Here is a 72,089-nt window from a genome sequence, read left to right as displayed (position 1 = left end):
GTTCTATCCTTATGAATCTTGAGTTAATCTTCCGATATCTATCTGTCTTTGTGAATTCAGGGGACTATGTCGGTCACGGAGTATCGTGATCGCTTTCTGCAGCTTGCTCGCTACGCCCCTGCCGAGGTTGCGGATGACCGCAAGAAGCAGGAGCACTTCATGGAGGGTCTTGAGGACTACCTCCAGTACGCGCTGCTCAACCTCCGCTTCGACGACTTCAACCATTTGGTTGACAGTGCGCTCAACACTGAGCGTAAGCACTTGGAGATGGAGGACAAGAAGAGGAAGGTTGTCCCCGTTGCTTCCGGCAGCAACACTCGTCCACGACTCCAGCAGCCCCAGCAGTACCAGCCTCAGTACCGGCCTCCTCAGCAGTACCAGCAGAGGCCACCGCAGCTGTACCCGCCTCGACAGCAGCAGGCAGGTCAGGGCCCGAGGTTACCAGCACCTCCGGCTCGTGCTCCACCAGCTCCACCGGCACCGCAGGCTCCACGTCCGGCAGCTCCTACCGGACAGCAGGCTCAGGGACCTCCTCGCACCTGCTTTCACTGCGGCCAGCCGGGGCACTACGCCAACGCTTGCCCCCGGAAGGCGCAGGCGGGACAGCAGGGACGCCCAGCTCAGCCCAGGGCGCCAGCACAGGGCAGGGTGAACCACGTGACGGCCGAGTCAGCGGCCGAGGCTCCCAACGTGGTTATTGGTACGTTCATGGTTAATTCATATCCAGCTACAGTGCTTTTTGATACTGGTGCTACGCATTCCTTCATTACTCAGTCTTTTGTCGAGCATCATGGTATTCATACTAGCACATTAAAGAGGTGCCTGTTAGTATCTTCACCGGGAGGACAGTTGAGGTCTCACACTTACTGCCCGAGAGTCAGTGTTTCTTTGAGGGGAGTAGAGTTCTGTACTGATTTGATGGTGCTAGACACCAAGGGCATTGATGTCATTCTGGGAATGGAGACTCTGGCCAAATGGGGAGTTCGTATAGATTGTGCTCAGAGGACAGTCTTGTTATCAGCTTCCAGTGGCCAAGAGGTTGTTATCAGTGCAGTAGAGCCTTCTGGATTTCTTCATCAGATGGAGGCTAGACCCACGGACGGTATTCGCGTGGTGTCTGAATTCCCGGATGTTTTTCCGGATGATCTGCCAGGTATGCCGCCTGAACGCGCCATTGAGTTTTGTATTGATCTCTTGCCTGGCACAGCTCCTATTGCAAAGCGGCCCTACCGTATGGCACCTATAGAGCATGAAGAAGTTAAGAAGACTATTGATGAGTTGCTAGCCAAGGGCTATATCCGTCGCAGCTTCTCTCCTTGGGCTTTTCCATTATTGCTGGTAGATAAGAAGGATGGCTCGAAGAGGATGTGTGTGGATTATCGGGAGCTGAATGCAGTCACTATCAAGAACAAGCATCCACTGCCCCGTATTGAGGATCTCTTCGATTTGCTTCGAGGTGCTCGTATATTCTCGAAGATTGATCTTCGTTCGGGTTATTTTCAGCTGAGGATCCGTCCTGGGGATATTCCGAAGACGGCATTCACCTGCAAGTACGGGCTATATGAGTATACGGTCATGTCCTTCGGCTTGACTAATGCTCCGGCTTTCTTCATGCACCTGATGAACATGGTTTTCATGGACTATCTGGATGTCTTCGTGGTGATTTTCATTGATGATATTCTGATCTTCTCCAAGACAGAGGAAGAGCATGAAGAGCATCTGAGGCTCGTGTTGCAGAGATTGAGAGAGCATCAGCTGTATGCCAAGTTCAGCAAGTGCGAGTTCTGGATTGACGAGGTTCCATTCCTCGGTCATGTTATCTCTCAGGGAGGCATTGCTGTTGATCCGAGCAAGGTGAAGGATGTGCTTGAGTGGGAGACACCGCAGACAGTGAAGGAAGTCAGATCTTTCTTGGGCTTAGCTGGATATTATCGGAGGTTCATTGAGAATTTCTCCAAAATCGCGAAGCCTTTGACTTCTTTGCTAGAGAAGAATGTGGCTTTCGTATGGACTGATGAGCGTCAGATGGCCTTTGATGAGCTGAAGAAAAGGTTGACTACGGCGCCAGTCCTGACTCTGCCGGACCAGACGAAGAGGTTCACCGTATATTGTGATGCTTCGAAGGATGGTCTTGGGTGTGTTCTGATGCAGGAGGGCAGAGTGATAGCTTATGCTTCACGGCAGCTACGCCGGCATGAGCTGAATTATCCTACTCATGATCTTGAGTTAGCCGCAGTTGTGCATGCTCTGAAAATTTGGAGGCATTACTTGTATGGGCAGCGGTGTGATATCTACACTGATCACAAGAGCCTCAAGTACATTTTCACGCAGAATGAGCTGAACATGCGGCAGAGAAGATGGCTAGAGTTGGTCAAGGACTATGATCTGGAGATTCACTATCATCCGGGCAAGGCCAATGTTGTAGCAGATGCTCTGAGCAGAAGGAGTTATGTCAACATGGCCGTGGCTTTCCAGATGCCTCCAGAGTTATGCGAGGAGTTCGAGCAGCTGAGTCTGGGTTTCTTGCATCATACCTCTAGTGCAGCTTTTGAGGCAGTACCGACTCTAGAGTCAGAGATCAGGCAGTATCAGAAAGATGATGAGAAGCTGCAGGAGATTCGTGAGTTGCTCAAGAAGGGCAAGGCTCCTCATTTCAGAGAGGATGATCAGGGTACCTTGTGGTACAAGAACCGGATCTGTGTGCCAGATGTGCATGATCTTCGGAAGTTGATTCTGAGTGAGGCCCATGATACAGCTTACTCTATTCATCCGGGCAGCACGAAGATGTACTATGATCTGAAGGAACGTTTCTGGTGGTATGGGATGAAGCGTTCAGTGGCAGAGTACGTGGCTATTTGTGACACTTGTCAGCGTGTCAAGGCTGAGCATCAGAGGCCAGCAGGTCTATTGCAGCCTTTGAAGATTCCGGAGTGGAAATGGGAGGAAATCACTATGGACTTCATTGTTGGATTGCCTCGTACTCAGAAAGGGTACAACTCTATTTGGGTAGTAGTGGATCGCCTGACGAAGGTTGCTCACTTCATTCCAGTGAACACTACTTACTCCGGTGCTAGACTTGCAGAGTTGTACATCTCTCGGATTGTCTGCTTACATGGTGTGCCCAAGAAGATCATATCTGACAGAGGGTCTCAGTTCACTTCTCGGTTCTGGGAGCAGCTCCATGACTCGTTGGATACGAAGCTGCGTTTCAGTACAGCTTATCACCCTCAGACGGATGGGCAGACAGAGAGAACCAACCAAGTGTTGGAGGATATGCTGAGAGCTTGTGCCATTCAGTACGGCACTAGTTGGGATAAGTGCCTGTCTTATGCTGAGTTTTCATATAACAACAGCTATCAGGCCAGTCTGAAGAAGTCACCCTTTGAGGCATTGTATGGCAGAAAGTGTAGAACTCCTCTCTATTGGGATCAGATTGGTGAAAAGCAGCTCTTCGGTCCTGAGATCATAGATGATGCAGAGCAGATGGTTCAGGCTGTGCGAGAGAATCTAAGGGTTGCACAGAGTAGACAGAAGAGCTATGCTGATGGCAAACGGAGAGACCTGACTTTCAGTGTCGGTGATTATGTGTATCTGAAGGTGTCTCCGATGAGAGGAATCCGCAGATTTAATGTCAAAGGGAAGTTAGCACCTCGTTATGTGGGGCCATTCAAGGTGCTAGAGCGGAAAGGCGAAGTTGCTTATCGCCTGGAGTTACCTCTCAGTCTCTCGGGAGTTCATGATGTCTTCCATATATCTCAGCTGAAGAGGTGTCTGCGAGTACCCGAGGAGCAGGCACCCCTGGATGGAGTAGATGTCCAGGAGGACCTGACTTATACCGAGCATCCGGTGAAGATTCTGGAGACATCAGAGAGGGTTACTCGGAACAAGCGCATCAAGATGTGCAGAGTTCAGTGGAGTCACCACAGTGAAGCTGAGGCTACATGGGAGCGAGAAGATGAGTTGAAGAAGGCGTATCCAGATCTCTTTGCTAGCCAGCCCAGCTAAATCTCGGGACGAGATTTCTTTAAGGGGGTAGGGTATGTAACACCCTAATTTTAAATTTCAGTATTTATTAATAAATTAATTGGCTTTAGTAAATTTTCTAAGGTTTATTGTGTTTAGTTGGCATTTAATCTAATTTTTGTTTCATAAGTATTAAAATTTTGCCATAGGTTTAAATTTTTGTTGCATTCATGCTGGTGCATAATTTTATTTGAGTGTGGTTTGAATTCAAATTCAAATTTGAATTCAAACTTTGTTTGAATTAGATTTAGGAAAGTAAGAGAAATAGAAAGGAAAACCCAAACCCAACCCAGCAAGGCCTAGCCCAAACAGCCCTGAAACCCAACCCAAATCCCACGCGGGCCCAGTTTCCCCTCTCCTCTCTCCCAGGCCTGCGGCCCATTTCCTCACCCGGGCCCAACCCAACTCCTGCTCGCGCCGGCCTGCTCCCGCAGCTCCCGCTCCCACTCCCGCGCGCTCAGCCCACTCAACCGCCTCTGACGCGCCGGGCCCGCCTGGCAGCTCTTTCCCCTCCGCGGCGCAACGGACTCGCCAGCTCGGCCGAGATCCCCGGCCACAAATCCCGCCGGCCTTCCATCCCGGGTGCGCACGCCAAGAAACTCCCGCCGCTCTATAAGTACGGCCGCGACCCCCTCTGCTCCCCATCCTCGCTCCTGCAGCCGCCGCAAACCCTAGCAGCGCCGCCCTCCAAGCTCAGAGCGGAGCAGAGCCCTGCGCCGCCACGACCCGTCTGCTCCACCGCACTTCCATCGCCGCAAGTAGCTGAGGTTGATCGCCTCGGGTTCAAGTTTCACGCCGGCCACATCTTCGGCCCCTGCACCGCGCCTTCTTCCCAAATTTCGCCAAAGACCCGTCGCCGGTGAGTGAGTTTCTCACCGCAATTCCGCACCACCGTGGGTTTCTTGGCCTCCCTGACCATCTCTCTGGGACCACAGTAGACCCGCGCACCCGCTCGAGGGAGTTGGAAGCCGGAGCACCCCTGCATAGAACCTTCCCCAAGCTCCGCCCGTGCGCCGCCGCCGGACATCGACGGCAGCCACCCCTGCACGGCCTCTCCGACTAAACTCAAACCCCGGTGAGCACCCGCGCCCTCTCCTGGTTCTTTTGCGCTAACTTTTAGGACTTGTAGCGCACCCTAGGTGCTGGAACGCCGGTCATCGGCGCTCCGCCGCCGCGCGGGTCCGCCCCTTGCCGTGGCTAGCCCCGTCCGAGCCCCAATCGGCCATCCCGTGCCCTCCAGTGGTTTAATCGCGTCGCACTTGTTCTTTTTCACTAGATAGCGGCCCCAACGACCATCTGTAGCGCCCGGACCGCTCCTCCGGCGCAGCGCCGCCGTGGGAGCCCGTCTCCGGTGACTCGCGCCGCCGCCCCGCGCGCCTAACCGCCCTTTGGCCGTCCGATCGCAGATCAACGGTCCGGATTAGATCGGCCCGGAGTCAAACAGAGAAGTACCGGTCAGCGCCTGCATGTTTTACAAAAGAGACCCCGGAGTTCCCCGAAATCAACCCGCAGTCCTTACTAGTGTAAAAGTATTTCCAAATCCGCCCCTGATTTTATGTTTTAGCCCCTGAGCTTTGTAGATTTTGTACCCTCCATCCAGTTAGGGTCTTTTTGCGCGTTGGCCCTCGGATCTTTCTGGTTTTTACGTTTAGGCCCTCGGTTTTAGCAGAAAAGCCCCTGAAACTCCAGTTTTCTTACAAATAAGCCCCTAGAACTAGTTTTAGCCTAGAATATGCGTTTTAGCTCCGATTTTAGCGTTCTTTATGTCCACGCGATCGTTGTAACGTGTAGAATAGTTCTAGAATAGTTTTGTGCGCTGTTTTCATGTGTTGTTGTATTGTTTCTTAGTTTTTGTTAGTGTTTGCTTGTATGCTTATTATTGTGCATTGTTTTGGCCATGTGTTCGTGAGTAGACGCTGAGCTACCTGAGGAGCCCCAGTACCAGTACCAGGAGCAGCCTTCTTCCGATCAGTTCGAGCAGCAGCAGGAGCAGTACGAGGAAGGCAAGTATAACATGAACAACCTATCACTTTAATTACAATTTCATACTGCATTTTAATACTGTACGCCTTTAAGGATTTCCTAGCCAGTTTATATCCTTTAAATATACCTTTGGGTTGCATTTTGGTTAGTTGTGCTAGGTTGCTGCGCTATAACACACTCTGGTCCTTTTTAATTAATTTGATTAATGGTTTACTTGAACTTAATTCTGAGAGTGGCACTCTGTGTGGCTTGAGTGGCTCACTTCTCGTTAAAAGATGTTTTTTTTAGAAACATGGTTTAGGGGGCCAGCACGGTGCTTACTGCCTGGTTGGCCACTCTCCATAAGGACCGGTTCATAGAGCGACAACCTGGGACAACAGCGCTACCACAAGGCTAGAATGGGATAGACTTGGCGTAATAACTAGATCTTTTTGGTTTGGAGTAACTTACCTGCGGGGCAAGAGTAGTAAGCTTCAATGGTCCCTGCTCCTCCGGCTTGGTCTGTGCTTGGATTGCGCTCCTGTGCTTGTACCCCCGGAGGTGGGCCCCATCGTCGCCGACCTAACTCTCGCGGTTACGCCTTACCAACGAGATTCTTTTTAAAGGCCTCGTAGTGAGTCGCTGGCCATCTCACCTAAGGAAGTGTGATGAACAACTGGCGTAGCTCACGACTTGTGGGTAAAGATGTGCAACCTCTGCAGAGTGTAAAACTGGTATACTAGCCGTGCTCACGGTTATGAGCGGCCCAGATCCTCCTTTTGATTAGTGAAGTTATCTCCTTCCGACGAGGGAGGTGCTTCTCGGGGTTTTCTTTGGTGGCTTGGTTTTGGTTTGGTCCTCAGTAGTAGTATAATTAATTCTGATTAATTACTATGTAACTGGGTCAATGGTAATTCATCAACTAGTAGTAAATAGCTTAAATAAAATCTGCCAACACTTAAAAGCTAATGCAGTTGAGTCAGCCAGCCTAGAGCCTCATAGTTTGTGTTATACTTGTTGAGTACAAGTTGTGTACTCACTCTGGCCTCTTCTCTACTTTTTCCTCTTGGCTACGCTACTGCTGCTCAGTTCCTGCCGACACGAGGGAGTTCGTCCAGCGCTACCAGGACTACGAGGACTTCTAGGTGCTTCGTCTCCCAGTCGACGTCCCTGTGGCGCCCTGCTTCAGTTTCAGAGAGCTTTATCGTATTTTGTACTTCGCTTCCGCTGTATCAGACATTTTGTCATTATTGTAATAAATAACATTCGTATTCGCTTTATTATGCCTTTTTACGTGATATGTGCTATGATATACTGTTCATTCTGTTGTATATACGTGTGACTTGATCCTGGCACGTATATGATTGCTCAGTTTATGTTCTTTTATAAACCGGGTGTTACAAAGCCGACAATAAGACTGTCCTCTGAGCATAATCTATCCGGACTCCCCACTTAGAGAGAGTCTCCATCCCCAGAATGACATCGATGCCCTTGGTGTCTAGCACCATCAGATCTGTACTGAACTCTACTCCCCTCAAGGATACACTAACCTTGGGGCAGAAAGTATGAGATCTCAACTGTCCTCCCGGTGAAGATACTAACAGGCACCTCTTTAATGTGCTAGTACGAATACCATGATGCTCGACAAAAGACTGTGTAATGAAGGAATGCGTAGCACCAGTATCGAAAAGCACTATAGCTGGATATAAATTGAACATGAACGTACCAAAGACCACATTGGGAGCCTCGGCCGCTGACTCGACCGTCACGTGGTTCACTCTCCCCTGAAGTGGCGCCCTGGGCTGAGTTGGGCACCCCTGCTGTCCCGTCTGTGCCTTCCGGGGGCAAGAGTTGGCGTAGTGACCCGGCTAGCCACAGTGATAGCAGGTGCGAGGGGGTCCCTGAGCCTACTGTCCGGCCGGAGGAGCTGCCTGCCATGGAGCCTGAGGTGCTGGCGGAGCTGGTGGAACAGTACGAGCCGGAGGTGCCGGTAACCTCGGGCCCTGACCTGCCTGCTGCTGCTGTCGAGGCGGGTACTACTGCGGCCTCTGCTGGTACAGCTGGGGAGGCCGGTACTGCTGTTGCTAGTACTGCTGAGGCGGCTGGAGGCGAGGACGGGTGTTGCTGCCAGAAGCAACGGGGACAATCTTCCTCTTCTTGTCCTCCATCTCCAGGTGCTTGCGCTCCGTGTAGAGCGCGCTATCAACCAGATGGTTGAAGTCATCGAAGCGGAGGTTGAGCAGCGCGTACTGGTGGTAGTCCTCAAGACCCTCCATGAAGTGCTCCTGCTTCTTGCGGTCATCCGCAACCTCGACAGGGGCGTAGCGAGCAAGCTGCAGAAAACAATCACGATACTCCGTGACCGTCATAGTCCCCTGAAGTGAAAAAGACAGATATATATATTGAAGGATTAATTCATGACTCAGAAAGATAGAACAAGGGGGTATTAGCTCAAAAGGAAATATTGAATGATTATATCTGAGATTACCTGCTTCAGTGCAAGGAACTCCTTCTGCTTCATCTTCATAACGCCTGCGGGGATGTTGTGGCTGCAGAACCACTCCCGGAACTGGAGCCAGGTGAGAGCCTTGCGGTCCTGAACTGGGTGGGACTCCCACCAGTCCAAAGCTGCCCCTCGCAGCTGTCCTGCTGCGTACAAGACTCGCTCCCGATCATCGCACTGGGCGATGTCCAGCTGGCGCTCCACTGCACGGAGCCAGTCGTCTGCCTGAAGTGGGTCAGACGTGTGAGAGAACGTCAACGGGTGACCCCTCAGAAACACAGCACGCCTGTCGCGGGTCTGCGGCGGTGGGGGAGGCGGAGGCTGAGTGTGAGCCTGCTGAAGTGCCTGAACAGTGTTGTTCAGGGTAGCCATCATCTGCATCTGGAGTTGGAAGTACTACTCCGGGGTCAGAAGTGGAGGCATCGGGATCCCAGTACCCTGGTTGTTCTGCCCCTGCTGGTCAGAACCACGCCTGGTGTTCACCATCTGATTTTTGGACAAAAGATTTCATGAGTAAGGATATTGCAGAAATAAATTCAAATGGATACGATATTTTCCTGCAAGAAAGACTTAGACATGATAAAGTAGACAGGATAGAGTGGACGGTTTTACCCCCCAACGATCTAACTCATTTTACTAATTAGTTAACTTTAACTTAAAACTGATTTTCATTAAACAAATTTAACTACTAAACTATGCAATCAACCAAAAATCCAAATCAAACATGTAGCATAATAACAAGCATACAATTTTCACAACTTAGCCGAGTTTAACACACGACTCGACTAACACAACGCGCCACAGAACGTACTATCGTATTATTATAAAAGGGGGTCATTTAGCTTATACCTATGATGGTCAGACGACTTACTCCAGGCTAGAATCTACGGAAACTATTCTATAGAGAGAAATCAAGGCAAGACGAGTAAGAATCTTGGAATTTAAGGAATATAATAGCAAAATAGTTTCAGCAGACAAGGTGGAGAGAGAAGAAGGCTTAAAACTCGACCAGTTCTATCTAGTCTTTCGTCCTACAGTCGATACGGCTCTGATACCACTCAGTAACACCCGGTTTATAAAAGGACATAAATCGAGCAATCATATACGTGCCAGGATCAAGTCACATGTATATACAACAGAATGAACAGTATATCATAGCACATATCACGTAAAAAGATATAATAAAGCGAGTACGAATGTTATTTATTACATTAATAACAAAATGTCTGATACAGAGTATGCGGAAGTGTAATACATAAACGATAACTCTCGTCGGAAGCTGAGCAGGGCGCCACAGGGACGTCGACTGGGAGATGAATGCCTAGAAGTCCTCGTAGTCCTGGTAGCGCTGAGCGAACTCCCTCGCGTCGGTAGGAACTGAACAGCAGTAGAGTATCCCCAAAAAGGACAAGAGGAAAAAGAGTTGGGAAGGCAAGTGTGAGTACACAACTTGTACTCAACAAGTATAACAAAAACTATGAGGCTCTAAGGTTGGCTGACTCAACTGCATTAGCTTTTAAGTCTTGGCAAAATTTTATTAAAACTAATTACTACAAGTTGGTGAATTACCATAAACCCAGTTACATAGTAATTAATCTGAATTAATTATGACAATACTGAGAACCAAACCAAACCAACCACCCACCCAGGGAAATCTGCCTCGTCAAAGGAAGATAACCCCACTAATCAAAAGGAGGATCTGGGCCGCTCATGACCATGAGCACGGCTAGTATACCAGTTTTACACTCTGCAGAGGTTGCACATCTTTACCCACAAGTCGTGAGCTACGCTAGTTGTTCATCACACTTCCTTAGGTGAGATGGCTAGCAACCTCACTACGAGGCCGTTACAAAGAATCTCGTTGGTAAGGCGTAACCGCGAAGAGTTAGATCAGCGACGATGGGGCCCACCACCGGGGGTGCAAGCACAGGTGCGCAAACCAAGCACAGACCAAGCCGGAGGAGCAGGGACCATTGAAGCTTACCATCCTTTGCCCCGCAGGTAAGTTACTCCAAACCAAAAAGACCTAATTAGTAAGCCAAGACCGTCCCATTCCAGTCTTGTGGTAGCGCTGTTGTCCCAGGTTGTCACTCTATGAACCGGTCCTTATGGAGAGTGGCCAACCAAGCACTAAGACACCGTGCTGGCCCCCTAAACCATGTTTCTAACAAAAACCAATTTTAACGAGATGTGAGCCCCTCAAACGGGCTACTCTCAGAATTAAGTTGTATAAACCATTAATCAAATTAATTAAAGAGGTCCAAGTGTGTTATAGCGCGGCACCTAGCACAACTAACCAAAATGCAACTCAAAGGATATATATAAAGGATATAAAATGGCTAGGAAAGTCCTTATAGGCATACAGTATTAAAATGCAGTACGAAAATGTATTTAAAGTGATAGGTGTTGTTCATGTTATACTTGCATTCCTCGTACTGCTCCTGCTGCTGATCAAACTGGTCGGAAGATGGCTGCTCTGGGTATTGGTACTGGGGCTCCTCAGATGGATCACCGTCTACTCACGAACACATGGCCAAAAGCAAGGCACACAATAAGCATACAAGAAAACACTAACAAAAGCTAAGAAACAGTACATCAATACATAAAAATAGCACACTAAACTAGTCTAAAACTATTCTACGCGTTGCAACGATCTCGTGGATATAAAGAACGCCTAAAACGGAGCTAAAACGCAAAATCTAGGCCAAAAACAAGTTCCAGGGACCTATTTGTAAGAAACTGGAGTTCCAGGGGGTGTCTGGGCAAAAACCGAGGACTAAAATGTAATTAAACATTAACTCTGGGGTCTAACTCGCAAAAACACTAAGGCTGGACGGCGGGTTCTATTTCTAGGAAGCTCAGGGGGGTCCTTGCAAAGTTTTGGGCCTAACTGCAATTATTTTTAAACTACAAAGGAGTGCGGGTTGATACTCAAGAAACCGAGGGGTTCTTCTGCAAAAGACCAAACGCTGACCGGTATCTAACTTGTTTGACTCCGGGCCGATCTAATCCGGGCTGTAGATCTGAAATCGGATGGCCACTGGCGGTTGGGGGCGCGGGCGGCGGCGCTGGCAGCGTCGGCGGCGAGCCTAGTGGTGTCCTGCACCTAAAGTGCACCCCGGGCCTAACTAACCAGTGCAAAAGGACGGTGAGGGGTAAGGTCGAAGAAGGGGGCCTTCGGGCGTCTGGGCGGCAAGGATCGACGCGTGGTGCTCCTGCGAGGCCGGTGGAGGGGTCAGCGGGGGTTAGGGTGGTCCGGGGATCGCCGACGGCAAGGAATTTTGGCGGCGCACCGAGTTACCTGCGACGGCGTTACGGGGAAAAATCCAGCACGGCCGTGGACCGAGGTTGGAGATGGTGGCCTCTGGGTCGTTGCTGGGCCCGAGGCAGAGCCGGTGCGCAACTTGGCCGGGGCTCCAGTGCGGCGGGGAGGTGGAATCACGGCGGCGCAGTTGTTCGGCTCCGGCGCAGAGGGTGGGGGCGTGGCGCTGTGGTGCAGAGGTGGCGGCGGTGTGGCGAGGGTAGGGTTTCAAGGGGTGCGAGCGCCAATTAAAGCAGGCCCGAGCATCTTGGCGTGTGTGCCCGGCGCTGGCGTAGTGCGGAGATCGCGGGCGTCACGGCGGAGGAAGCGGATCACAGCAACGGCTGTTGCGCGATCCCGGGGTTCGGTTGGGTTATCTTCTGGAAGGAGGGCGTGCGCGGGGGCTGTCCAGTGGGTCCATGTGCGAGCGTGGGGTGGAGGGGGCCACAGGGCAACGAGGGAGCCGGGCGGAGCCCACAGCAGAGCAGAACAGAGGAGCCCCGGCATGAGGAGGAAGAAAGGAAAGGGGAAAAACGGACGCTGACAGGTGGGCCAGAGTCGGCAGGGAGAGGAGCGACGGATGGGCGGTGGGCGCAGAGGAGGTGCGTACGCTGGGCCGGCTCGGGCTGCGGGCGATGATTGCTGCAGCTGGGCTGGCGCTATTGTTGAACCAAGTACGGGGTAAGGGAGTGGCTGGGCCCGCGTGGAAGTGGGTTCGGCTGAGCGAGCTGGAGCGCGACGCTGGGCCGCGGTGCGGGCCGCGCGAAAGGGAGTAAAAAGGAAAAGAGGGAGTGGGCCGACCGGGCTGGGTTGGGCTACCTGGGTTGGATTGGTTTGGGTTTTCTTTCCTTTTCACTTCTCTATTCTATTTCTAATCATCTCAAATCTATTTGAATTCAAATGAAATTTGAATTCAAGCTCCTATGAAATCAAACAAATAAAACTATGCACCAGCATGAATGAAACAAATATTTTTAACCCTATGATAAATTTTAATTACTTATGGAACAAAAACTAGATTAAAATGCAAGCCTAAACACACTAAACCTTAGAAATTTAAAAAAAACCAATTAAATTTATTAACAAATGCTGGAATTTAAATTAGGGTGTTACATTGGCAGACTTCATCGCAGACTGGACACCAGTCGCACCTTCGCAGGAGCAGCCGAAGACAGTGGCAATATGGCAACTTGAGCGTGATGGGACTTACCAGAGAGACGAAGCAGGAGCTTCAGCAGTTCTGACAGCACCTTCGGGTACCCAATTGATGTACGCAGTCAGACTTGACTTCAATGGGTGCACCAACAATGTCGCAGAATACGAAGGCCTTCTCTTGGGTCTTCGCAAAGCAAGAGCGCTGGGCGCACGAAGATTAACGATCAGGTCTGATTCAGAGTTGATCACAGGCCAAATAAACAAGTCAAACAGGGCCCTGAAGCCAGAATTGGTGAAGTACCTGGCAGCAATGCGCAGCATGGAGAAATACTTCCTCGGGTTTAGTGTCCGCAGTTTCTCCAGAACGAAGAATAAGCAAGCTGATCAACTAGCGAAGGCAGCAGCGTAGTGTGATCCATTACCGCCAGATGTCTTCTTCGAAACATTAAAGCAGGCCTCCGTCAATTGTGCCGAAGAACCAGCTAAATTCGTCAATGCCATAACCAGCGAAGACTGCAGGGCCGCCATAATGGCTTATCATCGTGGACACTTCATCCCAGAGGATGAGAAGGAAGTGAAGAGAATGGCACTTCGGGCCAGGAATTACAGAATCATAGGGGAAGAGTTATACCGAGGGGGAGTCAGCGCACCACTCCTGAAGTGCATCTCACGCGAAGAAGGAAAACAGCTGCTTGAAGAGATACATGCAGGGATGTGTTCTTTGCACATCGCAACAAGGGCCCTGGTCGGCAAAGCTTTCCGCGAAGGATTTTACTGGCCATCGGCTGTGGAAGACGCTCACGATGTGGTTCGCACATGCCCAAATTGCCAAAGGCATGCCCCATACAGCAAATTCCCACCCGACGAGGTGCAGCTACTACCTCCGGTATGGCCCCTCGCGCGATGGGGCATTGATATTGTTGGACCATTGCCTACAGCTCCAGGAAACTACAAGTAAAGTGAAAATATCAAGAGAAAACACGAAGGTGGAAGAACAAGAAAGTGAAGCCCAGAAACATCAAAGAGGGCGACTTGGTGCTTCGAAGAATACCGAAGGCCAAGCAAAAGGGCAAGATGCACAGCAAGTGGGAAGGCCCATTTATCGTCGCATCTATGGCAAGGCCAGAGGCCTGCAGGCTCCGCACGCTAGAAGGCACCGAAGTCCCTTATTCATGGAACAAGGACATGCTACAAAAGTACTACGTGTAGGAAATGTGTAAGAGCCATCGGAGGAAAATAACCGAAGGGGCTTGTAGGGCAAATTCTTTTTCTTTTTTGCGTCTTTCCTTTTTTCTCATGTGTAAATCCGCACAATGTACCAAAGGGCCCGTACACTTTTCCTCACGGGGGAAACTTTCGAGTGTCCACTCGGGCGCTGAAGGTGTGAGGTTTTTAACGAGGCGGAACCCTATGTAACACCTTGTGAAATATAAACAAGGCCCCCACAAAAAGTCTCGAAGGAACAAGCATGCTACAAAGGCGCCGAAGCGTCTATCCCTCTTCGTCGAAGCGAAGAGGGGAGTCATTGGCGCTAAGTACAAGCCATAACGCTTGAAAGAAGTAAGCACGAGGCACAACCCTGATTAAGGGCTTCGCTCCTCTCAGCTTCACTTCCGGAGAATTTAACAAAATCCCTTCGCATGAAAGCGAAGGGTGGAAAGTCCTGTCACGCGAAAGCCGAAGGCTAGGCGCGAACCTCTTCGGCTAAAGAGCCGAAGGTCCCTTAACAAAATCCCTTCGCATGAAAGCGAAGGGTGGAAATTCCTGTCGCGCGAAAGCCGAAGGCTAGGCGCGACCTCTCTGGCTAAAGAGCCGAAGGTCCCCCAACAAAATCCCTCCGCATGAAAGCGAAGGGTGGAAAGTCCTGTCGCGCGAAAGCCGAAGGCTAGGCGTGAACCTCTCCGGCTAAAGAGTCGAAGGTCCCCTAACAAAATCCTGCCGCATGAAAGCAAAGGGTGGAAAGTCCTGTCACGCGAAAGCCGAAGGCAAGGTGCGAACCTCTCCGGCTAAAGAGCCGAAGGTCCCCTAACAAAATCCCATCGCGCGAAAGCCGAAGGCTTGGCGTGAACTTCCCCGACAAGAAAGCCGAAGAACCCTGTGCAGGGCGTGCAGAATTAAAACGAGGCCCGAGGGGCTACAACACATTTTCACAGTCATCATCCCCGCCAGTCGAGTGAAGGGGGGGTGGCGCTTCGCAAAACAAGAAACACGCACGACGCCGGTGAAGATGAACGAACAAAAGGCGTTTGCAACCTCGCCCGCGCAAAGGGGGGTGGCGCTTCGCAGAATATATTTGTGCTCAGTCGAAGGGTAAACGCCAAAAAATTACATAATTTATTACGCATGGAGAAATAAGTTACATAGTTACATCCGAGTTTATCACACCGCGAAGATACAAGTTATTACACTGTGAAGATACACTTCGCGCGAAGGCACGAAGAAAATAGTTACATAGTTACATCCGAGGCCTCTTCCTCGAAGACTAGGCGGTCCACTTCAGATATGATCTCCTGGACCGCCACATCTATTATGTCTTCGGCTGTCCGTCGAAGAAATGCTTCGAAGTCGTCCCATGAAACCGAGGCCAACGCGAATTAACTAGAGCTTTCGACGAAGATGCCTTTGCGTCGGTACATGAATTCGTGAGGCGGAAGGGGCTCTTCGTCCAACGGCTCCGGCTTCGGCTCACGGAGACCGGCGGGAGCACTATATGGTTTATCAGTATCGAGAATCCATTTTATTTCGCGACGAAGCGCGCGATCAGCAAGGATCTTCGCGTGTTTTTCCGGATCACGCTGAAATTCGGCAAAAAAACGCTTCGCATCGGCGTTCCGAAGGTCGTAAACACGCATCCTATACGCCCAGAAATCTACAAATGAAACCGAAGGGTAACGAATATGGAACTTTGCCCAGGACGCACCAGCAACATAAAAATCCTCTCGATTCAGCTGGCGAGGAAGCACGTCCTCAGTCACCTGCGCAGGGGCCAACGCAGGGTCCTGCGTAGGCACCGAAGATGTTAGATTACAAAAGTAATTATAACCAGAAGACCCCAACACAACAGCCCACAATGACCCTCACACCTCGCCAACCGAAGGATGAGAAGAGGACGCCCCTATCCAGCCTTCGGGCGACGGGGCTCCGTTAGCAGCGTTCCGGCCGTTTTCGCCATTCGCACCCTCGCCACCAGGTCTTTCTTCGGCAGACACAGCTTCATGGAGGATGGGCTCCGCGATGGCATCAGCCTTGGCCTAGAGCTGAAAGAGGCCAACTAGAAGTCAACAGGTTCTTCGTGAAAAAAAAAATCACCTGGGCTTCATCCGCTCAACTTCGTGTTGTACAAGGGCACGACCTTCGCCCTTGAAGAAGCGCTCCATGAAGCTAACGGCGATGTTTTTTGCCAAAGCCAGCAGCGTCTACGGACAAATAATTTCCTCACCCAGCCACCGGAAGGAGGGATCACGAAGGGAACGAAGTTGAGCCTTCGTCACCACGCTAGCCTGCCCAGCTTCGGAGGGAAAGAGACTGTACACCGCGGCACTGAGAGTACGGACGGCGACCATGGCACTGATATCTTCATGAAAATGTGCCCCAGCGTCCAGCATGAGGACGCAGGCGCGAAGCCACTGGAAAAAGGAGCCCAGGTCAACTGTGTCGGTGCCCTCCGGAAACATATCCGGAGCCACAATCCCATAACTGGCGAGGAGGTCAGGAAGCTCTTCCTGCAACTTCTCCGAACCAGTCTTTATATGTAACACCCTAATTTAAATTTCAGTATTTAATAACAAATTTAATTGTCTTTATTTAATTTTCTAAGGTTTATTATGATTAGTCTTGCATTTAATCTAATTTAGTTTCACAAGTAATTAAAATTTTTCTTGGTTTAAACTTGTTGCTGCATTCATGCTGGTGCATGGTTTTATCTTGTTTGAATGCATAGGGTTTGAATTCAAAATTTAGTTTGAATTCAAATAGATTTGGGTGTAGTGTGGAAAAGAAATAGAGAAAAGAGAAAGGAAAGGCAATCGAAAAGGGAAAGAAAAATCAGCCCAACCAAATTCAACCCAACCCAACAAACCAGCCCAACCCGCTCCCTCCTTCTCCCTCTCCCCGCGGCCCAGTTTGCTTTCCTCCCGCACCGGCCCCCTCCGCTCGCGCTCAGCCCAGCTCCACTCCGCGCTCAGCCCAGCCGCTGCTGCTCTCGCCGCTCAGCCGCTCGCCTGCGCACCCGTCTCCACCGCTGATGAACCGGGCCCACCGATCATCCCCTTCCTTTCTTCCCTGCGCCAACAAAGCCCGAGCTCCCCGGCGAGATTCTCTCCTGCGCCCTCCATGGCATGCCTCCCCGAGATCCCCGGCCCTGCCCTTCTTAACCGCAGTCGCGACCCCCTGCGCCTCTCCATCCCGCAGCCGCCGCCAGCAACCCTAGCTCCGCCCCCTCGTCTTGCCGTGCCGCACTCTTGCTCCGCCACGCCGAGGCTCCGCCCCGCCATCGACGAGCCGCTACGCTGCTCCTCCTCTCCTGCAAGGTTCTGCAGCAGCTTCGCCCGGATACCAGGAACGTCTACGGCCCTAGGGATGGCACCCGCGGGTGCGGGTGCGGGTTTGGCGAAAACCCGCCCGCAGGCAAACCCGCCCGATTGGAAAAAACCCGCCCGCGAGCAAACCCGCGGGTGCCTTTTTGCACCCGCACCCGCACCCGCGGATTTCGGGCGGGTTTCGGGTGCCCGCGGGTCTAACAATTGATATAATAAAAATGTACAAAATCATAAATTTAAACAGTCAAATAATACATTTCTATAAGTAATAAGAGCAAACTAGCAACAAATCCATTAGTTCAAAGTAATAAGGACAAACTAACAATAAATTCATAAGTTATGTGCTCATTTTGTAGTTAGGATAGTTGGGATGGACCGTTTCGCTGGTGATTTTGCAAAAGAGACCTTGCCTTTTCCCACAATCAACCCGCAGTCCATGCGCGTTCAAAAGTAATTGCATCTGGGTCCTATTTTTAACACTTTAAACCCTGAACTTCTTGGAAATAGAACCCGCCATCCAGCCCAGGTCTTTTTGCACGTCAGCCCTCGGATCTTTCTAGTTATTATGTTTTAGTCCCTGGTTTTTACAGAAAACCCCTAGAAACTTGGTTTTTTTTGCAGAAAAGCCCCTAGACCTTGTTTTAAGCCTAGTTTTCGCGTTCTAGCTCCGTTTTAGGCGTTCTTTATGTCCACGCGATCGTTGTAACGCGTAGAATAGTTCTAGCTTGGTTTTGCTTGCTGTTTTCATGTATTGTTGTACTGTTTCTTAGTGTTAGTCTTTGTTTGCATGTATGTTTATGTTGTTGCCTTGTTTTTGGCCATGTGTTCGTGAGTAGACGTTGAGCTACCGGAGGAGCATCAGTACCAGTACCCAAAGCAGCCACCATCTTCAGGGCAGTTTGAGCAGCAGCAGGAGCAGTTTGAGGAAGGCAAGTATAACATGAACACCACCTATCACTTTTAAATACATTTTCATACTGCATTTTAATACTATATGCCTATGAGGACTTTCCTAGCCACTTTATATCCTTTATATATATCCCTTGGGTTGCATTTTGGTTAGTTGTGCTATGTCTTCGCTATAACATACTTGGTCCTTTTTAATTAATTTGATTAATGATATATGCAACTTAATTCTGAGAGTGGCCCTCTGTGCGGTGTACTTGAGTGGCTCACGTCTCGTTAAAATATGTTTTGTTAGAAACATGGTTTAGGGGGCCAGCATGGTGCTTAGTGTTGGGTTGGCCACTCTCCATAAGAACCGGTTCATAGAGCTACAACCTGGGACAATAGCGCTACCACAAGACTGGAATGGGATGGTCTTGGCTTACTAATTAGGTCATTTTGGTTTGGGAGTAACTTACCGGCTGGACAAGAGGAAGGGTGAGCTTCAATGGTCCCTGCACTACGAGGCTTAGACTGTGTTATCTTTTACCCCCTCGAGGTGGCCCCCATCATTGCAGAGCCTGAATCCTTAGCGGTTACACCTTACCAACGTGGTCCTTTGTAACGGCCTCGTAGTGAGTTTGCTAGTCATCTCACCTACGGAAGTGTGATGAACAATTAGCGTAGCTCACGACTTGTGGGTAAAGATGTGCAACCTCTGCAGAGTGTAAAACTGGTATACTAGCTGTGCTCACGGTCATGAGCGGCCCAGATCCTCCTTTTGATTAGTGGGGTTATCTTCCTTTGATTAGGGGGGTTCCCCGGGAGGTTTGGTTTGGTTCTTAGTAGTTCATAATTGATTTTGATTAATTTCTCTGTAACTGGGTTTATGGTAATTCATCAACTCGTAGTAATTAGCTTTAATAAAATTTTGCTAAGACATAAAAGCTAATGTAGTTGAGTCAGCCAATCTTAGAGCCTCATAGTTTGTGTTATACTTGTTGAGTACAAGTTGTGTACTCACACTTGCCTCCTCTACTTTTTCCTCTTGTTCTTTTTGGGATACTCTACTGCTGCTCAGTTCCTGCCGACACGAGAGAGTTCACTCAGAGCTACCAGGAGTACGAGGACTTCTAGGCGTTCACCTCGCAGTCGACGTCCCTGTGGTGCCCAGCTTCGAAGAGAGTTTACGTATATGTTTTTACACTTCCGCTGTATCAGACATTTTGTCATTCATGTAATAAATAACTTTCATATTAGCTTTATTATATCTTTTTACATGATATGTGCTGTGATATATTGTTCATTCTGTTGTATATACGTGTGACTTGATCCTGGCACGTATATGATTGCTCGGTGTGTGTCCTTTTATAAACCGGGTGTTACAGAGTGGAATCAGAGTTATATCGACTGTAGGGCGAAAGCCTAGATAGAACTGGTCGAGTTTTAGGTCTTCTTCTCTCTAAGCCTTGTCTGCTGAAACTATTTTACTATTATATTCCTTGAAATTCCAAGATTTTTACTCGTCTTGCCTTGATCTTCTCTATAGAATAGTTTTTGTAGATTCTGGCCTGAAGTAAATCATCTGATCATCATATGTGTAAGCTAAATGACCCCTTTATAATAGTACGATAGAACATTTTGTGACACGTTGTGTTAGTCGAGTTGTGTGCTAAGCTTGGCTAAAGTGTGAACTTTTGAATGCTTGTTATTATGCTACATGTTTGATTTGGATTTTTGGATGATTGCATAGTTTAGTAGTTAAATTTGTTTAATGAAAATCAGCCTTAAGTTAAAGTTAATTAATTAATAAAATGAGTTAGATTGTTGGGGTTGAAACTATGCACTCTATCATGTCTACTTTATCATGCCTAAGTCTTCCTTGCAGAAAGATATCATATCCGTCTGAAATTATTTCTGAAATATCTTTACTCATACATCTTTTGTACAAATCAGATGGTGAACACCAGGAGCACCGGTTCCGGTTCTGTCCAGCAGGGGCAGAACAACCAGGGTACCGGAATGCCGATGCCTCCACCATTGAATCTAGAGCAGTTCTTCCAGCTCCAAATGCAGATGATGGCCACCCTGAACAACACGGTTCAGGCACTGCAACAGGTTCACACGCAGCCTCCGTCTCCTCCACCACAGCAGCCCCGCGACAGGCGCGCGGAGTTCCTGAGGGGTCACCCGCCGACGTTCTCCCACACGTCTGACCCACTCCAGGTGGACGACTAGCTCCGTGCAGTGGAGCGTCAGTTGGACATCGCCCAATGCGATGATCGGGAGTGTGTCTTGTATGCAGCAGGACAACTGCGAGGGGCAGCTTTGGACTAGTGGGAGTCCCACCGGGTTCAGGACCGCGAGGCTTTCACCTGGACCCAGTTCCGGGAGTGGTTCCGCAGCCACAACGTCCCCACGGGCGTGATGAAGACAAAGAAGAAGGAGTTCCTTCCGCTTAAGCAGGTAAACTCAGATATAATCTTTCAGCATTTCCTTTTGAGCTAAGATCTCCCTTGTTCTATCCTTCTGAAACAGGAGCTAATCACTCATCATACATCTTTCTTTTTCACTTCAGGGGACTATGACGGTCACGGAGTATCGTGATCGTTTCCTTCAGCTCGCTCGCTACGCCCCTGCCGAGGTCGCAGATGACTGCGACAAGCAGGAGCACTTCATGGAGGGTCTAAAGGACTACATCCAGTACGCGCTGCTCAACCTCCGCTTCGACGACTTCAACCATCTGGTTGATAGCACGCTCAACACGGAGCGCAAGCACCTGGAGCTGGAGGATAAGGAGAGGAAGATCACTCCAGTTGCTTCCGGCAGCAACACCCGTCCTTGCCTCTACCCATCCTAGCAGTACCAGCAGCAGCAGCTGTACCGGCCTCCCCAGCAGCGGCCGCAGCAGTACCCGCCTCGACAGCAGCAGCAGGCGGGCCAGGGCCAGAGGTTTCCAGCACCTCCGGCTCGTGTCGCTCCACCAGCTCCGCCAGCACCTCAGTCTCCACGGCAGGCAGCTAATCCTGCCGGATAGCAGGCTCCAGCACCTCCTCGTGCGTACTATCACTGCGGCCAGCCGGGGTACTACGCGTTGCCGGCGCCCGCGACCCACCATAGTCGTCCGATCCGAAATCAGCGGCCTAGATTAGATCACGCATACCCTTTCGTTCCGAGCCACTGGATCGTGATCTAACGGTCCAGATCCGCGCCGACCCCTTCGGCCTGGCAATCTTGCTAAAGAGTCCCTGTGCTTTTAGGTTATCAACCCGCGGTCCAAGTCTGTTCAAAAGTAATTACGTCTAGGTCCTGTTTTTAATGTTTAGGCCCCTGATCTTTCCAAAAATAGTGCCTGCCATCCAGCCTTGGTGTTTTTGTGAGTTAGACCCTGGATCTATAGTTTAATTATGTTTAGGCCCTCGGTTCTTGCAGAAAACCCCTCTGGAACTTTAGTTTTCTTGCAGATAAGCCCCTAGACCTTGTTTTTTGCCTAGATTTTGCGTTTTAGTTCCGTTTTAGGCGTTCTTTATGTCCACGCGATCGTTGTAATGCGTAGAATAGTTCTAGCATAGCTTTGTTTGCTGTTTTCATGTATTGATGTACTGTTTCTTAGTTTATGCCTTGTTTGCATGTATGTTTATGTTGTGTATTGTCTTTGGCCATGTGTTCGTGAGTAGACGTTGATCCATCTGAGGAGCCCCAGTACCAGTACCCGGAGCAGCCATCTTCCGACCAGTTTGAGCAGCAGCAGGAGCAGTATGAGGAAGGCAAGTATAACATGAACAACACCTATCACTTTAAATACATTTTCATACTGCATTTTAATACTGTATGCCTATAAGGACTTCCCTTGCCACTTTATATCCTCTATATATATATCCTTCGGGTTGCATTTTGGTTAGTTGTGCTAGGTGCCGCGCTATAACACACTTGGTCCTTTTTATTTAAATTGATTAATGGTATATGCAACTTAATTCTGAGAGTGGCCCGTTTGAGTGGCTCACGTCTCGTTATAAAATGGTTTTGTTAGAAACATGGTTTAGGGGGCCAGCACGGTGCTTACTGCCTGGTTGGCCACTCTCCATAAGGACCGGTTCATAGAGCGACAACCTGGGACAACAGCGCTACCACAAGACTGGAATGGGACGGTCTTGGCTTACTAATTAGGTCATTTTGGTTCGGGAGTAACTTACCGACGGGGCAGGAGGGGTGGTGAGCTTCAATGGTTCCCAGGCTACGAGGCTTGGTCTACGTACCCCTCGAGGTGGTTACCATCGTTGCGGAGCCTGATTCCTTAGCGGTTACACCTTACCAACGTGTCCTTTGTAACGGTCTCGTAGTGAGTCTGCTAGTCATCTCACCTAAGGAAGTGTGATGAACAACTAGCGTAGCTCACGACTTGTGGGTAAAGATGTGCAACCTCTACAGAGTGTAAAACTGGTATACTAGCCGTGCTCATGGTCATGAGCGGCCCAGATCCTCCTTTTGATTAGTGGGGTTATCTCCTTCCGACGAGGGGGGTGCCTCTCGGGGTTACCTTGGCTTGGTTCGGTTTGGTTCTCAGTAGTAACATGATTAATTTTGATTAATTACTATGTAACTGGGTTTATGGTAATTCATCCACTTGTAGTAAATAGCTTTAATAAAATTTTGCCAAGACTTAAAAGCTAATGCAGTCAGTCAGCCAACCTTAGAGCCTCATAGTTTGTGTTATACTTGTTGAGTACAAGTTGTGTACTCACTCTTGCCTACTCTACTCTTTTTTCCTCTTGGGGATACTCTACTGCTGCTCAGTTCCTGCCGACGCGAGGGAGTTCACCTGGAGCTACCAGGAGTATGAGGACTTCTAGGCGTTAGTCTCCCAGTCGATGTCCCTGTGGCGCCCTTCTTCCGAGAGTCTTCGTATATGTATTCTACGCTTCCGCATACTCTGTATCAGACATTTTGTCATTAATATAATAAATAACATTCGTACTCGCTTTATTACATCTTTTTACGTGATATGTGTTGTGATATACTGTTCATTCTGTTGTATATACGTGTGACTTGATCCTGGCACGTATATGATTGCTCTGTTTATGTCCTTTTATAAATCGGGTGTTACATATTAGTAGATAAGAAGGATGGTTCGAAGAGGATGTGCGTCGATTATCAGGATCTGAACGCAGTTACCATCAAGAACAAGCATCCACTGCCCCGTATTGAGGATCTTTTTGATCTGCTTCGAGGTGCTTGTGTATTCTTGAAGATTGATCTGCGTTCGGGTTATTTTCAACTGAGGATCCATCCCGAGGATATTCCAAAGACGGCATTCACCTGCAAGTATGGGCTGTATGAGTACACAGTCATGTCTTTCGGCTTGACTAATGCCCCGACTTTCTTCATGCACCTGATGAACTTGGTTTTCATGGATTATCTGGATGTCTTTGTGGTGATCTTTATTGATGACATTCTGATCTTTTCCAAGTCTGAGGCAGAGCATGAAGTTCATGTGAAGCTCGTGTTGCAGAGATTGAAGGAGCATCAGCTGTATGTTAAGTTCAGCAAGTGCGAGTTCTGGATTGACGAGGTTCCATTCCTCAGTCATATCATCTATTGTGATAGCGTGTAACACCCGGTTTATAAAAGAACATAAACCGAGCAATCATATACGTGCCAGGATCAAGTCACACGTATATACAACAGAATGAACAGTATATCATAGCACATATCACGTAAAAAGATATAATAAAGCGAATACGAATGCTATTTATTACAATAATGACATAAATGTCTGATACAGCGGAAGCGAAGTACAAAATACGAATAAAACTCTCCGAAGCTGAAGCAGGGCGCCACAGGGACGTCGACTGGGAGACGAACACCTAGAAGTCCTCGTAGTCCTGGTAGCGCTGAGCGAACTCCCTCGCGTCGGCAGGAACTGAGTAGCAGTAGCGTAACCAAGAGGAAAAAGTAGAGAAGAGGCAAGAGTGAGTACACAACTTATACTCAACAAGTATAACACAAACTATGAGGCTCTAGGCTGGCTGATTCAACTGCATTAGCTTTTAAGTGTTGGCAAAATTTTATTAAAGCTAGGGTTTATGGCGGCGCAGCTGAGCGAGTTGGTGGGCGCCGGGGCTGCGGCTGGGGTTAAGAAGGGCAGAGCCGGGGATTGCGGCATGCGCGCCCGCGGGGAAGGTCGCGGAAATCTCGGGCGGACGTTGCGGCTCTGCGGGGAAGACGGAACTGACGGCGTGGGTCCCACGGGTTAGCGGGAGAGGGTGACGCGGAGGCTGCGATGGCAGGCGCCGACGTGTGGGGCCGCTCGGTCAGTGGCAGGAGGCGATGCGCGGGGGCGAGTCGCTGGGCTGCTGCGTGACGCGGCCGAGCGGAAGCAGGCCAGCCCTAGCTAGGCCGAAGTGGAGCGGGATACGCTGGCGGGGGCCTGGTGACGCGGCGCTGCGAGCGGGCCGTGGGGGAAGTGGGAGTGGGCCGGGGTGAGGCTGGGTCGGGCTGAGGGTTTGGGCTGGTGTTTTGGGTTCCTTTTCTATTTCTTTTTCTTTTCTATTTCTAATTCAAACAAAGTTTGAATTCAAATATAAATTTGAATTCAAACCACACTCAAATAAAAGTATGCACCAGCATGAATGCAACACAAATTTTTAAACTTAGACAAATTTTAATTACTTGTGAAACAAAATTAAATTAAATGCAAGGCTGAACACAATAAACCTTAGAAAATTAAATAAAGCCAATTAAATTTATTACTAAATGCTGAAATTTAAATTAGGGTGTTACATACCCTACCCCCTTAAAGAAATCTCGTCCCCGAGGTTTAGCTGGGCTGGCTAGCAAAGAGATCTGGATATGTCTTCTTCAGCTCATCTTCTCGCTCCCAAGTTGCCTCAGCTTCACTGTGATGGCTCCACTGAACTCTGCACATCTTGATGCGCTTGTTCCGAGTAACCCTCTCTGATGTCTCCAGAATCTTCACCGGATGCTCAGTATACGTCAGATCTTCCTGGACATCTACTCCATCCAGTGGTGCCTGCTCCTCGGGTACTCGCAGACACCTCTTCAGCTGCGATATATGGAAGACATCATGAACTCCCGAAAGGCTGAGAGGTAACTCCAGGCGATAAGCAACTTCGCCTTTCCTCTCTAGCACCTTGAATGGCCCCACATACCGAGGTGCTAACTTCCCTTTGACATTGAATCTGCGGATTCCTCTCATCGGAGACACCTTCAGGTATACATAGTCACCGACACTGAAAGTCAGGTCTCTCCGTTTGCCATCAGCATAGCTCTTCTGTCTGCTCTGTGCAATCCTCAGATTTTCTCGCACAGCCTGAACCATTTGCTCTGCATCATCTATGATCTCAGGGCCAAAGAGCTGTTTCTCACCAATCTGATCCCAATAGAGAGGAGTCCTGCACTTTCTGTCATACAATGCCTCAAAGGGGGACTTCTTTAGACTGGCCTGATAGCTGTTGTTATATGAGAATTCAGTATATGACAGGCACTTATCCCAACTAGTACCATACTGAATAGCACAAGCTCTCAGCATATCCTCCAACACTTGGTTGGTTCTCTCTGTCTGCCCATCGGTCTGAGGGTGATAAGCCGTACTGAAACGCAGCTTCGTATCCAGCGAATCATGAAGCTGTTCCCAGAACCGAGAAGTGAACTGAGACCCTCAGTCAGATATGATCTTCTTGGGCACACCATGCAAGCAGACAATCCGAGAGATGTACAACTCTGCAAGTCTAGCACCGGAGTAAGTAGTGTTCACTGGAATGAAGTGAGCAACCTTAGTCAATCGATCCACTACTACCCAAATGGAGTTGTACCCTTTCTGAGTACGAGGCAATCCAACAATGAAGTCCATAGTGATTTCCTCCCATTTCCACTCTGGAATCTTCAAAGGCTGCAATAGACCTGCTGGCCTCTGATGCTCAGCCTTGACACGCTGACAAGTGTCACAAATAGCCACGTACTCTGCCACTGAACGCTTCATCCCATACCACCAGAAACGTTCCTTCAGATCATAATACATCTTCGTGCTGCCCGGATGAATAGAGTAAGCTGTATCATGGGCCTCACTCAGAATCAACTTCCGAAGATCCTTCACATCTGGCACACAGATCCGGTTCTTGTACCACAAGGTACCCTGATCATCCTCTCTGAAATGAGGAGCCTTGCCCTTCTTGAGCAACTCACGAATCTCCTGCAGCTTTTCGTCATCTTTTTGATGCTGCCTGATCTCGGACTCTAGAGTCGGTACTGCCTCAAACGCTGCACTCGAAGTATGATGCAAGAAGCCCAGACTCAACTGCTCGAACTCCTCGCATAACTCTGGAGGCATCTGGAAAGCCACGGCCATTTTGACATAACTTCTTCTGCTCAGAGCATCTGCTACAACATTGGCCTTGCTCGGATGATAGTGAATCTCCAGGTCATAATCCTTGACTAACTCTAGCCATCTTCTCTGCCGCATGTTCAGCTCATTCTGCGTGAAAATGTACTTGAGGCTCTTGTGATCAGTGTAGATATCACACCGCTGCCCATACAAGTAATGCCTCCAAATCTTCAGAGCATGCACAACTGCGGCTAACTCAAGATCATGAGTAGGATAGTTCAGCTCATGCCGGCGTAGCTGCCGTGAAGCATAAGCAATCACTCTGCCCTCCTGCATCAGAACACACCCAAGACCATCCTTCGAAGCATCACAATACACCGTGAACCTCTTCGTCTGGTCTGGCAGAGTCAGCACTGGCGCCGTAGTCAACCTTTTCTTCAGCTCATCAAAGGCCCTCTGACGCTCATCAGTCCACACGAAAGCCACATTTTTCTCCAGCAAGGAAGTCAAAGGCTTCGCGATCTTGGAGAAATTCTCAATGAACCTCCGATAATATCCTGCTAAGCCCAAGAAAGACCTGACTTCCTTTACTGTCTGCGGTGTCTCCCACTCGAGCACATCTTTCACCTTGCTCGGATCAACAGCAATGCCTCCCTGAGAGATAACATGACCGAGGAATAGAACCTCGTCAATGCAGAACTCGCACTTGCTGAACTTGGCATACAGCTGATGCTCTCTCAATCTCTGCAATACGAGTCTCAGATGCTCCTCATGCTCTTCTTCTGTCTTAGAAAAGATCAGAATATCATCAATAAAGATCACCACGAAGACATCCAGATAATCCATGAAGACCATGTTCATCAGATGCATGAAGAAAGCCGGGGCATTAGTCAGGCCGAAGGACATGACTGTATACTCATATAGCCCGTACTTGCAGGTGAATGCCGTCTTCGGAATATCCCCAGGACGGATCCTCAGCTGAAAATAACCCGAACGAAGATCAATCTTCGAGAATATACGAGCACCTCGAAGCATATCGAAGAGATCCTCAATACGGGGCAGTGGATGCTTGTTCTTGATAGTGACTGCATTCAGCTCCCGATAATCGACACACATCCTCTTCGAGCCATCCTTCTTATCTACCAGCAATAATGGAAAAGCCCAAGGAGAGAAGCTGCGATGGATATAGCCCTTGGCTAGCAACTCATCAATAGTCTTCTTAACTTCTTCATGCTCTATAGGTGCCATACGGTAGGGCCGCTTTGCAATAGGAGCTGTGCCAGGCAAGAGATCAATACAAAACTCAATGGCGCGTTCAGGCGGCATACCTGGCAGATCATCCGGAAAGACATCCGGGAATTCAGACACCACACGAATACCGTCCGTGGGTCTAGCCTCCATCTGATGAAGAAATCCAGAAGGCTCTGAAGCACTGACTGTCACCTCTTGGCCATCAGATGCTGTCAGGTGAACTGCCCGATGAGCACAATCAATTCTGACTCCCCACTTGGCAAGAGTATCCATTCCCAAAATCACATCGATACCCTTGGTGTCTAGCACCCTCAGATCAGCACTGAACGTTGCCCCCCTTATGGCTACACTGACTTGGGGGCAAATAATATGGGATCTCAACTCCCCTCCCGGTGAAGAGACTAGCAGACACTTCCTTAATGCAGTGGTAAAGAAACTATGCTCCTCAACATATGACTTGGTGATGAAAGAATGAGTAGCACCAGTATCGAAAAGCACTGAAGCTGGATGGGAGTTGACCATGAACGTACCAATAACCACGTTGGGAGCCTCGGCCGCTGACTCGGCCGTCACGTGGTTCACTCTGCCCTGAAGTGGCGCCCTGGGCTGAGTTGGGCGCCCCTGCTGTCCCGCCTGCGCCTTCCGGGGGCAAGTGTTGGCGTAGTGCCCCGGCTAGCCGCAGTGATAGCAGACGCGAGGAGGTGCTGGAGCCTGCTGTCCGGTAGGAGCTGCCGGACGTGGAGCCTGCGGTGCTGGTGGAGCTGGTGGAGCACGAGCCGGAGGTGCCGGTAACCTCGGGCCCTGACCTGCCTGCTGCTGTCGAGGCGGGTACTGCTGCGGCCTCTGCTGGTACTGCTGGGGAGGCCGGTACTGCTGCTGCTGGTACGGTTGAGGCGGCTGGAGGCGAGGACGAGTGTTGCTGCCGGAAGTAATGGGGACAATCTTCCTCTTCTTGTCCTCCATCTCCAGGTGCTTGCGCTCCGTGTTGAGCGCGCTGTCAACTAGATGGTTGAAGTCGTCGAAGCGGCGGTTGAGCAGCGCGTACTGGAGGTAGTCCTCAAGGCCCTCCATGAAGTGCTCCTGCTTCTTGCGGTCATCCGCAACATCGGCAGGGGCGTAGCGAGCAAGCTGCAGAAAGCGATCACGATACTCCGTGACCGACATAGTCCCCTGAAGTGACAAAGACAGATAGATATCGAAAGATTAACTCAAGATTTCATAAGGATAGAACAAGGGGCATTAGCTCAAAAGAAACCGCTGAATGGTTATATTTAAGATTACCTGCTTCAGTGCAAGGAACTCCTTCTGCTTCATCTTCATAACGCCCGCGGGGACGTTGTGGCTGCGAAAACGCTCCCTGAACTGGAGCCAAGTAAGAGACTCGCGGTCATGAACTGGGTGGGACTCCCACCAGTCCAAGGCTGCCCCTCGCAGCTGTCCTGCTGCGTACAGAACTCTCTCCCGATCATCGCACTGGGCGATGTCCAGCTGACGCTCCACTGCACGGAGCCAGTCGTCAGCCTGAAGGGGGTCGGACGTGTGAGAGAACGTCGGCGGGTGACCCCTCAGGAACTCAGCACGCCTGTCGCGAGGCTGCGGCGGTGGAGGAGGCGGAGGCTGAGTGTGAGCCTGCTGAAGAGCCTGAACAGTGTTGTTCAGGGTGGCCATCATCTGCATCTGGAGCTGGAAGTACTGCTCCAGAGTCAAAGGCGGCGGCATCGGGATCCCGGTACCCAGGTTGTTCTGACCCTGCTGCTGGCCAGAACCGGAACCGGTGCTCCTGGTGTTCACCATCTGATTTGAACAAAAGATTTCACGAGTAAGGATATTGCAGGAATAAATTCAGATGGATATGATAACTTTTTGCGGAAAAAGACTCAGCCATGATAAAGTAGACAGGATAGAGTGGACTGTTTTACCCCCAACGATCTAACTCATTTTATTAATTAGTTAACTTTAACATCTAAGTGATTTTCTTTAAACAAATTTAAACTACTAAGCTATGCAATCAGGCAAAAATCCAAATCAAACATATAGCATAATAACAAGCAGACAATTTTCACGACTTAGCCGAGTTTAGCAATAGACTCGACTAACACAACGCGTCGCAGAACGTGCTATCGTTTTATTATAAAAGGGTCTCCTAGCTAACTCATGGTGGTCAGATGACTGATTCAGGCCAAAATCTACGAAAACTATTCTTCAAAGAGAGAAATCGAGGCAAGAAGGGTAAAGGTCATAGAAGTCAAGGGGTATAATAGTAAAATAGTTTCAGCAGGCAAGGATTGGTGAGAAGAAGTCCTAAAACTCGACCAGTTCTATCTAGGCTTCGTCCTACAGTCGATACGGCTCTGATACCACTCTATAACGCCCGGTTTATAAAAGAACATAAACCGAGCAATCATATACGTGCCAGGATCAAGTCACACGTATATACAACAGAATGAACAGTATATCATAGCACATATCACGTAAAAAGATATAATAAAGCGAATACGAATGCTATTTATTACAATAATGACATAAATGTCTGATACAGCGGAAGCGAAGTACAAAATACGAATAAAACTCTCCGAAGCTGAAGCAGGGCGCCACAGGGACGTCGACTGGGAGACGAATACCTAGAAGTCCTCGTAGTCCTGGTAGCGCTGAGCGAACTCCCTCGCGTCGGCAGGAACTGAGCAGCAGTAGCGTAACCAAGAGGAAAAAGTAGAGAAGAGGCAAGAGTGAGTACACAACTTGTACTCAACAAGTATAACACAAACTATGAGGCTCTAGGCTGGCTGACTCAACTGCATTAGCTTTTAAGTGTTGGCAAAATTTTATTAAAACTGTTTACTACGAGTTGATGAATTACCATTAACCCAATTACATAGTAATTAATCAGAATTATTCATACTATTACTGAGAACTAAACCGAAACCAAGCCACCAAGGTAACCCCGAGAGGCACCTCCTTCGTCAGAAGGAGACAACCCCACTAATCAAAAGGAGGATCTGGGCCACTCATAACCGTGAGCACGGCTAGTATACCAGTTTTACACTCTGCAGAGGTTGCACATCTTTACCCACAAGTCGTGAGCTACGGCAGTTGTTCATCACACTTCCTTAGGTGATATGACTAGCGACTCACTACGAGGCCGTTACAAAGGACACGTTGGTAAGGTGTAACCGCTAAGGAATCAGGCTCCGCAACGATGGTAACCACCTCGAGGGGGTACAAGACACACAGACCAGCCCCGTAGCCTGGCCACCATTGAAGCTCACCACCCCCCATGCCCCGTCGGTAAGTTACTCCCGAACCAAAATGGCCTAATTAGTAAGCCAAGACCGTCTCATTCCAGTCTTGTGATAGCGCTGTTGTCCCAGGTTGTCGCTCTATGAACCGGTCCTTATGGAGAGTGGCCAACCAAGCACTAAGCACCGTGCTGGCCCCCTAAACCATGTTTCTAACAAAACCAATTTTAACGAGAAGTGAGCCACTCAAGCCACACAGAGTGCCACTCTCAGAATTTAATTCAAGTAAAACATTAATCAATTTAATTAAAAAGGACCAGAATATGTTGTAACGCAGCAACCTAGCACAACTAACCAAAATGCAACCCAAAGGTATATATAAAGGATATAAAGTGGCTAGGAAAGTCCTTATAGGCATACAGTATTAAAATGCAGTATGAAATTGTATTTAAAAGTGATAGGTTGTTCATGTTATACTTGCCTTCCTCGTACTGCTCTGGCTGCTGCTCAAACTGCTCGGAAGACGGCTGCTCCTAGTACTGGTACTGGGGCTCCTCAGATGGATCAACGTCTACTCACGAACACATGGCCAAAACAACGCACAACAATAAGCATACAAGCAAACACTAACAAAAACTAAGAAACAGTACAACAATACATGAAAACAGCGCACAAAACTACTCTAGAACTCTTCTACGTGTTACAACGATCGCGTGGACATAAAGAACACTTAAAACGGAGCTAAAACGCATAATCTAGGCTAAAAACAAGTTCTAGGGGCTTATTTGTAAGAAAACTGAAGTTCCAGGGACTTTTCTGCTAAAACCGAGGGTCTAAATGTAAATAAACTTTAATCCCAGGGTCTAACTCGCAAATCTACCAGAGCAGGACGGCGGGTTCTATATTTAGAAAGCTCAGGGGGCTGGGCGTCAAATTTTGGACTAAAAAGGAAATATTTTTGAACAGATTGGGAGTGCGGGTTGAATAACAAAAAGTGCAGGGGCTCTTTAGCAATTAAACCAGGCCGAACCGTTATGCGCGGTTTCTGGCCGCTGGATCTAGATCTGAGGGCTAGCAATAGATCGTCGCGGGATCTAATCATGGCCATCTATTTCGGATCGGGCGGCTGGGGTTCAAAGGGCGAGTGGAGCGGCGGCGGAACACCGCCGGCGTGTACTCCCGCGGCGGCGCAGCGCCGGAGGAGGGGGATTGGGCGCTACCGAGGGTCTTTTGGCAAGAGGTTTGGCCGTGGAGCACCGCCGTGGCGTGCGTAATGCACTGGTGGCCACAGGGAGGTGGCTCGGGGCTCGGACGGGGTTCCTCGACGGCGAGGGCGGCTCGGCGTGGCGGTGTTTCGCCGGCGAGCAGCGCACCAGCACCTAGGGGGCGTCCTAGGCCAAAACATCTAGCGCAAATGAATGGGCGGGTGGTTGTGAGGCTCACCGAGGGCCTGTGGTGGCCGGAGCTGTTGCGCAGGGCGGCCGGCGTCGAGGACCTGCGGCGGAGGTGGGGCGGAGCTCGCGGCGCGGTTGATGGAGGACGTCTCCGGCTCCCTGGATGGCTCGGCTCGACGATTGGTGGCACGGCGAAGCGAGCCAGGGGGTCAGCGTGGCCCAGAACTCAACGGCGGTGAGTAATTGCTCAAGTCAGAGAGCTCACCGGCGTGGCGGTCTTCGGCGAAGATTCGGCGGTGCAGGGGCCTCGGCCGGGGTAGGAGGGCCCGGGGGGTCTCCTGGGGCTCAGGCGGATCTAGCGCGCGGCTCCGGTGGCGCTGGAGCATGGTGGAGTGCCGTAGCCGTGGCGGCGCAGAGGCACGGCGTGGCGGAGCGCGGCGGAGCGGGATGGCGGCGGCGCTAGGGTTTATGGCGGCGCAGCTGAGCGAGTTGGTGGGCGCCGGGGCTGCAGCTGGGGTTAAGAAGGGCAGAGCCGGGGATTGCGGCATGCGCGCCCGCGGGGAAGGTCGCGGAAATCTCGGACGGACGTTGCGGCTCTGCGGGGAAGACGGAACTGACGGCGTGGGTCCCACGGGTCAGCGGGAGAGGGTGACGCGGAGGCTGCGATGGCAGGCGCCGACGTGTGGGGCCGCTCGGTCAGTGGCGGGAGGCGACGCGCGGGGGCGAGTCGCTGGGCTGCTGCGTGACGCGGCCGAGCGGAAGCAGGCCAGCACTAGCTGGGCCGAAGTGGAGCGGGACGCGCTGGCGGGGGCCTGGTGACGCGGCGCTGCGAGCGGGCCGTGGGGGAAGTGGGAGTGGGCCGGGGTGAGGCTGGGTCGGGCTGAGGGTTTGGGCTGGTGTTTTGGGTCCCTTTTCTATTTCTTTTTCTTTTCTATTTCTAATTCAAACAAAGTTTGAATTCAAATATAAATTTGAATTCAAACCACACTCAAATAAAAGTATGCACCAGCATGAATGCAACACAAATTTTTAAACTTAGACAAATTTTAATTACTTGTGAAACAAAATTAAATTAAATGCAAGGCTAAACACAATAAACCTTAGAAAATTAAATAAAGCCAATTAAATTTATTACTAAATGCTGAAATTTAAATTAGGGTGTTACATAGCGCCAGTCCTTACTTTGCCAGACCAGAGCAGGAGGTTCACAGTCTATTGTGAAGCTTCGAAGGATGGTCTTGGTTGTGTCTTGATGTAGGAGGGCAAGGTTATCACTTATGCTTCACGGCAGTTATGTCAGCATGAGCTGAACTATCCCACTCATGATCTTGAGTTAGCCGCAGTTGTGCATGCTCTGAAATTTGGAGGCATTACTTGTACGGGCAGTAGTGTGATATCTACACTTATCACAAGAGCCTCAAGTATATTTTCACACAGAATGAGCTGAACATGCGGCAGAGGAGATGGTTAGAGCTGGTCAAGGATTATGACCTGGAGATTCACTATCATCCGGGTAAGGCCAATGTTGTGGCAAACGCTCTGAGCAGAAGAAGCTATGTCAACATGGCCGTGGCTTTCCAGATGCCTCCAGAGTTATGCGAGGATTTTGAGCAGTTGAGTCTGGGTTTCTTGCATCATACTTTGAGTGCAGCATTCGAGGCAGTACCCACTCTAGAGGCAGAGATCCGGCAGCATCAGAAGGAAGGTGAGAAGCTGCAGGAGATTTGTGAGTTGCTCCAGAAAGGCAAGGCTCCTCATTTCAGAGAGGATGATCAGGGTACCTTGTGGTACAAGAACCAGATCTGTGTGCCAGATGTGAAGGATCTCAGGAAGTTGATCCTGAGTGAGGCTCATGATACATCTTACTCTATTCATCCGGGCAGTACCAAGATGTACTATTGTTGGTGCTCCGTAAGTACCCTTTTTATCTCTTGTTTATCCTTGATAATGGCATGAATTTAATATCAAAATCACTAACCGTCCTAACCCCGGCCTAATTATTGGTCATTTTCACATATGCACATATATTTTGGAGGAACTTCGTTTTTGCAGGTTTTTGGCCTATTTTGGAGCATGAAATGACGAGGCCCGTGATCAAGCGCTAACACGGAGAAAGACGAAGGCCAAAGTCCAAAGGAAGGACCAAAGCCCATGTTGATTCGAAGCACATTCATGCACATCCATCCTCCAAGAGAGCCCAAAGGACCAAGCCCACGAAGATGAGATCAAGATACTTCGGGATTAAGCAAAGCAAATGAAGATTTAAGGAAGGATTCCCTATCCTATCCTTTCCTCGAAGATATCTCCAAGATAACAACATCCAAAGGGGTGCAATCGTGAAGGACAGAAACTCTAGAAGATGCGAGGAGTCTACACGCCAAAGATGAGACCGAGGCGAGCCCGAAAAGGGGTAGGCCGGCCGGCCTAGGCCCATGGGGCCAGCTGGCCCAGCCCTTTTCTGAGGCGGTTCGACGTCCCCTTCGACTGGTGGCTTCCTTGGCTTATAAATAGCTCGCACCTTATTCAACTCGGGGCATCCATCCACCCAGAACTCGACGAAAACCTAGGGCCAAGACCGGAGGGAGACGACGGCCGCCGCAAGTCTTCGAAGTTGTCTAGGAGATGACTTAGGCCGACCCTAGCCGCTGTGGCCTCCCTGCGTGGTTGTTCCATGGCGGAGTTCAAGAGCTAGTTGGATTCATCGATGGTGTGCACATGGCGGTGATGATCCAAACGAATCTATTATGTGAGTAATGATAATCATGTCTTCCGAATCTATTAGCGATCATGTTCTCTTTCGATTTCGTTCTTCTCTTTGGGTTTGCTTCATCTTAGATCTATTATCGAGATAGATCGCTTAGCGTGATCTTGTAGTCATGGTGGCTAGAGGTTCATGGCGGAACTACCAAAGGGGGTTCGACTTGCTTCAGGGTATCCCATTGAAAGGGGTGGCGTCGTGACAGGCCGTTGCCACTTAGTAGGTTGGGTATCGAGGGATCGGATTGGAGATTTTGAGTTTAAAGATGCTTTTGATTGAGATGCATGATTTATCCGCTCGTTAGCTTGAACTACAACTAGATGACGATAGGACTAGTCATATCTTTGGTTTTGCTAAGATTAAGCCTATATTCATGGATGAGATCAACCTTTACATATCACTCATATCTATTAAAGGTTTACCCTTTATATGCAATCAATGCTTCATGTTAGGATAGATCCATTAGATTAGATGGAAAACCTTAGGTAGTTCTTTGTCGATCCACGGATTGATAAACCTTGGGGGAATACTCTAAGGGAAAAGCTACACGAACCGTGCGCTTGCGGTATACAAATCGGGGCGCTAAGGAGTGTCAACAAGCTTTTCTGGCGCCGTTGCCGGGGATCGGCAACACGAACCCTAGGGCGATCTATCTAGTTTTTGGACTAACCCTAATTTTATTATTGCATATATCCTGTGTTTCTTGTTTGTGTCCATGAATGCAGGTAAAACCCTAGACACAAAGTGATTGAGAAGTTCTCAACGTCTGTACTTTGACAAGTCCAATCTCACTCAAGCAAGTTGATGGCTACGTGAAGACCCGCTCTTTAGTGGTAGGTGCTAACTTTTGTTAGTGGCCCAGCATCCGCTATCGAGTCCCCACTCCCCAAAGAAAAAGATGATAAATAAGGTACGCCGCCATGTCAATTGATTTTAAAGACTAATGTTTTTGGAAAAAATTGTTTGTTCAAGCAATAGGTATGAAGCATGCCCGCAAAGAAAATCGTGCGATCGGATCATCATCATCTCCAAAGTGTTACTGTTGTAATGAGTTTTTCGTCCAAGATCAGAGAAGTACCATGAGCAAAAAATAGATTATTTTAAAGCTCCATCAAGTCTATTTTCCAACGCATCAAGAATCTTGAATTTTGGAGATCGGTGTGAAGAGTTATGGTAAAATCTTTCTACGCTGCGCGTTCTGAAATGTCTCTGGACAGAGCGTAGTGCCGGAGTAAAACGACGATAACTTCTTCATCCGGAGTCCGTTTGGGATCAATGACCACTCGTTAAAAAGGTAATTTCATAAGGCTTTCCATGGAGTAGAATTTTGGTACATGTTCTGTGCAGGATGATCAAGGAATTCAACGAAGAAGAGGCAGCAACAAACAATGGAGAAAGTGATGACGATGTCGCAAGATGTTTGGAGAACCTTGTGCACAAAAGTTGATGATTTGAAGTTGACCAATGCTAGAGGCAACAAGATTAGAGGAACCATGATGCCACCCATCTTCTCCATGGGATGCTCAAGAAGCTTCTAGTCGAGTGCAATCAAAGAAAGAGACTGCTCTGATCATCGACACAAAGCACGGGAGCCTCCTTCGATCCCGACACCTTAGGCAAAGCAAGAACCATGGAGACAGACCATTTGAGCCATGCTACTCGCTGGTGAATCAATGGTGATGACCTTGAAGCCAAGGATGCATAACAAGATGCTCCGAAGACCACAAGATCAAGATCATCGACATCTTCGGATCGATTCGTAAGAAGTCATTGTTATCATCAATATTCTGCTCAACCTCAGAATAAAATAGCAGCATATTTTTGGATATTCAAAAGCTCCACGAAGTTTCCGAACCAACGAATCAAGAACCAAGTCAATCGGATATTCCTACAAGCGGGTATGGCCAAAACATTGAAGGTTGTGCACTCTGAAAATTTCTGGACAGCACGCCGCGCCAAAAGTGAAACGGGCATAACTCCCTCGTTTGGACTCCGTTTAAAGCGAATGACCACTCGTTGGAAAGATAATTTCATAAACTTTGCAATAGATCTATATTTTGGTATATGTTCTGTTGAGTATACAGGGGAGATTCCACGAAGAAGAGGCAGGAGCAACGCAATGAGAACAAGATAGAAAAGATGACGATGACAACAATGAAGGCGAGCTTGGGTGATGTTTTCATCAAGCGTACATGATAAAATTCAGAAGCTTGGAGCAGAGGAAGAACCCCAATGACATTGGCAAATGAAGGCACAAGCGGTCGACCTTCGACAAATGAGGATGTTGCAAACAAACCACAACGGATTACAAGAGCGCAACATTCAACACATGGAGACGTGAGAAGCAAACCACGACGGACCACGAAGAGTGCATCAAGATGACATCTCGCACAAAGCACCACGACTCCAATGAGTATGAAAAAAGCTCCGAGGCTAAGGTATACAGTGAATTCTCAAGCTTCTATTGGTTTTGTTGATAATCGTTAAAAATCTCATGCTCGAACCAATAGTCGGAATGAAAGTTTAAATTCTATGCCTTGTTCTTTTCATGATGATAGGCTAGAATTTCTTGAGAAGGTTGATTTCATGCATAAAGAACCTTTGACTAATAATGAGTTCCGCGCTTTGCAAGAAACACATGCTGCATTTAATTACACCATGTCTTGTTGATGAAATTTAATTGAGGATGTGATTATGTTGCATATGTTTACAAATAATTGCAAATCTCGATCTTGCTTTGCGCTTGGTCAAGCTCATGACCCTAAAAGAGCACGTGTCGGGAGAAGCCCCGAATTTCACTAACCATGCAGGACATGAAACTCAAATGATGTGGAGGGAAACTGTGCCCAAAATTTTGAACACCATCATCAACATCTTCAAGTTTCAAGAACGGACGTCGCTAAGACTCATCAATTTTGTGCGCAAGTCCAGAGATTTGAAATGCAAGAAAGTTGAATATTCAGGATCTCCATCAAGTCCTCGGTTCAACGAATCCATGATCGATACAATTGAAGACCCACGGGAGGAGCTATGTCTCAAACATCGGAGATGCACGTGCTGAAATCAGCACGGGACAGATTGCAGTGACGGGAAAAAGGGGCATAACTCTCTCAATTGGAATGCGTTTTGGGCAAATGAAGACTTGTTGGAAAGAAGATTTCGTGCACCTTGCATTAGATCAATTGTTAGGCGCAATTCCCAATCTGGACAGAGAGGAAAATCTGTGAAAAGAAAGGTAGCGATGAAGGACAACAAAGAAGGAGGTGACCATGATGTGAGAGACGATTGGGCAAGTTTTCCATTAAGCGTGATTGATCATGTCCAACATGGGAAGTGGAATAAGAGCTGCATGGAACACCTTCACCTCTTGCATGAAGGACCATGGCTTCGCATCAATGAGAAGGTATGTAAGAAAGTCGAACTCTATGACTCTAAATGAAGTGCTTTGCGGGAGGCAACCCGATCTTTTATTTTATATATATTAATATGACCGTCTACATTGCACTCTTTAATCGGAATATCAAGTAACATTGTACCATTGCTCTAATAGAAACCACAACTTCATGTTGTTCATTCTAAATGTTATTGAGGGAGCACTTTATTATTTGATCTTGGGAAACTTGTAGACCTTTTTGTGTGCCTATTAGTGTTTAGAGTCTTTTTCTTTGTGTCCCTTTTAGAGAGATTTATGAACCATTGCACCACCCTTTGATTCTAAACTTGTGGATACTTAACTTAGGCTAACTTTTTGTTTTGTTTTAGACCACCTCATAATGTCATATCATTTTGTTCACCCACCCCGTGTTGCATTGCATACCATGTTGTTCGTCTCACCCTTGCATTGCATTGCATGTTGCATTTAAAAAAAACCTTTTCTAAAAACATTGACTAGCCTCGCTTTTGAGATCCTAAAACCCTTAGGAAAACCACCCATAGAGCAATCCCAAAACCATAGGGTATGTTTTTCATTCAAAAAAAAATCTAACTTTTGTTTCTCTCTAGTTTTTTTAAAACGAAACCACCTTAGATAGAATTTCTATACCCAACACTCTCTCTTCAAAATTTTTGTTTTAAGCCAAAAATATAGGAAACCCATAAACCTACTTCTAAAACCTTGTTAGCTCGGTTGCTTGATCCTTTTTCGATAAATAACCTTTTTCATTGACAAAAGCCTCACTTCTTATGAAGTGCCGCGAAGGCTTTTTGTCACTCTTAGCAATTGTTTTTGAATAAACTAGTTGCGGAACAACATTGAAAGGTCCTTTCAACCCTGGTAACACTTGTTTTTGCTAACTTTGCATTTGCACTTTGCATCCATTCCATTGTTCATGCACTCATTTTGCTAGCTTGGTCTCAACTTTATTGATGAAAGCTTTCATATCCATGTTAAATGCTTCACGTGAGCATTTTCCTTTTTGCAATCTTGTGTAAACATGGTGTTTAGACATGATTGAAGACCATCATCATTTAGTTACCAAGCTATGAGGTTGCATTTGGTTGATTTATAAGCTTTGCAATGTGCTTTATTTTTTCTTGTGCTATGAAGGCCTATTGATCTTGGGATAGACATGGTGTTTTGACCTTGATTAAATAAGTATTTGTTTATATACCTTCCTCTCATTTGCATTTACACTAGCACACACGTACACTCACTAGTTTTTTTTTGTTTTTTTCGCTAAGCTAGCTATGCCACAAATTGAGATCTTAGGAATGGTAGGTTTGTTGGCATTTGTTTCTACTCCCGACCGTCACCCCAGGGGTAGTGTGTGTTTAAAATGTTTTGCAGGCATGAAGAAGCGCTCCCATGAGTTCAAGACCAAAAGAATTTCAATCAATATCGTCAACATCGTCGAAACCCGAGAAGGACGCAGCTGTTTTCATCAATTTGAGAACATGTTCAGAGATGTACAAGAAGCAAAAAGTTGATATTCAGAAGCTCCATCAAATTCCCATTCCAACGCATTCAAGATCAATGAATTTGAAGACCCGTACAAGGAGATATGGCAAGAACATTGGACGTTGCGCGTTCTAAAATTCGTCGGGACAGATTGCAGCACTGGGATAAAATGGACATAACTCTCTTGTTCGGAATCAATTTTGGGCGAATCAGGACTCGTTGGAAAGAAAAATTCATGCACTTCGTAATGGAGCAATGTTTCAGTACAGGTTCTGTTCTGGAAATTGAAAGAAAAATTCGTGAAGATGAGGCAGCAATGAGACAACGAGGAATTGAAGGTGGCGACGACGACGTGAAGCAATGATTGGGACCATGACTTAGTACAAGAAGTTGAAGGAAATTGAGGCAACAAAGGTGAAGACACATTGAAGATAATATTCATACACATGAGAGAAGGACTTTAAGAATTTCAAGATGGTCCATCTTCTCCTTCCACGCCTAGCATCATGCTAAGCATGGGGGAGGATTTCGTGGACAAGGAAGAAAGATCTCATGGAGTAAGATAATCACGGTTGCCACAAGATGCTCATGATTCTTCTTCCATGCTTAGCACAATGCTTAAGTATGGGGGAGGCCGTGCTACACTTCATTACGAGCATCGAGAAGGACGGTAATTCTTCATCAACTCTCTCTTTTTCTAAATGCTTATACATATATGCCTTCAACCATAGATGCAACCTTTGTATATACCTCTCAACCTATCACATGGCTTCTAGGAGGACAACCTAGTTTTGTTTTTATTTTCAATAATTGTAGGATCACCATCACTTTGTGCTCACCACATTGATACATTTTGGCAATGCCTTATGCTTATGGAAAAATGATGAAAGTTGCTGCTTTGTTTTACCTACGCTATGTTGTATATGACTTGACCATTTGCTCTTAATTAAATGGAATTAAATGATTAAATTCCGGCTCTTTTATTTGTGAAGGTTAAATGACTAAATTCTAAACCCACATATTCTATGTTGCTCTTTGATTTAAGTCTACCAATGACCTTACACCTTGTGTTATTTAATTTGAAAACTTAATTCCTATGCTATCTACATTTGTGAATCTCTTGCAAAGTTCTACCTACCAAAGCCTATACACACATATTCTTTCATGATGAAACCTTTAGATTGCAAACTTATATTTTGATGAGTTGGATTAAGATTGATTTCTTTGGTATGAGACTAAGAAGCTGGTCATTCCGTTTTTTTGTGTAACCTCCTTTTTGCTAGCCTATTTATCCATGCATTGTGAGTTTCTACTTCGGGAATCTTACAAACCTCGCTGGATATCCACCCTAAACCAAAAATATCTTTTTGTGATTACCTCCTTGACCACAACCCACTTTGAGTATGGATTATCATTTCGACGGAATCAAAAGAATCAAGGGCACCATATAAAGAAAAGTTTTGGGAGACAAGGCTCCCCGAGATTCAAGTGGTTCTACGAAGAAGAAGGTGAATTTGAGATACTTACCCTAGCTAGTTGGTTCTCCCACTATTTATACTCGGGGACGAGCATTCGTTCAAGCATGGGGGGATGGCTGGGTAAGTATTCTATGTTATCAAAAGTTCTAAGGAGCAGAAAGAAAGAGAATAATGAAAAAAGAGGAGAAAAGAAAAGAAAAATGAAAGAAAAAAAGAGAAGAATAAAATGCTCCTTAGTTCTTTTTGGCTTCATTAATTTTCCATGTTACTTTGAAGAATTATTCCATACTCAAATCTTCCAACCATGTGCAATCCGATAATGAGAACTTCATTTGTGTCTCGGGATCATCCATTTGCCACTTGCACATGTCCACCTATCTAAATGTGTGTGTTTCATCTTTCCCCCTCTCCAACATTATTTTCCAATGGCCTTTTTGACTAGTCTCAGTAAATCCAATAGATCTCTCTCTTAGTTTGATAATATTTCTGATATAATGTTTTGCTAGGATTGTTTTTACCTACCAAGCTCCACATAAGCTTTCCACTTTTACATATGAGTAGAATAGGTTGAAGACAATCTAATGTAGGCTTGAGCGACTTGATGAGATGAGTATTTCCATGATCTTTTGCAAGAGAACCTCACTTATGTTTGATATGCATTCTTTTGAAAACTCTTCACGATGAAACAAGGTAAAGGTTTGAAGTTCGCTTAAGTTTGAGAGCACTGCATTTATCTATTATTGTGGCTTGTTCTTTAATTGCTAGTCTATCTTCCATAATGAAAAAGTAGCCGGTCACAACATGAATTTAAATGCTAAATACTTGAGAGAGCAATATGTCTTGTTATGTAAGACTAAGTGTAGAGAGGACATTGAGGGGCAACGCTGATTTCTTTATAAGAAAAGCTCCTGGACTTACTCGAGGACGAGCAAGGTTTAAGCATGGGAGGAATGTTGGCGCTCCTTAAGTACCCTTTTTATCCCTTGTTTATCCTTGATAATGGCATGAATTTAATATCAAAATCACTAACCGTCCTAACCCCGGCCTAATTATTGGTCATTTTCACATATGCACATATATTTTGGAGGAACTTCGTTTTTGCAGGTTTTTGGCCTATTTTGGAGCATGAAATGACGATGCTCGTGATCGAGCGCTAACACAGAGAAAGACGAAGGCCAAAGTCCAAAGGAAGGACCAAAGCCCATGTTGATTCGAAGCACATTCATGCACATCCATCCTCCAAGAGAGCCCAAAGGACCAAGCCCACGAAGATGAGATCAAGATACTTCGGGATTAAGCAAAGCAAATGAAGATTTAAGGAAAGATTCCCTATCCTATCCTTTCCTCGAAGATATCTCCAAGATAACAACGTCCAAAGGGGTGCAATCGTGAAGGACATAAACTCTAGAAGATGCGAGGAGTCTACACGCCAAAGATGAGACTGAGGCGAGCCCGAAAAGGGGTAGGCCGGCCGGCCTAGGCCCATGGGGCCGGTCGGCCCAGCCCTTTTCTGAGGCGGTTCGACCTCCCCTTCGACTGGTGGCATCCTCGGCTTATAAATAGCTCGCACCTTATTCAACTCGGGGCATCCATCCACCCAGAACTCGATGAAAACCTTGGGCCAAGACCGGAGGGAGACGACGGCCGCCGCAAGTCTTCGAAGTTGTCTAGGAGATGGCTTAGGCCGACCCTAGCTGCCGTGGCCTCCCTGCGTGGTTGTGCCATGGCGGAGTTCAAGAGCTAGTTGGATTCATCGATGGTGTGCACATGGCGGTGATGATCCAAACGAATCTATTATGTGAGTAATGATAATCATGTCTTCCGAATCTATTAGCGATCATGTTCTCTTTCGATTTTGTTCTTCTCTTTGGGTTTGCTTCATCTTAGATCTATTATCGAGATAGATCGCTTAGCGTGATCTTGTAGTCATGGTGGCTAGAGGTTCATGGCGGAACTACCAAAGGGGGTTCGACTTGCTTCAGGGTATCCCATTGAAAGGGGTGGCGTCGTGACAGGCCGTTGCCACTTAGTAGGTTGGGTATCGAGGGATCGGATTGGAGATTTTGAGTTTAAAGATGCTTTTGATGGAGATGCATGATTTATCCGCTCGTTAGCTTGAACTACAACTAGATGACGATAGGCCTAGTCATATCTTTGGTTTTGCTAAGATTAAGCCTATATTCATGGATGAGATCAACCTTTACATATCACTCATATCTATTAAAGGTTTACCCTTTATATGCAATCAATGCTTCATGTTAGGATAGATCCATTAGATTAGAGGGAAAACCTTAGGTAGTTCTTTGTCGATCCACGGATTGATAAACCTTGGGGGAATACTCTAAGAGAAAAGCTACACGAACCGTGCGCTTGCGGTATACAAATCGGGGCGCTAAGGAACGTCAACAACTATGATCTTAAGGAACGATTCTGGTGGTATGGGATGAAGCGTTCCGTTGCAGAGTATGTGGCTATTTGCGACACCTGTCAGCGTGTCAAGGCTGAGCTTCAGAGGCCAGCAGGTCTGTTACAGCCATTGAAGATTCCAGAGTGGAAATGGGAGGAGATCACTATGGACTTCATTGTTGGGTTGCCTCGTACTCAGAAAGGGTACAACTCTATATGGGTAGTAGTGGATCGTTTGACGAAGGTTGCTCACTTCATTCCAGTGAACACTACTTACTCCGGTGCCAGACTTGCAGAGTTGTACATCTCCCAGATCGTCTGTTTGCATGGTGTGCCCAAGAAGATCATATCTGATAGAGGATCACAGTTCACTTCACGGTTCTGGGAGCAGCTCCATGATTCATTGGATACGAAGCTGCGCTTCAGTACCGCCTATCATCCTAGACAGATGGGCAGATAGAGAGAACCAACCAAGTGTTGGAGGATATGCTGAGAGCATGTGCTATTCAGCATGGAACTAGTTGGGATAAGTGCCTGTCGTATGCTGAGTTTTCCTACAACAACAGCTACCAGGCCAGTCTGAAGAAGTCCCCCTTTGAGGCATTGTATGGCAGAAAGTGTAGGACTCCTCTCTATTGGGATCAGATTGGTGAGAAGCAGCTCTTTGGCCCTGACATTATAGAAGATGCAGAGCAGATGGTACAGACTGTACGGGAGAATCTGAGGATTGCACAGGCTAGGCAGAAGAGTTATGCAGATGGCAAACGGAGGGACCTGACCTTCAGCGTTGATGATTATGTATATCTGAAGGTGTCTCCGATGAGAGGAATCCGCAGATTCAACGTCAAAGGGAAGCTAGCACCTTGGTATATTGGTCCATTCAAGGTGCTGGAGAGGAAAGGCGAAGTTGCTTATCGCCTGGAGTTGCCTACCAGTCTCTCTGGAATGCATGATGTCTTCCATATTTCTCAGTTGAAGAAGTGTCTACGAGTACCTAAGGAGTAGGCACCACTGGATGGGTTAGATGTGCAGGAAGATCTGACCTATATTGAGCATCCGGTGAAGATTCTGAAGACATCAGAGAGGGTTACACGGAACAAGCGCATCAAGATGTGCAGAGTTCAGTGGAGTCATCACAGTGAAGCTGAGACTACATGGGAGAGAGAAGATGAGCTGAGGAAGACATATCCAGATCTCTTTGCTAGCCAGTCCAGCTGAATCTCGGGGACGAGATTCCTATAAGGGGGTAGGGTTTGTAACACCCTAATTTAAATTTCAGTATTTAATAATAAATTTAATTGGCTTTATTTAATTTTCTAAGGTTTATTATGATTAGTCTTGCATTTAATCTAATTTAGTTTCACAAGTAATTAAAATTTTTCTAGGTTTAAACTTGTTGTTGCATTCATGCTGGTGCATGGTTTTATCTTGTTTGAATGCATAGGGTTTGAATTCAAATAGATTTGGGTGTAGTGTGGAAAAGAAATAGAGAAAAGAGAAAGGAAAGGCAATAGAAAAGGGAAAGAAAACCCAGCCCAACCCAACCCAACAAACCGGCCCAACCCGCTCCCTCCTTCTCCCTCTCGCCGCGGCCCAGTTTGCTCCCCTCCCACACCGGCCCCCTCCGCTCGCGCTCGTCCCAGCTCCACTCCGTGCTCAGCCCAGCCGCTGCCGCTCTTGCCGCTCAGCCGGTCGCCTGTGCACCCGTCTCCACCGCTAACGAACCGGGCACACCGATCATCCCCTTCCTTTCTTCACCGCGCCAACAAAGCCCGAGCTCCCCGGCGAGATTCTCGCCTGCGCCCTCCATGGCTCGCCTCCCCGAGATCCTATGGCAGAACCACCTGAATTATCTCGTCTCAAGTGCGCAGGCTATCACCATAAAGGCAACACCGACTCAAACGCACTTCAAACGGAACAATTCTTGGTCTGTCGGGTAATGCCCCGATACAACCACCGGTTCTCGGATCGAACAAGTATACCCCGCACGAAGGCGAGTCCAGAGATATTACAACCACATATTTTACAACACAAGCTTAGTAGTGATTACAAACCAGTTCAAACCATTATTACATAACCAAACCTTGTAAAATAGTTATACAAACCACAACTGTAAGTTCAGAGTTTGAAAAGCAGCGGAAAAAGAACACGACGGCTACAACACGTCGCAAAAGTATACCAGGCTAGCCCAAGCATGGTATCACTCGTCAGGGTCATTGCCGGCTGAAGACGTATCCCACTCTACGGACCAGCCAGGAGGCAAAGAGCAGGGCCAAGACAAACTAGCGACCTGGTCCTCAAAACTTTTACCTGAAAAAGGGTTTCAACAGCAAGGCTGAGTATTCTAATACTCAGCAAGACTTAACCGTCAACGGGTATACATAGCCCACCTAACTAGACTATGAAAGGTTCTGTGAGGCTCTGGTTTTCCTTTTGATGAAAAGCAATAAAGAGTAGGTCCTTACTTTCAAATTTTAGCTTCCAAGATTCTAGTTGATTAACCATTCTAGGTAAGCAACTACTATTCAACCATGGTAGATCTTTAAGCAAACATCAAGATTGATCATAATAATGTTGCTCTTATTACTCTGTGTGGCAAAGAGATCAAGCAATCCCAAACCGTGAGAAGCGAACGATTCGAATCGAATTTGTTAACCTGGCCAGGCAGACCTAACACACACGTTTGGAACACCGTCGGGTCGTTCCCAAACAACCATTTACCTTTCTTTCTGGCTTGTAGATAGGGTCACTCTCCCCGACTACAGGGCTCCAAGGTCCAACCTTGTCCCTCATAGCCGTAGTGTTGCACAACATTAAAATAAAACCTATCCCTAAGAGAGAGTGAAAGGTATATCCACTCCCCGGTCCAATCGGCTACTAGGCTTACCGCGTACCATATTTACGGCATGTGGCTAGTACGTTAAAAAACTTAACCAGAACTACCACACACCATGACCTTAGCAAGTTCATCAACACAGATGGGGTCTCACATAAGGTCATGATATCGAACACAACCCCGTCCGTCGTCCTTATATTGATAACAGAAAGTAAACAAGCAATTCCTATAGAGCTCGCGAGTGACAGGCAATCACTCGACTTTTACCGATCCTATAAGCTTAGCAATTATTCGAACTCAGGTCTAGTGTTCAGTACATAAGTTCCTAGGATCATGCATCTAGGGTTTCAATTCAAATCCTAAGAATTGTAAATGCACAGATAAGTAATAACAATAAATGGTAATAATTTGAAATATAGGTTATGTCCGGGGCTTGCCTTCTCGGTAGTCACTAACTATTTCAGCCCTGGGCTCTTTCGAACTTTGGTCCGGTGCTTCAGTTAGTACAGTAGTGTTCACTTGAGCTTCGAGATCACCTCCTTCGGAATCCGGGATCAGCTCGTACGTTCCGTCCGATTGAGCAGTCGTATCTATATGTAATGCAATAGATGAAATTACAAACACGCTCATTTCACGGTAAAGTTGTAGTCTACAAATAGCAACACAACTTAGCATATGGGCAATCGTTTATAGAGTAGATAACTAACTATTCTAATTACACAAGGCATCATGATCAACAGCACAAAAGAAGCTCACTAATTTCATAAAAGAAGTTGTAGAGAAATCCTATAGCTTGCAATTCATGGTTTGATAATAATTACCTAACTCAGCATACATTCAGTAGTAAATTCATCAAAAATTACAACAAACAGAAGGTAAAAAGAGTGATCTACTCTGAAAATTTCATACCAAAACATGCAGCCATTTATTTAGTACAAAACATTTATTCAGACAACTCCTAGAACAAGATTGAATTATACAGGTTAGACCAGAGTAACCTAGAAGCTAGAAATTTAACATCAGGTCTACACAGAGCTAACTTAGCTACTGTAAATTTTTAAAGATTTAATATACATATAATTTATTCTGAGAAAATAAACAAAACTGACAGAAAACTAACAAGATTCATTTTTAGCTTCTGTTCTATTCATGAACTGGTGCTCAAATTTTACAGACTGTTACCTGTGACTAAAACAAGGATCTATAAAAATTAGCAGGATTTTTTCAGCAAGGAAACTATTTAACATGATTAAAACTCACTTAACAAGTATTAAATCAAAGAAATAGCCAAACATGAGAACTGACCACGAAATTTTTAAAGCAACTTGGCATCACATGATTACTGTACCATAAAATTTCAGAGCCAAACATGGTTTCAATCATCAGTTAAGAAAAAGATAAAACAACTAGCATTTAAACACTAGTAACACAAATCTATTTTTACAGCAAAAACTCTCAACTAACACCCAACATATTATGATTCTACTGCAAAGATCTGTTCAAGACGATTCGAAAACATCAAGATTTGTATATTTCTGATTTTTCTCTGAATTTCTATGGAATTTCAAAGTTTGCAACAAAAATAACAAAGAGATCCCTGGTGGCACTATTCACATGAGTCATGGGCTACGCAGACAGCCCCCTGGGGTTTCTTAAATTCTAACAGGGAGGTCCCTGGCCGGTGGGGAAAAACAGGGAACGATGGAGGCGGCGGATCCCGGCGACTCCAGTCACCGGCGGCGAGGGAGATGTTGGGGAACTCAAAGAGGAGACCGAGCCGCACCCGTTGGTGCCCGTGGCGTGTCGGGAGAGGGTCGGAGGAGGGCGGTCGGCGGTGGACAGTGAGGCGGCAGTGGAGGCGCTCGTCGGCGGGGGTGTTCTAGTGGGGATTGGGCGGGGAGGAGGGGCGGGTGAGCAGCGCGAGGTCGAGGCGCAACTGATGGAGGGGTCAGCGTGGGCAGAGAGGAGCTGCAGTGGTGGGTTCATGGCGGCGTCGAGCTCGCCGGCGTTCGGGTGGAGCGGCGGCGGCGTTCTGGGGTCTGGGGTTGGGCAAAAGGCGAAAGAACGAGGGGAACGAGTTGCTGGGGTATTTGTAGTGCTGCTGCGCGCGCGAGTTGGGGTCCTGGGGTACTGCTACGAGCCAGCCACGACGGCGGCGAGGTGGCGACCGGCGGTGATCTCTGGGGCGCGTGGCAAGGCGATGGAGTCTCTAGCGCGAGGGGTGGAAGCGGTGCGGCGCGACGCGTGGAGCGGTTCTGCAAGCAGGAGGTGGCCGGGCTGGCCCTCCATGGCGGCGAAGTGGAGCAGAGCAGGCAGGCAGGCTGGAGGAAGGGGAAAAGGGACCAGTTTGCAATTTCTGAAATTTCAAGGACCTTACTGTAAACCAGCAATAACTTTTAATCTAGGGCTCAAATGAAAAAGTGCCCAACATGAAAGTTGTTCAACTTTTAAGATCTACAACTTTGATGTTGTGCAAAAATTTATTTGATCAAAGGTTAAAGAGTTTTTTTTGAAAACATAAAGAGAATTTGAATTCAAAGGACTTTTGTCTTTTTCAATGCAAAATCACTTTAAATTTAGGCTGAATTGAAAGATTCCCTGCCAAGTAATGATTACACTACATTTTGCAAATAGACCCTCCACAAAACCTATAATCACACATCCTATTCAAATAAAACTATTAAGTTGACCTTGGAACAATTCATAATTACACAAAGGTCCTTAAAGTTTTAAAATAAGCCCTTGCTCAAACAATTTCACACATGAAGCACAGGAAATAAATGTAGTTTTCTTGTGCAGACACCTAGGGTGTCACAACCTTCCCCCCTAAAAGGAATCTCGCCCCGAGATTACAGGAAGTAAAGGAATGGTAAGGTTTGATACCTGAATTTGTTCTATGAAAGTCGGGAAAGTTTCTTTGGAGAAAATTTTCAGTCTCCCAAGTAGCTTCTTCCTCAGTATGATGATTCCATTGGATTTTGTACATTTTAACTTTCTCCCTTCTAGTACTTCTTTCCTTGGTGTCAAGAACTTTGATTGGATACTCCGCATAAGATAGATCAGATTCAATCTCGATATCTTGTGGTTCAAGGATCTCAGTGGGTACATTGATGAACTTCCGGAGTTGTGATACATGGAAGACATCATGAATGGCGGCCAACTGAGAAGAAAGACGAATCCGGTAAGCAACGGGTCCACAAATTTCAATAATTTCAAATGGTCTGATGTATCGGGGTGTTAATTTCCCTTTGATACCGAAGCGTTGAACACCTCTAGTAGGAGATACTCGCAAATATACGAAATCCCCTACCTTGAACTGTAAAGGATCTCTTCTTTTGTCTGCATAACTTTTCTATCTTGATTGGGCTATTTTAAGATTAGCCTGGATAATTTTGACTTTTTCTTCTGCCTCAGTAACTAGATCTGGCCCAAATACTTTGCATTCTCCAGCTTGTGACCAACTCAAAGGAGTTCGACACCTTCGACCGTATAATGCTTCAAATGGGGCCATTTGCAAGCTGGATTGATAACTATTATTATATGAGAACTCTGCTAGTGCTAGGCATTTATCCCAGTTCTTGCCATATTGAATAGCACATGCCCTCAACATGTCTTCCAGGATTTGATTGATTCGTTCAGTTTGCCTATCTGTTTGTAGATGATAAGCTGAACTACGAATCAAATTTGTTCCAAGGGATTCTTGCAATTGCTCCCAGAAATGTGCAATAAACTGAGCCCCATGATCAGAAATGATCGTCTTTGGAACTCCATGCAAATGGATAATCTGATCGAGATAAATCTCTGGATACCTCTTTGCAGAATAAGTTGTATTCACTGGAATAAAATGAGCAGTCTTAGTGAGTCTATCAACGATTACCCAAATAGAATCATGCTTCTGAGAAGTGTTGGGTAAACCGACAATAAAATCCATACTGATGTTCTCCCATTTCCAGGATGGAATGGGTAAAGGTTGGAGAGTACCAGCTACTTTCAAGTGACTAGCTTTAACTCTTTGACAGACATCACACTCAGAAAAATATCTGGCGATCTATCTTTTCATTCGAGTCCACCAGAAATTTTGTTTAAGATCTTGGTACATCTTTGTACTACCTGGATGAATAGAAAACTTTGATAGATGTGCTTCATCAAGGATTTGTTTTCTAAGCTGATGATCCTTGGGTACAACAAGTCGAGATTCAAACCATAAAACTCCTTTATGATCCACCCGGAAGCACTTGTATTGGTTTCACCTTGGGATAATTTTTCTTTGATGATTTTGATACCTTCATCACGTAATTGTGCCATGATGATGCTATCATGAAGCGTAGGCTCGACAGCTATATGGTTCAGACTTCCTTGAGGTACCATTTCTAGATTTAGTTTCATCATTTCCTGGCATAGAGTTTCGTTGAATGGCTCTACAAATAGGCAATGGCATTGTGATTTGCGGCTGAGTGCATCCGCAACCACATTAGCCTTTCTTGGATGATAGTGCACTTCTAGATCATAATCCTTTATCAACTCTAGCCAGCATCTCTGTCTCATGTTGAGATCAGTTTGGGTGAAGATATATTTGAGGCTCTTATGGCCAGTGTAAATATTACAGTGAGTTCCCATAAGATGATGTCTCCAAAGCTTAAGAGCGTGTATAACAGCTGCTAACTCCAGATCATGTGTTGGATAATTCTTGTCATGATTCCGGAGAGCTCTTGAGGCATAAGCAATAACTCGGTTGTCTTGCATAAGCACACAACCAAGTCCCGTACCAGAAGCATCACAATAGACATCAAAAGGTTTGGTAATGTCTGGTGTAGCCAACACTGGAGCAGTAGTCAATCGTGCTTTGAGAGTTTGAAGGGCTTCTTCACATTTATCATTCCAAACAAACTTCACTCCCTTCTTTAATAACTCCGTCATAGGCTGGGCTATTCTGGAGAAATCAGGAATGAATCGACAATAGTATCCAGCTAAACCAAGAAAACTGCGAATTTGATGAACTGAAGTAGGAGATTCACAATCCATCACTTCTTGTACTTTAGTTGGATCAACTGATATACCATCACTGGAGATAGTATGGCCTAAGAATTTCACACTATCCAGCCAAAATTCACACTTGTAGAATTTGGCATAAAGATGATGATCTCGTAATCGCTGAAGAACGATACGTAAATGCTGCTCGTGCTCTTCTTCATTCTTGGAGTAGATCAAAATATCGTCAATGAATACCACGACGAATTTATCCTGCTCCGGCATGAAGACTGAATTCATCAAGTACATAAAATATGCTGGGGCGTTGGTAAGACCAAAAGACATAACCAGATACTCATAGAGTCCATATCTGGTCGAGAAAGCTGTTTTTGGAATGTCACAAGGCTTGATCTTTATTTGATGTTAGCCAGAACGAAGATCGATCTTAGAGAAGACCTTGGATCCAGCTAACTGATCAAACAGGGTATCAATGCGGGGAAGAGGATACTTGTTTTTAATAGTGACCGCATTGAGTGGTCGATAATCAACACATATCCTCAAACTATTGTCCTTCTTCTTCACAAACAGGGCTGGACATCCCTAGGGTGAAGAACTTGGACGTATAAAGCTCTTGTCAAGAAGGTCTTGAAGTTAGATTTTCAATTCTGCTAACTCATTTGGAGGCATTCGGTATGACCTCTTAGAAATAGGGGAGGTCCCAGGTTGAAGCTCAATAACGAACTCGATATCTCTATCAGGGGGCATTCTAGGTAAATCTTCTGGAAATACGTCCACATACTCGCACACAACAGAAATATCTTCAATCTTAACTTCTTTTATAGCAAAGGCACAAGAGTTGAAGCACTCTCGTTGTGGTAGATAGAGTATGGTGGCTCCTTGATATGGTGAATCTATCTCGATAGCTCGGGAAGAGATATCTAAGAGTACTTTATGTTTAGTCATCCAATCCATGCCCAAAATAACATCCATGCCTTCTAAATTAAACAAGATCAAATCTGTCTAATATCAAATTGCTATCTAGCTTAATTGGCACATGTCTAATGATTTGATTGGAAGCTATCTTCCCACCAGGGGTTGCTATCATGTAAGATCCCTTGGTATGACAAAAATCCAATCCTATTCTTGCTCCAAATTTGGCACTTATAAAACTATGAGTTGCACCAGAATCAAATAATATGACTGCGGGTTTATTGTGAATAGAGAAAGTACCCGTCATGACTGGTGCTCCTTCGGGAAGCTCTGCAAGAGTAGTGAAGTTAACTCGCCCCTGCCGAACTTGCACCATTTGCCTTTTGCCCTTGCCCTTGTTGTTGTTCTGGTTGGAGTTCTGCCCTAGGATCAGACCTCTTGAGTTGCGGGCAATTTCTGGCGAAATGATCAGTACTGCCGCAGTTATAGCACCGATTGTTGCCATACCCACGATTGAACTGTGGGGCATTTGGCCTTGGGCCAAACTGCTACTGTTGCTGCTACTGAGGCACTGGAGGTCTGAATCCTCCCTGTTGCTGAGGCGGCCAAAAAACAAACCTGCCCGTTGGGCCATTTCTCTGTGGAGGTCTGGGTGGAGTGTTCTGCACCAGACGATACCTCGGTGGCTGAGCACTCGAGGGTCCCGTTGGTGCCTTTCGCTTCTTCTCAGTACGATGTGCAGCAATACAGTCCTCTTGAGTAATGGCCAGGTTGACCAGCTCATTGTATGTATTTGGCTGAATAAGGTTCAGGCGTTCCTTGAGCTTGGTATTGAGGCCATGTCGAAAACGATCACGATTCTTGGCATCAGTATCAGCATGATGGCCCGCATACTGACACAGGTGATTGAAGGCTGTGCATACTGCAGAACAGTACGAGTTCCTTGATTCAATGCCAAGAACTCATTCAACTTTCTTTCAATCAATCCCTCAGGAATATGATGTGTCCGAAAAGCATTCCGGAATTCCTCCCAAGAGATAATATGTCCCATAGGCTGCATAGCACAATAGTGATCCCACCATATACGAGCGGTGCCACGAAGCTGTTGGGCGGCAAAGTGGGCCTTGTTTGCATCAGCACAAGGTACCGCTAGCAAAGCAAACTTAGAATCGATAGTATGAAGCCAAGCATCGGCGTCCAGTGGGTCATCAGCCTTGCTGAAAAGCGGAGGTTAGGTACCAAAGAATTCCTGGAAACCCGCAGGTTGTGCATCCCGTCCTCCATGCTGCTGGCGTGGCTGATTCTGCTGCCCTTGGACCAGCTGTGTAACACTCTAGTTTAAATTTCAGCATTTATTAACAAATTTAATTGGCTTTATTTAATTTTCTAAGGTTTATTGTGTTTAGTATGGCATTTAATCCAATTTTGTTCCTCAAGTAATTAAAATTTTATCATAGGTTTACTTTTAATGTTGCATTCATGCTGGTGCATTTATTTTACTTGTTTGAGTGTTAGAGTGGAATTCAAATTCTAGATTGAATTCAACTAGATTTGGTTGAGTTAGTTTGAATAGGAAAAGAAATAGAGGAAGTATTAGAAAAGGAACCCATCCGAAACCCAAAAACTCAAACCCAATCCTATCTAACCCAACCCAGTTTCCAGCCCATACCCAAATCAGCTCGGCCCACACTTACACCGAGCGGCCCAGCTACTGCACGCCAGCACCGGCCCAACTCTTCTCCCTCTCACCCTTAGCCCGCGGCCCATCCTTTTCCCCTCTCCCCCATGGCCCGCTCTCCACCCGCAGCGGCCCAGCACCTCCAACGCTCGCGTGGCCCAGTTTCCTCCGCGCTCAACCCCGCGACCAACTCGCGTCGCCGCTCAGCCCACTCCCCGCCCCCTCTCACTGGCAACCTGACCCCACTGGTCATCCCCTTCCCTGCGCCACGCGCACACAACGGAAGCGCCGCGATCCCTGCCCGGGATGCTCGCCGGCCTTCCGTATCGGGCGCGCACGCCGAGATTCGGCGCCCTTTAAACTCACCCCGTGACCCTCCCGTATCTCACCTCCCACCAACGCACACCCTCAACCCCAGCCGCCGCAATGATTTCGCCCCGCCGTGCCGCCGCTCCCCTGCGCCGCCACGATCCCTGCCTGAGATGCTCACCGGCCTTCCGTATCGGGCGCGCACGCCGAGATTCGGCGCCCCTTTAAACTCACCCAGTGACCCTCCCGTATCTCACCTCCCACCAACGCGCACCCTCAACCCCAGCCGCAGCAATGATTTCGCCCCGCCGTGCCGCCGCTCCCCTGCGCCGCCATGGCCACACTGCTCCGCCGCAACTCGAGCACCCACAACCCCCGCATCTGCCCCGCTGAAGAACCACGAAGCTCTCCGAACCCTCTGCGTCGGCCCTAGGTCGCGACACCGCCGGGATCGCACCGAGCTCCAACTCCGGTAAGCTCTGGGCTCTGAGTAATTTCCCCGTCGCCGGCCATTCTCGGACCCCTCTGACCGTGTAGCACATCCGCAGGTCGACCACGAACCTGACCGTGGGACTAGCAGGCCCGGAGACGCCCTGCAACGCCCAGACCTCAAGCTCCGCGTCGAGCTTCGCCGCCGGAACACGACGCCGACACCCTGCGCCACGCCATTCCCGATTCGAACCTCGGTGAGCCACGCAACAACCACCCCTCCCTTCTGCACTAGCTATTTTAGCCTGTGGCCCACCCACGCGGCACGAAGACACTCCTGCTGGCGGCGTGCCGCCACGCCGAGCCGCCTCCACGCCATGCACCCTGCTTTGCCCCACCGCAACACCGCGATATCCACGGTCTACCTCCCCGGCCAAACCACGGCCCAAACTGAGCCCTAGGGCGCCGCCTTGGCCTTCTCCGGTCACGCGCCGCCGCGTAACAGGAAGTTCCGGCGAGCCGCGCCGCCGCCCGCACACCAACCTCCCAGGGCCGTTCGATCCGCAGCGACGGCCGTGATTAGATCCAGTGCTCCTCAAACCCTGGCCATCCGATCTAGATCCAACGGCCGAAAACCACGCGTACCGGTTTGGCCTGGCCACTTTGCTAAAGAGCCCCTCCCTTTCTTAGAAATCAACCCGCAGTCCATCGTAAGTCAAAACTAATTACGTTTTAGCCCAGAATTTAGCAAGTAGCCCCCTGTCTTTTCTCAGATTAGAACCCGCCATCCTTGCTCGCTGTTTTTACATGCTAGCCCTTAGGTTTAATGTTTAATTACATTTTAGTCCCCAGTTTTACCCAGAAACCCCCCTGGAACTCAGTTTTTCTTTCAGTTTAGTCCCTGGAACTTGTTTTAGGCCTAGAATATGCGTTTTAGTTCCGTTTTAAGCGTTCTTTACATCCACGCGATCGTTGTAACGCGTAGAATAGTTTTAGACTAGTTTAGTGTGCTGTTTTTATGTATTGATGTACTGTTTCTTAGTTTTTGTTAGTATTTGCTGTGTATGATTATTATTGTGTATTGTTTGGGCCATGTGTTCGTGAGTAGACGTTGAGCTACCAGGAGGAGCCCCAGTACCAGTACCCGGAGCAGCCGTCTTCTGAGCACTTTGAGCAGTAGCAGGAGCAGTACGAGGAAGGAGAGTATAACATGAACAACCTATCACTTTTAAATACAATTTCATACTGCATTTTAATACTGTATGCCTATAAGGACTTTCCTAGCCACTTTATATCCTTTATATGTATCCTTGGGTTGCATTTTGGTTAGTTGTGCTAGGTGCCGCGCTATAACACATAATGGCCCTTTTTGATTAATTTTATTAATGGTATATGCAACTTAATTCTGAGAGTGGCCCTCTGTGTGGCTTGAGTGGCTCACTTCTCATTAAAATTGGTTTTTGTTAGAAACATGGTTTAGGGGGCCAGCACGGTGCTTACTGCTGGGTTGGCCACTCTCCATAAGGACCGGTTCATAGAGCGACAACCTGGGACAACAGCACTACCACAAGACTGGAATGGGACGGTCTTGGCATAATAATTAGGTATTTTTGGTTTGGAGTAACTTACCTGCGGGGCAAGGGTGGTAAGCTTCTATGTCCCTCGTACTGAGTGGCCTCGTCTGTGGTATTCTTGATGCCCACTAGACCTGCTCCATAGTCGCCGATCCAACCCTCGCGGTTACTCCGTACCAACGAGATTCTTTGTAAAGGCCTCGTAGTGAGTTTGCTAGTCATCTCACCTAAGGAAGTGTGATGAACAACTAGCGTAGCTCACGACTTGTGGGTAAAGATGTGCAACCTCTGCAGAGTGTAAAACTGGTATACTTGCCGTGCTCACGGTCATGAGCGGCCCATATCCTCCTTTTGATTAGTGGGGTTATCTCCTTCCGACGAGGGAGGTGCCTCTCGGGGTTACCTTGGTGGTTTCGGTTTGGTTCTCAGTAGTAACATGTTTAATCTTGATTAATTATTATGTAACTGGGTTTATGGTAATTCATCAACTTGTAGTAAATAGCTTTAATAAAATTTTGCCAAGACTTAAAAGCTAATGCAGTTGAGTCAGCCAACCTTAGAGCCTCATAGTTCGTGTTATACTTGTTGAGTACAAGTTGTGTACTCACCCTTGCCTCTTCTCTACTTTTTCCCCTTGGATACTCTACTGCTGCTCAGTTCTTGCTGACGCGAGGGAGTTCGCTCAGCGCTGCCAGGACTACGAGGACTTCTAGGCGTTCGTCTCCCAGTCGATGTCCCTGTGGCGCCCTGCTCAGCTTCGGAGAGCTTTTACCGTATTTGTACTTCGCTTCCGCTGTATCAGACGTTTTTGTCATTCATGTAATAAATAACATTCGTATTTGATTTATTATATCTTTTTATGTGATATGTGCTGTGATATACTGTTCATTCTGTTGTATATACGTGTGACTTGATCCTGGCACGTATATGATTGCTCGGTTTATGTCCTTTTATAAACCGGGTGTTACAGAGTGGTATCAGAGCTGTATCGACTGTATGACGAAAGCCTAGATAGAACTGGTCGAGTTTTAGGACTTCTTCTCTCCAATCCTTGCTTGCTGAAACTATTTTACTATTATACCCCTTGAATTCTATGACTTTTACTCGTCTTGCCTTGATTTCTCTCTCTAAAGAATAGTTTTCGTAGATTTTGGCATGAACCTGTCATCTGACCACCATGAGTATCAGCTAGGTGACCCTTTATAATAATACGGTAGTACGTTCTGCGACGCATTGTGTTAGTCGAGTCGGATGTTAAACTCGGCTAAGTCGTGAAAATTGTCTGCTTGTTATTATGCTACATGTTTGTTTTGGATTTTTGGTTGATTGCATAGTTTAGTAGTTTAAATTTGTTTAGAGAAAATCACTCTTATGTTAAAGTTAACTAATCAATAAAATTAGTTAGATCGTTGGGGGTAAAACAGTCCACTCTATCCTGTCTACTTTAATAGGTCTGAGTCTTTTTCCGCAAAGAGTTATCATATCCATCTGAATTTATTCCTGCAATATCCTTACTCGTGAAATCTTTTGTCCAAATCAAATGGTGAACACCAGGCGTGGTTCTGACTAGCAGGGGCAGAACAACCAGGGCAGAACACCCAGGGGACCGGGATCCCGATGCCTCCGTCTTTGACTCCGGAGCAGTACTTCCAGCCCCAGATGCAGATGATGGCCACCCTGAACAACACTGTTCAGGCTCTTCAGCAGGCTCACACTCAGCCTCCGCCTCCTCCACCGCCGCAGCCTCGCGACAGGTGTGCTGAGTTTCTGAGGGGTCACCCGCCGACGTTCTCTCACACGTCTGACCCTCTTCAGGCTGACGACTGGCTCCGTGCAGTGGAGCGCCAGCTGGACATTGCCCAGTGCGATGATCGGGAGCGAGTCTTGTACGCAGCAGGACAGCTGCGAGGTGCAGCTTTGGACTGGTGGGAGTCCCACCCAGTTCAGGACCGGGAGGCTCTCACCTGGCTCCAGTTCCGGGAGCGATTCCGCAGCCACAACGTCCCCGCGGGCGTTATGAAGATGAAGCAGAAGGAGTTCCTTGCACTGAAGCAGGTAATCTTAAATATAATCATTCAGCGGTTTCTTTTGAGCTAATGCCCCCTTATTCTATCCTTATGAATCTTGAGTTAATCTTTCGATATCTATCTGTCTTTGTCACTTCAGGGGACTATGTCGGTCATGGAGTATCGTGATCGATTTCTGCAGCTTGCTCGCTATGCCCCTGCCGATGTTGCGGATGACCGCAAGAAGCAGGAGCACTTCATGGAGGGTCTTGAGGACTACCTCCAGTACGCGCTGCTCAACCTCCGCTTCGACGACTTCAACCATCTGGTTGACAGCGCGCTCAACACAGAGCGCAAGCACTTGGAGATGGAGGACAAGAAGAGGAAGATTGGCCCCGTTGCTTCCGGCAGCAACACTCGTCCTCGCCTCCAGCCGCCCCAGCAGTACCAGCAGCAGCAGTACCGGCCTCCCCAGCAGTACCAGCAGAGGCCGCAGCAGTACCCGCCTCGACAGCAGCAGGCAGGTCAGGGCCCGAGGTTACCTGCACCTCCGGCTCATGCTCCACCAGCTCCGCCAGCACCTCAGGCTCCACGGCAGGCAGCTCCTCCTGCCGGACAGCAGGCTCCAGCGACTCCTCGCGTGTGCTATCACTGCGGCCATCCGGGGCACTACGCCAACTCTTGCCCCCGGAAGGCGCAGGCGGGACAGCAGGGGCGCCCAGCTCAGCCCAGGGCGCCAGCACAGGGTCGGGTGAACCACATGACGGCCGAGTCAGCGGCCGAGGCTCCTAATGTGGTTATTGGTACGTTCATGGTCAACTCTCACCCCGCTACAGTGCTTTTCGATACCGGTGCTACTCATTCTTTCATTTCCAAGTCATTTGCCGAGAAGCATGGTATACCAATTTCTTGTATGAGGACAGCTATGGTAGTTACCTCACCTGGGGGCCAGATACATACATGTTCTATATGCTCCAGAATTAATATTGTCATAAAGGGGGCAGAGTTCCGCACTGGTTTGATCGTCATTGATTCCTCGGGGATAGATGTGATTTTGGGCATGGAGACCCTTACCAGATGGGGAGTCCGTATTGATTGTGCTCAGCGGACAGTTCACTTGTCGGCATCTGATGGCCAAGAGGTGACAGTCAGTGCTTCAGAGCCCTCGGGATTTCTTCATCAGATGGAGGCTAGACCCACGGATGGTATTCGCGTGGTGTCTGAATTCCCGGATGTCTTTCCGTATGATCTGCCAGGTATGCCGCCTGAACGCGCCATTGAGTTTTGTATTGATCTCTTGCCTGGCACAGCTCCTATTGCAAAGCAGCCCTACCACATGGCACCTATAGAGCATGAAGAAGTTAAGAAGACTATTGATGAGTTGCTAGCCAAGGGCTATATCCGTCGCAGCTTCTCTCCTTGGGCTTTTCCATTATTGCTGGTAGATAAGAAGGATGGCTCGAAGAGGATGTGTGTGGATTATCGGGAGCTGAATGCAGTTACCATCAAGAACAAGCATCCACTGCCCCGTATTAAGGATCTCTTTGATTTGCTTTGAGGTGCTCGTATATTCTCGAAGATTGATCTTCGCTCGGGTTATTTTCAGCTGAGGATCCGTCCTGGGGATATTCCGAAGACGGCATTCACTTGCAAGTACGGGCTATATGAGTACACGGTCATGTCCTTCGGCTTGACTAATGCCCCGGCTTTCTTCATGCATCTGATGAACATGGTTTTCATGGACTATCTGGATGTCTTCGTGGTGATCTTCATTGATGATATTCTGATCTTCTCCAAGACAGAAGAAGAGCATGAGGAGCATCTGAGACTCGTATTGCAGAGACCGAGGGAGCATCAGTTGTATGCCAAGTTCAGCAAGTGCGAGTTCTGGATTGACGAGGTTCCATTCCTCGGTCATGTTATCTCTCAGGGAGGCATTGCTGTTGATCCGAGCAAGGTGAAGGATGTGCTCGAGTGGGAGACACCGCAGACAGTAAAGGAAGTCAGGTCATTCTTGGGCTTAGCTGGATATTATCGGAGGTTCATTGAGAATTTCTCCAAGATCGCGAAGCCTTTGACTTCCTTGCTAGAGAAGAATGTGGCATTTATATGAACTGATGAGCGTCAGATGGCCTTCGATGAGCTGAAGAAAAGGTTGACTACGGCGCCAGTCCTGACTCTGCCAGACCAGACCAAGAGGTTCACAGTTTATTGTGATGCTTCGAAGGATGGTCTTGGGTGTGTTCTGATGCAGGAAGGCAGAGTGATAGCTTATGCTTCACGGTAGCTACGCCGGCATGAGCTGAACTATCCTACTCATGATCTTGAGTTAGCCGCAGTTGTGTATGCTCTGAAGATTTGGAGGCATTACTTGTATGGACAGCGTTGTGATATCTACACTGATCACAAGAGCCTCAAGTACATTTTCACGCAGAATGAGCTGAACATGTGGCAGAGAAGATGGCTAGAGTTGGTCAAGGACTATGACCTGGAGATTCACTATCATCCGGGTAAGGCCAATGTTGTAGCAGATGCTTTGAGCAGGAGAAGCTATGTCAACATGGCCGTGGCTTTCCAGATGCCTCCAGAGTTATGCGAGGAGTTCGAGCAGTTGAGTCTGGGCTTCTTGCATCATACCTCCAGTGCAGCGTTTGAGGTAGTACCGACTCTAGAGGCAGAGATCAGGCAGCATCAGAAAGACGATGAGAAGCTGCAGGAGATTCGTGAGTTGCTCAAGAAGGGCAAGGCTCCTCATTTCAGAGAGGATGATCAGGGTACTTTGTGGAACAAGAACCGGATCTGTGTGCCAGATGTGAAGGATCTCCGGAAGTTGATTCTGAGTGAGGCCAATGATACAGCTTATTCTATTCATTCGAGCAGCACGAAGATGTATTATGATCTCAACGAACGTTTCTGGTGGTATGGGATGAAGCATTCAGTGGCAGAGTACGTGGCTATTTGTGACACCTGTCAGCGTGTCAAGGCTGAGCATCAGAGGCCAGCGGGTCTGTTACAGCCTTTGAAGATTCCAGAGTAGAAATGGGAGGAAATCACTATGGACTTCATTGTTGGATTGCCTCGTACTCAGAAAGGGTACAACTCCATTTGGGTAGTAGTGGATCGATTGACGAAGGTTGCTCACTTCATTCCAGTGAACACTACTTACTCCGGTGCTAGACTTGCAGAGTTGTACATCTCTCGGATTGTCTGCTTGCATGGTGTGCCCAAGAAGATCATATCTGACAGAGGGTCTCAGTTCACTTCTCGATTCTGGGAGCAGCTCCATGATTCGCTGGATACGAAGCTGCGTTTCAGTACGGCTTATCACCCTCAGACAGATGGGCAGAGAGAGAGAACCAACCAACTGTTGGAGGATATGCTGAGAGCTTGTGCCATTCAGTACGGTACTAGTTGGGATAAGTGTCTGTCTTATGCTGAGTTCTCTTATAACAACAGCTATCAGGCCAGTCTGAAGAAGTCCCCCTTCGAGGCATTGTATGGCAGAAAGTGCAGGACCCCTCTCTATTGGGATTAGATTGGTGAGAAGCAGCTCTTTGGCCCTGAGATCATAAATGATGCAGAGCAGATGGTTCAGGCTATGCGAGAAAATCTGAGGATTGCACAGAGTAGGCAAAAGAGCTATGCAGATGGCAAATGGAGGGACCTGACTTTCAGTGTTGGTGATCATGTATACCTGAAGGTGTCTCCGATGAGAGGAATCCGCAGATTCAATGTCAAAGGGAAATTAGCACCTCGGTATGTTGGTCCATTCAAGGTGCTAGAGAGGAAAGGCGAAGTTGCATATCGCCTGGAGTTGCCCACCAGCCTCTCAGGAGTTCACGATGTCTTCCATATATCTCAGCTGAAGAGGTGTCTGCGAGTACCCGAGGAGCAGGCACCACTGGATGGAGTAGATGTGCAGGAAGATCTGACTTATACTGAGCATCCGGTGAAGATTCTGGAGACATCAAAAAGGGTTACTCGGAACAAGCGTATCAAGATGTGCAGAGTTCAGTGGAGTCACCACAGTGAAGCTGAGGCTACATTGGAGCGAGAAGATGAGCTAAAGAAGACATATCCAGATCTCTTTGCTAGCCAGCCCAGCTAAATCTCAGGGACGAGATTTCTTTAAGGGGGTAGGGTCTGTAACACTCTACTTTAAATGTCAGCATTTATTAATAAATTTAATTGGCTTTATTTAATTTTCTAAGGTTTATTGTGTTTAGTATGGCATTTAATCCAATTTTGTTCCTCAAGTAATTAAAATTTTATCATAGGTTTACTTTTAATGTTGCATTCATGCTGGTGCATTTATTTTACTTGTTTGAGTGTTAGAGTGGAATTCAAATTCTAGATTGAATTCAACTAGATTTGGTTGAGTTAGTTTGAATAGGAAAAGAAATAGAGGAAGTATTAGAAAAGGAACCCATCCGAAACCCAAATACTCAAACCCAATCCTATCTAACCCAACCCAGTTTCCAGCCCATACCCAAATCAGCTCGGCCCACACTTACACCGAGCGGCCCAGCTACTGCACGCCAGCACCGGCCCAACTCTTCTCCCTCTCACCCTTAGCCCGCGGCCCATCCTTTTCCCCTCTCCCCCATGGCCCGCTCTCCACCCGCAGCGGCCCAGCACCTCCTACGCTCGCGTGGCCCAGTTTCCTCCGCGCTCAACCCCGTGACCCACTCGCGTCGCCGCTCAGCCCGCTCCCTGCCCCCTCTCACTGGCAACCTGACCCCATTGATCATCCCCTTCCCCGCGCCGCGCGCACACAACGGAAGCAAAGCGATCCCCGCCCGGGATGCTCGCCGGCCTTCCGTATCAGGCGCGCACGCCGAGATTCGGCGCCCCTTTAAACTCACCCCGTGACCCTCCCGTATCTCACCTCCCACCAATGCGCACCCTCAACCCTAGCCGCCGCAACGATTTCGCCCTGCCGTGCCACCGCTCCCCTGCGCCGCCGCGGCCACACTGCTCCGCCGCAACTCGAGCACCCACAACCCCCGCATCTGCCCCGCTGAAGAACCACGAAGCTCTCCGAACCCTCTGCGTCGGCCCTAGGTCGCGACACCGCCGGGATCGCGCCGAGCCCCAACTCCGGTAAGCTCTGGGCTCCGAGTAATTTCCCCGTCGCCGGCTGTTCTCGGACCCCTCTGACCCTGTAGCACATCCGCAGGTCGACCACGAACCTGACCGTGGGACTAGCAGGCCTGGAGACGCCCTGCAACGCCCGGACCTCAAGCTCCGTGTCGAGCTTCGCCGCCGGAACACGACGCCGACACCCTGCGCCACGCCATCCCCCGATTCAAACCTCGGTGAGCCACGCAACAACCACCCCTCCCTTCTGCGCTAGCTATTTTAGCCCGTGGCCCACCCACGCGGCATGAAGACACTCCCGCCGGCGGCGTGCCGCCACGCCGAGCCGCCTCCACGCCATGCACCCTGCTTTGCCCCACCGCAACACCGCGATATCCACCCCACTGGATTACGCATGCCGCGGTCTACCTCCCCGGCCAAACCACGGCCCAAACCGAGCCCTTGGGCGCTGCCTTGGCCTTCTCCGGTCACGCGCCGCCGCGGAACAGGAAGTTCCGGCGAGCCGCGCCGCCGCCCGCGCACCAACCTCCCAGGGCCGTTCGATCCGCAGCGACGGCCGTGATTAGATCCAGCGCTCCTCAAACCCTGGCCATCCGATCTAGATCTAACGGCCGAAAACCACGCGTACCGGTTTGGCCTAGCCACTTTGCTAAAGAGCCCCTCCCTTTCTTAGAAATCAACCCGCAGTCCATCGTAAGTCAAAACTAATTACGTTTTAGCCCAGAATTTAGCAAGTAGCCCCCTGTCTTTTCTCAGATTAGAACCCGCCATCCTTGCTCGCTATTTTTACATGCTAGCCCTTAGGTTTAATGTTTAATTACGTTTTAGTCCCCAGTTTTACCCAGAAACCCCCTGGAACTCAGTTTTTCTTATAGTTTAGTCCCTGGAACTTGTTTTAGGCCTACAATATGCGTTTTAGTTCTGTTTTAGCGTTCTTTATATCCACGCGATCGTTGTAACGCGTAGAATAGTTTTAGACTAGTTTAGTGTGCTGTTTTTATGTATTGATGTACTGTTTCTTAGTTTTTGTTAGTATTTGCGTGTATGCTTATTATTGTGTATTGTTTGGGCCATGTGTTCGTGAGTAGACGTTGAGCTACCGGAGGAGCCCCAGTACCAGTACCCGGAGCAGCCGTCTTCTGAGCACTTTGAGCAGCAGCAGGAGCAGTACGAGGAAGGCAAGTATAACATGAACAACCTATCACTTTTAAATACAATTTCATACTGCATTTTAATACTGTATGCCTATAATGACTTTCCTAGCCACTTTATATCCTTTATATGCATCCTTGGGTTGCATTTTGGTTAGTTGTGCTAGGTGCTGCAGTATAACACATAATGGTCCTTTTTGATTAATTTTATTAATGGTATATGCAACTTAATTCTGAGAGTGGCCCTCTGTGTGGCTTGAGTGGCTCACTTCTCATTAAAATTGGTTTTTGTTAGAAACATGGTTTAGGGGGCCAACACGGTGCTTACTGCTGGGTTGGCCACTCTCCATAAGGACTAGTTCATAGAGCAACAAACCTGGGACAACAGCGCTACCACAAGACTGGAATGGGACGGTCTTGGCGTAATAATTAGGTCTTTTTTGTTTGGAGTAACTTACCTGCGGGGCAAGGGTGGTAAGCTTCTATGTCCCTCGTACTGAGTGGCCTCGTCTGTGGTATTCTTGACGCCCACTAGACCTGCTCCATAGTCGCCGATCCAACCCTCGCGGTTACTCCCTACCAACGAGATTCTTTGTAAAGGCCTCGTAGTGAGTTTGCTAGTCATCTCACCTAAGGAAGTGTGATGAACAACTAGTGTAGCTCACGACTTGTGGGTAAAGATGTGCAACCTCTGCAGAGTGTAAGACTGGTATACTAGCCGTGCTCACGGCATGAGCGGCCTAGATCCTCCTTTTGATTAGTGGGGTTATCTCCTTCCGACGAGGGAGGTGCCTCTCGGGGTTACCTTGGTGGTTTCGGTTTGGTTCTCAGTAGTAACATGTTTAATCTTGATTAACTATTATGTAACTGGGTTTATGGTAATTCATCAACTTGTAGTAAATAGCTTTAATAAAATTTTGCCAAGACTTAAAAGCTAATGCAGTTGAGTCAGCCAACCTTAGAGCCTCATAGTTCGTGTTATACTTGTTGAGTACAAGTTGTGTACTCACCCTTGCCTCTTCTCTACTTTTTCCCCGTGGATACTCTACTGCTGCTCAGTTCCTGCCGACGCGAGGGAGTTCGCTCAGCGCTACCAGGACTACGAGGATTTCTAGGCGTTCGTCTCCCAGTCGACGTCCCTGTGGCGCCCTGCTCAGCTTCGGAGAGCTTTTACCGTATTTGTACTTCACTTCCGCTGTATCAGACGTTTTTGTCATTCATGTAATAAATAACATTCGTATTCGCTTTATTATATCTTTTTATGTGATATGTGCTGTGATATACTGTTCATTCTGTTGTATATACGTGTGACTTGATCCTGGCACGTATATGATTGCTCGGTTTATGTCCTTTTATAAACCGTGTGTTACAAGCTGGCGAAGCAATTCTGTTTGCATGGCCATTAACTCGGCCAGATTCGGCGGTGGTGGCAATGGCTGCTGAGATCCACTGCCAATCTCACGGCCAAAGCCTTCAGTCGATCCACGAGTATGACCCACCATCTGTAATTATGGAAGATATCCATTAGATACATTTTTCTTGCTCCCAAAATCAATGGTACGTGCAATGGTCATACATTGGATATCAAAACAAAATCAGCAGAATTTAGCTAGATACGGTGTAACACAATATGCATAACACATATTTGTTCAACCACATAATACAAAATTGGTCAACTGTTAGATAACTTCATGCTCCATCGTATTGATACTCAACGCTGAGAGCAAAAGGGTAAGAAGATAATCTAGCAATTCACTCTTCATCGTTCTGTGCTACGCTGCTAATCAACAGAGATCATAGTTGTGATTGGACTAGAAAATATAGTCTCATAGATTTTATAGGCTAAAATTTGATGAGCACACATGCCACAAAATTTGCAACATCTTTAGTATTCATCAAACAGCCTAGAAATGCACAAATGAAGAGATTTGGCAAGTAGGAAGATCATGATTTCCAAACTGGTAGTCGCTACTTATATTACATCCAAAGTAGCCTTTTTCTTGCAATCTAGCATCACACACCCTTACTACGTATACTACAACAAGTGGTTCTCCTTCCTAGGGCTATTATACAACATCTTTTTCCCTATGTACATATACTACAACAGGAAAAACACATGTTATCTAGGACAAGTCTAGAAATCGTCGAGGTTGCCCACTGAGGAAGCACTGCCGGAGGAAGAGTCGTCCGGCTGAGGGTTAGGCTTAGCAACTGCATGCTCTGAATCTAAATCAGAAACTCCCTCAACCTCCTATGGATCTTCTACTGCTGCAGGCTCGGCTGGAACAACTGTGGGTATTGGCTGCTCATGGAGCATACCAATATGGGCCATAGCATCATCCAGATCTACTTGAAGCTCATGCACCTGCCCATGAAGAAAACCAATCACTGTATTGCGCTGCACTATCTCAGCACCATGCTCCAGAACCTGAAGCTCAAACTGTGCAATAGTGTGATCTCTCCCAGCAACAGCCTCCTGAAGCCCCTGAATCTGGGTATCTCTCAAACGAAGACCTCGCTGGAAAGTCTGGGCCAAGTCTATCACCTGCTCCATATGTCGCTGCTGAAGAATCTGATAGTGGGACTGAGCATTCATATACCTGGTCACAGCCTGAATAGTCTCCTCCACTACATCTCCAACTAAGTGCCCGAAGTGGGTGGTCCTGAAAAGCCACTCTGCATTGCCAGCATTGACTGCTGGAAACAAACCAATAGGATAGGCAGCTACCTCCTTGGGATGGTGCTCACAAAAAGTAGTGATAGATTTGAGAGCTGTTGTCTCAAAAACGTCCACAAGACGATACCCAATCACATCAATCTCAATAGGTGGCCACTCCAAAGTGGGGTGCTGAGGAATGGTCATGGTAACTCTGCTCTTCTGAACTCCATCCTCAGAAAACTGGCATCCCTTGTACCGGGGTGGGTCTGGGTAGTGAAAAATATGGAGTGTATCCCACAAAATCCTTGGAAAGCCCTCCCAGTATAAGCAATCAATATGAGCACATCCCTCCTCATCCTAAAAGATATTGTGACAGTCCGCCATCTGAATCAAAAAGGATTCAAACTACCCTCTTGGATAAATAAAAGATAAAAGATGCTTCATGCCGGGAGAAAGGTAGAAGTCAGAATTCGAGTCAGCTGTGCTAGGCTAGCTATATCTACATTTCTCATTGGTTAGCTCGTCAGAGATTAAACTACACAACAGGGAGATCGCTATCGAAGCAACGGGAGGAGCCCGTATACCCCGGCGACTTTATGTACCTCCTACCGACCATATCAAATGTGGAGGATTACTCGGGCTCGGACATGGCTGTCACCACCTGCCGGCTACCTATACAAACCGTGGGTATAGTTGACATCCAGCAACACTTAGCTAATCTAGACACCATGTCTACACTAGTAAGGGATACTCTAGTGTCCCGCGCGGAGCCCCCACCCTCCGGATGGACAGACATCACACTAGAGCAATCGTACGAATACTGGAGCAGTTGATAGAGTTCTAAGAACAAAAGACTAACCATCTCCAGCACAGGGCGATCATACAATGCAAGCATGGAATGATAACACAACCATGACAAGAAGCATATACCCGATAACTCAGAATATACTTCAAGCAGATATCGGTAACCATAGTCTAATTCTATTACAAATGACCGAATATTACAAGAGAGAGCTAGAGATGAACCCATACCAGAACTCTCAAGCAACTCCGGCGACTCGATGACTCCTAGACTTCTCCTAAACTCCACTAAGCCTAAAGACTATGCAAGGAATGCAAGAGAGGAAAGATGTGAGGTGTGTGGTGTGTGTGTGTTCTAATCTTTACCCCCCCCCCCTTGTATTTATAGCAGGGAGCCACGGGGTGAGACTACTGCAACCGACTTCAGCAACTAGTGGAGAGGTGACACATGGCGAAGTTGAGGCGGTGGGGCCCATGGGCCAGGTCGGCCGACCTATAGGTCGGTCGACCTGCCAGGTGGGCCAACCGAGCACAGCTTCATCTAGCAGGCTGTCCTGGGCCTCCTTGTCTGGTCCACGGTGGTCTTGGCCTATCTTGGCTTGTCTGAATTGGGTTCTTGCATCACTTTTGGTCCATCTGAGCCTGAATCGGTGCTCTGATAATTTATGTGATTTTATGTCAGGCCAAAGTGTGTTTGTAACCTGCATATTAGCTTGAAAACACAAATTGCATATTCTAAAAGGTAAAGTGTAGTTTAGGGGCTTTATTGGATGCGTGTAAGAAATGCAAACTCTCATGATTTTCTGATCAAGTTGACCCCTGGAAATGATCGTTAGTGAGCGTCAACAGCTTGCTCTTAGTTTAGGGTCCGAAAAGCAGGACCTTTCTCCATACCTGATCAGGTTGAGGTTGTTTCAGCCATACCTGGAGAAGTAGTAGTGGGCGATGACATCTTCTTATTCTTGCGCCACACCTTATTGGTCTTCTTTGGTAGCGTAGGCGGCGCAGGAACTGGATCCTCAGATGTAGGGTGGACTATTTCCAGATCTTCCCACACAGTGTTGGTGATGAAGTCAGAGATCTTCTGGTCGTCTTCTGCTGGCTCAGTTGGGGGTCATGAATCTCCCAATCTTCTCAGGTAGGCTCAGAAAGGGAGTGATGAATGTCTCAATTTTCCCAATCGGGCTCAGCCCATAACCCTTGCTTTTCGCTATCCTCATGAATCAGGAACAATTCCCTCTTGTTCTGGAACTTGAATCTCATGGTTTTCCCCATGATGCAGAGGCTAATTTTCCTTGCTCCAACATCAATTCTAGCATTTGTATCTCTCAGGAATGGTCGCCCAAGTATGAGCGGAATCCCGAGATTTCCTTCCACATTGAGAACCATGAAGTCTGTGAGTATGAAAGTGTTCTTCATTTTCACCAAAAGGTTCTCCATGACTCCCTCGGGATACCTCACACTAGAGCCTGCTAGCTACACACACATGGTGGTAGGGGAAAGTGCAGGATAGCTTAACTTCTGATATGGACAAGGGTTCCAAAACTTCCGAATGGTTCTGATAACTCACAATTTGGTGGAGTCGCGACACACATCGATCCAGCTTTCAAACAACACGATTCAAAACCCCACAATTGTAGCACCATGTCTCCTCGGGTTATCAACAAGCGATGCATAGTTGACCTTTCCAAGAAGGCTAATCCTTGCCTACGAGTTGAAGAACACAAGCAAGAACAAGGACGATTGCAACCAAATTTGCAGATGGTAGATTAATCTCACGAGTTGGGGTCTCACAAACCGACATGACGGCGAAACTGTTCTTGACAGAATAATCTAAGCAAAACCCAAACCCTAACAAGGGTGTGGCGGCTGCTAATAAAGTCTCTAGCATCGTGCAAAACCCCCTGGACGCGCCCCTAATGGGCCCTAACACGATACACGGCCCAAAGACCAAAAGAAGGTGTCGCAGCGCCGGGACAGATCCTGGATGTCAGCTTATTTGGACGATTTCTGTCATGCCCAGATGAATTTAGGCCTGGGACTGGTGACATTGGAAGCACCTTGAAATTATCTTTCTAACCATATAAAGGACGTCCAAACCCGACTCTGTATGCAACCTGGGCATCTGTTTTAGTGCGGGTTGTTCCTGGAGTCCGAAACTAAAACAAAGTCGAATCGATTTGGGCCTCCATCTTGATCCGGACGTCCTCGCTGGTCCTCACTGGTCCTCCACACCTCCAAGCCCTTCTCCATGCATCTCCTGGTCCTCTCATTGGTCACAATATAGTTATTAGGGAGCAATCTATTCTAAGAATCATAAAAGAATGTGCTTAGGAACGAGCTCACCCCTAAATTCAATTGTCACACGCGAGCTCTAGTGATTGGACCTTGCATGGGCAGCGGAGGAATGTCGTGTGCATCTGAAGGAGTGATGTCAAGAGAAAACAAAGCTCGTTTGCATATCAAGGCATAACACACATCAACATCAGAAATTTCAGCAAGATCACATTTTGTCATAAGCATAACTCCCCCCTTTAATTTAATACCCTCAGTCTTAGAATCAGGTGTACGTTCCTCCTTTTTAGGTGGGAAAATAGAATTAGCTGTTGGGGACACCACCTTTGGGCCTATCGCCGAAGGAGCGCGAAGACAAGACGTCAAGAACAACGAAGCTGATGTCAACAGCAAGCGCGAAGGTGCCTGTCTCGTGGGTCCTCGGGTTGGAAGACGAAGACATGGCGAAGACCGGGCGGCACAAGCATCCTGACGAGAAGTGGTCAGTGGGCCCCCACGGTCTTCATCGATCAGGACGAAGAGGGCCACCTGGAGTTGTGGGTTAGCTGTACCATACGTAGGCTGGGATTTGGAAATCACGTGTACGTCCAGGAATATTCCAGGAATATGACCGTTGTAAGGGGGCAAGAGAGTAATTGTACATTGGAGGTGTAACGCCACCTATAAATACCTCTTGTAACATTCACTGATGGGACACATTAATTAGAGAGAGAACCTTTTCCTCCTTGTTTTGCGTGTGCATTTATTACTGTTGTAGTGTACCTCCGTTCCGGAGACGCTCTCCACCAACAGTTTGGCGCCCACCCGTCGGTTCGATACACCACATGGCGGCGACGAAGAAGAGAGGAACCACCGGAGCCACTTCGGAGGACACGACGATGACGACGATGACGACAACACCCTCGCAGGCCGAAGCGGCAGCAACACAGGCGAACAGGGCTAGCAGCGACGGCGTCTCTGTCGATGCCCTTGCAGATGGCCAGCTTGAAGTCAACCTCCTAGACCTCGGTGTCTCAGCCGAAGACATCGCAGCGATGCGTCGCATCGACGCTCGCATCGAAGAGGCGCGAAGGGCTCAGCAGCAGGCCTTGGATGCAGAACCTTCGGGACCACAGATGATGACAAGAGCGAAGGGGAAGCAGACCATGCTCACCGAAGAAGAACGTCAAGAGCAGTACAACATGTTGAGGGAGGAGGAGCTTCGCTACAAGGCGATGCAGGAGAA

The sequence above is a fragment of the Panicum virgatum genome, chromosome 2K (genome assembly GCF_016808335.1).
Source record: "Panicum virgatum strain AP13 chromosome 2K, P.virgatum_v5, whole genome shotgun sequence".
Lineage (NCBI taxonomy): Eukaryota > Viridiplantae > Streptophyta > Magnoliopsida > Poales > Poaceae > Panicum > Panicum virgatum.
The sequence above is the reverse complement of the archived record's forward strand: the minus strand, read 5'-3'. Positions refer to the sequence as shown.